Source organism: Scleropages formosus, chromosome 9, assembly GCF_900964775.1.
Source record: "Scleropages formosus chromosome 9, fSclFor1.1, whole genome shotgun sequence".
In the NCBI taxonomy this organism is placed as follows: Eukaryota; Metazoa; Chordata; class Actinopteri; order Osteoglossiformes; family Osteoglossidae; genus Scleropages; species Scleropages formosus.
This window is the reverse complement of record NC_041814.1, coordinates 13,533,610-13,605,477: the sequence shown is the minus strand read 5'-3', so window position 1 is coordinate 13,605,477 and position 71,868 is coordinate 13,533,610. Positions and strand designations below refer to the sequence as shown.

Below are 71,868 nucleotides of genomic sequence, written 5' to 3'. Positions count from 1 at the left end.
TATGTCATTTTTATCCCTCATTTCCTCAACCTTTTCCTTTATTTTGGCACTTGCTTGCAGGTCAGTGAAGAACAGTTCTCGGGGTACTGAGTTTATTAAACAGATGAGAAAACTGAAAAGTATACACATAATGCTGTTTTTTAAGTATTGATTATATCTGATGTTCATCGCTTTATGTAGGTAGCTTCACAGCAATACTTATTTGTACTTTAAGTGAATGAATGAACAAGGGAGTGCACTGGCGCAGTGGATTTGACTGGGTCCTGCTCTCCGGTGGGTCTGGGGTTCGAATCCTGCTTGGGGTGCCTTGCGATGGACTGGCATCTTGTCCTGGGTGTGTGCCCTCACCCTCCAGCCTTATGCCCTGTGCTGTGGGGTTAGGCTCTGGCTTCCTGCAACCCTGCATGGGTCCAGTGGTTTCAGATGATGTGAATGAATAGAAACTTTATTAATTCCAGAGGGAAATCGACTTCAGCTGCAACAGCCTTTAATGTACAACATACATGCATACACACATACAACACAATGTATATAGATACACAAGGCAGAAAGAACATAAATAAGTTAAAAAAAATATGTTAGCAAGTGAAATAAGTAGAACAAATAAAAATGCTAGAGACAAAGGTGTGGATTGAAGTGAGATGGAAAGTGAAGTGAGATGGTGCAGGGTATGAAGAGACACAGAGCAGCTCAATGCTGCACGGTCATTAACTGGTCACTCCCACCCTGGCATCATGAGGAGACGCTGTAGAGCCTGATGGCTGCAGGTAGAAATGGTCTTCAGTAGAGGTCCTTGGAGCACTGCAACTGGACCAGCTGTTTGCTGAAAGTGCTCCTTTGTTTTACTACACTTGCATGCAGAGGATGTGAGTCATTATCCAAGATGAACAGGAGTTTATTCAGAGTCAAGGTTTATGGACTCCCCCTGGGAGTCCCCCTGTCTAGCCTGTTGCACCCCTAGATAGTTGTATGTCCCCACTACCCTCACCTTCACTCTGTCAGCCCTTACTGAACCCTTGGGCCTCCTGAAATCCATCAACCTGTACTTGGTTTTTTCAGTGGTGAGCTGCAGCTGGTTTTGTTTGCATCACTCCGTAAAGCCCTTCACTATGTTCCAGTCGTCATCCTCCTGCCCATGCCTGAAACATTCAACAATCTCAGGGTCATTTAAAGTTAAAGGTGTACACGGTAACAGGAAGGGAGCCACGACTGTCTCTTGAGAGGCCCCCATGCTGCATGCAGCCATGTCTGATAACCTCTATGGTTCTTGTGATCATTGTCAAAATTGAAACATAAAAAGAATACTCTGCTATTCAGAGCAGTAACTGCTAATATTTCAGATAAGAAAGAAAGACCAACCACAGCTGAGTGGCATTACTGATCACCATCATTCTCATATTGCACCATGGAGTGTAACAAATGAAAATGTAAAACCTTACATCAGCCCATGAGTCAGTCCGCAGAGCAGGGATCTTCTCTTTGGCTACTCATGCCATAATGCATCACTGAGTCTGTCAAGGGCCTACTGGTTGTAGGTGAACAGTGTCGTATCACTCATAATACTGATATTCAGTCCTTCTGCGTGATGTACAATTCTGTACTTGTAAGTATCTCTTGAAACTATGAATATCAGTACCTCAAGTTTTTCCGAACCTCTCAAGCATTCTACACAGACAAAAATAAATGCAGATAACCAAAGCAATTACTGCTCAAGTGAATCTGTCAGCACCACAAACCACACACATTCAGATCCCTTACAGGCAATGTATGCACTTCTCCTTTCTTATGAATAAGAGGAGGCTGTTGGCAAGAGGAATATATTTTTTCTGAGATGCACTGAACTAACCAGAATGAACGCAGGACATTTCCCCAACGTCAGCACACTTATTCTGAGCAATATTGGATAAAGCAGCAGGGTGACAAAACTGAAAACTTGTTACCATGAGAAAGTTCAAGGCCATAATACCACACTGCTGTACGTCTGAGAAATATGCTTAAACAATGCATTGTTAAAATATCTTGATATATTATTATTAACCATTATTTAGCTGACACCAAGGTGACTTACAATGTGAAATATGTCCAGTTATCTACCTATTTATAGAGGTGTCTAATGTTTACTGGAGCAATTAGGGGTAAATACCTTTTTGGCAGCAGGAATGCAGCTTGGATTCTTGGAATGAAAGGCAATAGTTCTAATCACTATCCTAGGTGCCGTCCCTGAAACTGATTTAAATGTAAACTATAAGCTATTACAGTATACACTATCGTAGTTTCCTACTCATACAGCTCGATAGAAAAAGCAGAGGGAGCTAAAAAAAAATACTAATATTTAGTAATTAATAAGAAGAATGGTTTTGCTGTGGTATGTTTGTGAATGGTCCTTAAATATAATTTCTTGATTAAAACAATTATTTGACATAACAGGGCACAACCATAAGTTGTCATTTATTTGGAAATTTTCCTTAGTGGAAGATTCAGTATTCTAAGTTCAGAACTTCTTGTTAAGGTTCCGTGATATTTAGATTGACTTGCATGATATGGGTGCCCATGTGCTCAGGATGTAGTTAAATGATTAAAAGACAACACATCACACCATGTTTCTTTTGTACAACAATGCAGAGGTCCTCCAGGGTCCATTACATTTGTTTTGGTTTCAAGTGGCTTCAAAGCATTATTCTCACCATACATATCAGCTTTATTTACATAAATACATATCCTGGAATCGTCTATTCTGAGCGGAATCGTCTTTTCTGAATTTTGTAACCCTGCTCATGTGATGAACATCAGTGAATATAGTGGAAGGAAACTTAAGTAAACTAAGTTTACTTAAGAATCACACGTCTGCAACTGTGTCTCTTTCTCGTAATGTAATGCACAAATTTGTATTTTCTCTGAGATGTACGTTGCTTTGGAGAAAAGCGTCTGCTAAATGAATAAACGTAAATGTAAATGTATTTAGCTAAAATTGAGTAACACAGATGTTTATTTAAGTTTGAAATAAATTTCAAGGCTGTCTGTGGCTTCCAATAGCCTATGCTCTGTCTTGATAGACAACTGTACGCTGAAAAGACTAGGTACGAAATAAAGTAATTGTTCTAGGTGCAAAGCCTGAGATAAATCAGTTTTTGGTTATGTTAGAGGTGTTTGTTTTTGACTTGTTTTGTAAAATGCTAATTTGTTCAATTATTACAGATGTAAATACTTCCCTCCATTGCGTCTCACCTTCAGGCTTCCCAGACAAGACATGCCTGGGCATGTGATGCTGTTTTGTAGTTTTGGGCAATTACAGTACTCTGTTGCATCAGCTGCCAACTTCCTCTTTTCTGGAAATTTTCCTGTTTTCGCATATCTTATCAGGATTACTAACAACGTTCTGCTAACTATGTTAAGCTATTTAGCAGTCTGCGCTGTTAAGTCACCTGCAATGCCAGGATTTGACAAGTTTTGCCCTTTGTTTGCTGTCTCTTGGTGGGGACGTATTGGAAACTTCACTACGGTTTTTTGTGACTCACTTGTGTGGCTGCCAGTTTTCTGCTTCAAGTTTGAAATCATTCATGTTTAGTACATACAGTATTCAGTACACCTGCTATAAATATATTTACATATATGCAATATTTCTTATGTTTAAACTGTCTTTAAATTCTCTTTACTTGACATTTCAAGTATCAGTAAATTAAACTGATCTATATAAACCCACATTTTTCTCTTCACAACTGAGCTGACTGGAAACATGCATCTCCGCAGTAGGGTCAACAATTTTACGTCAGTGTTTCCTCTGTCTGACCTTTTGCTCATTGGGATACGTTGTCCACACTGTTCTTATAACACTCCAAAAATTCATATCATCTAAGGATGGATACAGGAAACCCCTTCATAAATTTGCTCCTAGAACATCTAGCGCAAACATCACCGATTTGAAAAACTGCCGCCCAATATTGATTTCAAGTTTGAACTTGAAAACCTCTGTGAATACTCTATAGAATATGATTTTAGGCAGCTTTGTAGAAATGGTGATCCAGTTTTCCTTCTTCTGTTCTCTTGCTTTGCTAGCAGTTCCCTCCTTTTTGTCGCCAATGACAGTGTTCAGGAAACAAGGTTATGCTCAAGATTTTACAGTAATTGTCTGTATAATTGGAGCAAAAACTAGATCTATTTTCGGTCTATCTGATGAGTCATTTTACAAGAGGATGAATACTTTGTGAACCACAGAAAATGTAGCTGCTGCGAAGACAAAGTGAGGGCATTTAGAAACCATTTTGAGACCAAGTGAGGAAAGTGATAAAAGATATTATACAGTTCCCAAAACAGAAAAACAACTACATTAACAGACAGGAGAATCCTGCACAGCATAGGTATTGTTCTTATAAGAATTACTTTTTGTTTTTGTGAACTGATATCAACTGAAAAACATAACTGAAAACTGGAACTAGTGAAATCAGGCCTCATTTCTGAGTAAGAGGTGAATAATGTGAAGATTATCTGTTCATGGCAGTGGCTCCCTACAGTACATTCACTGTATGTTTCACCCCAGAGACAACAAAAAGGTGCGATTAGACAATGAAGCCATTTCAAATCACGTAAGAGTCCCCTTGAACTACTGTAAACAAGTTAATACAAGTTTAAACTTGGCAAACTTTTTAAAAGTAGGGAAATGCAGATTGTTTAAACATCTTTGAAAGAAAATAAAGTTGAGTAATAACAGTAATCTCTACAAATGGTTATGTGTATATTTTGTAAATGGCTGAGATGCCCCAAATTTATTGAGACTATTGTTGAAACTGTCAATATTTAGAGAAGCTATACAATTTTTCAAAACATAAACTTCACTTAGGCACAATGATCAATGCTATTTTGAAATAAAGCTTATTAAACTCACTGTGGGCATGAAGTTCCAGTGCCCTTAGATTGAAATCAACAAGAAGGATAGCGTTGTGCTTATTTAGGGTATTTTTCTTGGCTGTTGAGTCATTTTAGACCTGTGAAATGTAGTAAATGGGAGAGTGCACCAAACAGAACAACAAGTAAACAAGGGCTTCTGTGGAAAAAAAGAGATGTTTTTACAGATCAATGCTGGGGTTCGTGGAAATGAAAGGCAACGTGCTGGTCAGTGCTGCACAGCCCCCTTTGTCTTTTGTGCGGGGAATCCCCAGGCCTCGATGCACATACTGTCATCCCAGCGTGAGCTCAATGCTGTTGGGAACCCAGATCACTGTCCTAAAATGACTGGGCTGTGATCGCGACCTGACGGCTGATGTGCACTCTGCTTCGGGGCTGATGGAGTGGGCTTGTGAAAAACAAGTTAAGGGGGGCTTCCCTTCTGCTGCTCTGCCTATCTCTGATTCCTATCTCACATTGACACTTGAAGCTAAACGCTGCTGATCTGGGGTGTCTCTGTCTTTGACCTTGAAGACAGACGATACCCTGAGAGCATTTCACAGATCATGGGTGCTGCCAGTACTCCTGGGTTACTGGGTGACCAGTTTCTTGGCTCAGTCCTAACAGTTCCATGGCTGAATTTTTTTGTTACTAAATTTCACTAATCTAACGTGTACTTTAACACTAGTGATAAAACTTAGCTGATCTCATTTAAAATTTTGTACAGCATTAAGTTAAAATAAAACTGCAAACTTCAAAGTTCCGTTTAAAATTTGATGCTATGTCTGTTATTGCAACTTATTTTACTAAATATGTGTTGATGTGTTCCTCAAGTACACTGAAGACCAGCTGTGGTCTAAACCTGTACAGATTGTAAAAGACTTACAGAAAATTATGATTCATTTCTGATGTTTTTTCTAAGATGTTCATGTGTAGAGGACATGCCTGGTCACTGGGGGGAGATTTTAACTTTAGTCAGGAACATTAAGGACAAATGTCGGATTTATTTCCTCGCCAGTACAGTGAATTACAACACGTCATTTTAGGACACAAAACTTGCTTCTGGTTGGACCTACTGCACATCATGTTTCGTTCTGACAGGACTCATACGTGTGAGAAAAACCTCCAAAACCCAGGGATGTTATTTGTCAGACAAACTGTATATTAGAAACAAAGTTACCGAAGAATTTTGCTGCCATCTTTAGGTTGAACTCTATACTTGATGTATTGTTGAAGGACGTGTGGGTTATTTTATAATAAGTTTACATGTTCTCACCTTGTTCTTGCTGATTTCCTCTGGGTGCTCCATTTCCCTCCCACAGTCCGAAGATTTGTTTTTCTGGTGAATTGTTGACTCCACATAGGAGTAGGGTATGTGTGCGTGTGTGTGTGTGTGTGAGTGGATGAGTGTGTGAACTGTGGGCTTGCGCCTGTCCGCGGCATACCTCGCTTCATGCCCTAGACTTCTAAGAGAGGCTGCCCTGCATTAGAACAAGTGGTTATCAGTTATGAATGAATTGACAAACACAGTAATGCTTGTTATGTAAGTGACACTTATACTAAAACAACTCAGCACATGTCTAGCCTTACTGCAGGAAATACAGCATCTACTGTGAATTTGGACAATATACAGTTTAGAAATATTACATCCCCTAGAGGTCAGGAATGAACAAAATGGCATATTTAAAGTATGATGCTGTGTTATGACTACTGTCCTATATTTTGCAGATGCCTTTGTCCAAGAAGCACTACAAATGTTCCTGCCGTAATGTGTTCCTGAACCACAAAAAATTAACCTACTTTTTTCACCAAACATGCAAAATTCCTGTCTTACCTTTAAAAAATTGGATGGAATGGTGTTCTGCCCCTGGTTTACTCTGGATGGTCTGGCACTCTGTGTTTCTGGGATGGACTTTGAACAAGCACAACCCTGACTTGGACATGTGAGACATTTCAAGGTGTCCCCCGGCTTGCACCCTTCACTTCCACCAGTGCCCTGCATTGCACAAACAGTTTCTAGTTGCGTGGGGAGTCGTGGTAGGAGGATAGGGCAAGACACTTTTGAGAAACAGTCTACGATGGTCATAATGACGACTGGGAAAGATCCATCAGGAAGTCAACCACTACATGGGACCAGGCTCAAGCAATCCCATGGGCTCTGGTTTGGGGTGCAGGCCTGTGTGCAGGTCTCACAGACTTCCACATATTCTCGGACATTCTCCCGGATGGAGGTCCACCAGAACCACCCTTGTAGGAAGGATAGAGTCTAGCGGTGGTGGCTGGGGAGTCGAGTGCCCACTGGAGTAAGGACGACCTAATGCTGACTGGGATGTACTCCTTATCTGCTGGTTTGTCCACTGGCTCAGGTTCACCCTCCTGCACTAACCGAAGTTCCTGCAAAAACTGCCAGTGAACAAACATCTTTCGGGTAAGATGGGATCAGGAGACCCCTGGATAGGGTCCTTACCTTGTATGTGAGACAAGGCTTCAGCCTTGGTGTTTTTTGTACCTGGCTTATAGGACACAGTGAACTGGAAATTAGTAAAAAATAATGCCCATCATGCTTTGCGGGGGTTCAAGCGCCAAGCAGTCTGCTGGTACTCCAGGTTTCGGTGATCCATGAGTACCAGGAATGAGTGTGTGGCTCCCTCTAACCAGTGTCTCCACTCCTCCAGAGCCAACTTGATGGCTAACAATTCCCGGGTCCCGATGTCATAGTTGCGCTCGGCTGGAGACATCTTGTATGGAAAATACGCACAAGGGTGTAACTTTGGAGGAGTGTCCTGCTGTTGGGAGAGAACCACTCCAATGTCTACCTCAGAGACGTCCACCTCCACGACGATAGGTAGCATGGGGTCCAGGTGTTGGAGTATCAGTGCTGAAGTGAACTTCTCCTTAAGGGATTGGACAACTTCCACAGCGTCCGCGGTCCATACTAGACGGGTCCCTTTCCCTTGCAGCAGAGCCGTGGGGGGTGGGTGGCCAATGAGATGAAACCCTGAAGGAACCTGTGATAAAAGTTAGCAAAACCCATAAAGTGCTGGAAGGATTACACAAAGGTGGGCCGAGGGCCAATTCAGAACTACTTGGATCTTCTCTCTCCCTGCACAAAGAGGTGGTTCTCCAATAACCATTGTAAGACCTGTTGCACCTGCCAGACATGTTGTTCCGTAGACCGGAAGTATATCAGGATGTCGTCCAAATACACAAGCACCCCTTGGTTTACCATATCCCCTAGCACATGGTTAACAAAAGCCTAGAACACCAAGGGTGCGTTCAGAAGACTAAACTGCATCGCTGTATATTCATAGTGAACCAGGGAGGGGCTAAAAAGAGTCTTCCACTCATCACTTTCCCTGATCTAAATAAGATTGTACACACTGTGCAAGTCTAGTTTAGCGAACACCCTTGCTCCGTGAACTTGTTTTAGGGAGGCGGTGATGAGTGGCAGGGGATGAAGATATATCACTGTTATCGCATTGAGCCCCCTGATAATCAATACACAGGCATATCCCTTTGTCCTTTTTCCCGATTGAAAAAAAAACCCTGCAGAGGCCGGGGAAGTTGAGGGCGTACTAATTCTGGAGGTCAACATCTAGGTCATGTATTCCTGCATGGCCTTGTGCTCTGGTAGTGACAATGGATATACCCTGCCCCAAGGGGGAGAGGAGCCAGGCAAGAGATCGATTGCACAATCCCATGGCCGGTCTGGGAGTAGAGCGGCAGCCCTGCTTTTACCAAAGACCACAGCAAGGTCTTGGTATTCTTTTAGGATCACGAAGGGGTGAGCTTTGTCGGGGCTCTCTATGGAGGTGGCCCAGCATGGAAGATACAAACAGGTCTCGGCACAATGAGGCCCCCATGTGACTAGTCCGCCAATGCTCCACCAAAAAATTGGGTCATGCTCAGCGAGCCAGGTGAACCCCAGGATAACGGGTGTATCGGGGGACTTGATAAGAAAAAACACAAGGTCCTCTGTGTGGCACACCTTGATTTGTACTCTTAACGGCTCCATTTGGGACTCCACTACTCTGGTACCCAATGGTTGTCTATCGTGCTCACTGACCCATAATGTAGCGTCATACCCCCATGTCGAATGCCCTGACCTAGGGCAAAGGCTAAATCCATAAAACAGCTTGCTGCCCCAGAACTGACCCGTGTGCTTGTAGCCACCTGGCTTTCCCCCAGGACACCGCTACAGGCACCAACAACTGGGTATGGGGTTGGTGCAGGCCAATCACCTTTGATTCCGGCTGGGGGTCTCTAGGGGGTGGTTGGATGGGACAGACAACTCGGAAGTGTTCGGAGCTCCCGCAATACAAGAAAAACCAAATGCGGAGCCGTCACTGCCTCTCGTCGGGGGTCAGGCGCCCTTGTTCAAGTTGCATGTGCTCTGGAGCTCCATGAGGGTTACTGGCCATGGAGGGGGACAGCCAGAGACCAGGGATTTGTTCCCGGGCCAGGTTGTCGATCATGACTGCAGTCTTCACTAAGCGGTCACAGGACCAATCCTCCCCTCTATTGGACAGTTTGGCCTGTATCCACAGGTGCAGACCATTCTGGAAGCTTGCCAAAAGGGCTGCGGAGTTCCAGCCTCTCTCCTCTGCCAGAATCCGGAACTCCAGGGAGTATGCCGCCATGGACAGATTGCCCTGCTGGATCTGCATTAGACGGTCACTGGCTGTGTGGGCTGAGAGTGGGTGGTCAAATACAGGTTCAAAGTGTTTCCGGCAGCACTCATAGATGGTGGGCACAGGCTTCCTCCAGACGGCCGTGGCCACACGAGTGCTGGTCAATGAACTCGGGAACAATGAAATCAGATAAGTGATCTTACTATCATTGATAAGATACACATGTGGCAGGCTGGAGAACACAAGCTCGCACTGGAGGAGAAACCCCTGGCATTTGTTGGGGGAACCGTCATTCCTCTCGGGCATGACCAGCCATGGGTCCATCGGTGGGACGACTGTGACGACTGCTGATGATGTTGGACATGGCTCGGTAACGGTGGCAGCTTCGGATGGTTTGGTGACACCCCTTTTCTGGAGTGCCTGCATGAGTCCCTGCGGGGTCTCCAAAATCTGCAGCAGTGTCTGGTCGTAGGAGCCCAGTAGTGCTCCCTCTGCTGAAACCGCAGTCGGCAGGCACTCAGTCTCCACAGGGTCCATCGGTGGGGAAGAACCTTCTGTCAGGGACGAGGGCGGGAGACTGAGGAGTTGGTGTGGACCCAGGTGTGTGTTCAACTATTCTTTTATTCCCTGCTGCTCTAATTCAGGGCAGGTGTGGTCAATTGGCATGAGGGCGTGGGTGTGACATCAGGAGGAATATTAATAAATCGAGGCAGCAATTTCTTGTCAGAACATCTTTGCAAGTTTATCAGCTGTTAGGAATAAGGGTGATCACTATCACTCTCAACCCTCCCCTAAACTGATAGGATGGCAGAACATTTCACTCACACCCTGAAAGCAATGTTGAAGAAGTTTTGTGAATTAAAGGGGCATGGAATGGAATTTACAGTTGTCATTTCTCTTGTTTGCTTACTGAGAGATGCCCCAGGGTTCCACCGGATTCTTTCCCTTTGAGCTGCTCTACAGATATCCAGTGAAAGCCCCCCTGGAAGTCCTGAGAGATGTGTAAGTTGAAAGGAAGTCAGAAAAGCTAAATGTGGCTGCCTATATCATAAAGATGTGAGGGAGGCATTCTTGAAATTGGGATCCCTGGCAAGAAAAAAACATACAGAAAACCTGACACAAGGAGAGGTCTGCTATGATGAGAAAGCCTGTGAAGGATTTGTGACACACCATGGCAAGCTGTGCTGCTTATGTTGCCTCACAGTAAGAACAAGTTGCTAGCTAAAGGCTAAGGATTCTACAAGACTATCCAGAAGAGGGTGCCAGTCACCAGTGAGATTGCTACTCTTGAATGGAGGACGCAATACCATGCCAGTATGCTAAAGGAGCGACTGGGCAAGGTGGGAGAAGTGAGCCAGTAGCTATATGTTTGAGTGGTTGCCAAAGAAGAGGACATGAAAATTTCCTTACCTTAGTGCCTATTCCAGCAACTGTAGGACCACTCAAGGTCTGTATTAGAGTGTCACCCTGAACTCCTCCTCTAGGCTTCTAAAGGGTAACTTGGCACTCTTGCTGTACAACGTAGAGCTTCGAGGAATATGACACCACGTGCAGAGGTATTAGCTCATCTTTTTCTCAAACGCCACAGCCATAGCTACCAGAACTTCATCAACCAGAATGCACTAAAGAAAATGCTGGCAAAAGGTTTGTGCCATGCTTTAATCTTAGCTGGAAGTTCAGATTTAACCATTACTGTTGGAAACTCCTCCAACATTGCGAGTTGCCACTGTTATCCCTCAATTTGCTTTCAAACCGCTTCCCTATGTTTCTCAGTGGCTTCTCCGAGATTCACATTTAGTCATTTAGCTAATGCTTTTCTCCAAAGTGACTTATAGTGTTAATCTGTTTACAATTATCTACCAATTTATACAGCTTGGTGATTTTACTGGAGCAATTAATAGTAAAACCTTGCTCAAGGGTACTACAGCTGGAGGTGGAAGAATTAAAATCTGTTTCTAGACTGACAGAAATTCACCCAAAATATATTATATAATTTATATGTGTGCACAGGGGGGCGCAGTGGCACAGTGGGTTGGACCGGGTCCTGCTCTCCGGTGGGTCTGGGGTTTGAGTCCCACTTGGAGTGCCTTGCGCCAGACTGGCGTCCCATCCTGGGTGTGTCCCCTCCCCCTCCAGCCTCATGCCCTATGTTGCCGGGTTAGGCTCCGGCTCCCCGCGACCCCGTATGGGACAAGCGGTTCAGACAATGTGTGCGTGTGTGTGATATGTGTACATTCATATGCGTGTGTGTATATATGTATACAGTATATATGTATAGTACTGCCTGAGAGTATGTGAACCCTATGATGATCATTATTTTTGAATAATATATTAAAACCCTATGATGATCATTATTTTTGAATAATATATTAAAATGAATAAATTATTATTTACACACCTGATTTTACTTCCCTTCTTGGCTTAAAAATGCAACTTGTGGTTAATTTATTTTTGCACCTGCACTACTTTAATGTTTCTTTTACTCGCATCATTTCAGCTAAACCAACATTTGGAATTGGTAATGACATACCTACAATCTTAGATGAAAAAGACTGCTTCTGATTAAAAAACACTTTGTGGTAAATCTAAGGGACACAAGAGATTCTAATTCTTTCAAGCAGCACTGTATAATACATAATGTTATATAATATATAATACATTATTAGGGTGTATAATATATAATTTTATATATTGCTCTTGATGTTTCCTCTTTAAACTGGGGAACTCTGGTTTTAGATGCCTAGAAATTTTTGTTACTCTTAACCTTAAGAAGCACTTAGACCAACTATTCACCCCTATTTTAAAAGCTGAAAGAGGACATGGCTTCATGGAAAATTACATGGATAAATATTTCACCATGGCTCCTATACCTATTTCAAATCTGGATACTTGCCAAATTATTATTATTTTTTTTAAATTAGACAGCTTGATCTCAAGATTTATCTGGAAAAATTGAAGGCCTGGAATTAGGCTATCCATACTGCTGTAACAGAAAGACAAAGGTGAGGTTTCTATATGAGATATGAGATTTTACTACTGGACTGCACAAATCACACCAATGACTAATTGGTTCCAGACTAGACAGTCTCTCTGTGGGTTGGTATGGAATGGAGTCTGATTCATGCTACCCAAACTGTTAATATCTCTGTTAAGGTCTCTTCCATTCAGAAATTCATAAGATCCCATCTTTTTTCAAGAATTTTGTTGCATTCAAAACTCTCCTAGTTTGGAAAGATGTTAAGCGATACCATGGGATCCTGAACAGACTATCATTATGATCTCCTGTTGCCGGCAACCCAGATCTCCACCCCAATCATTTGCCAAATTGAGCTTCAGAAGTGGCTGTCTAAAGGGGTATTAGGTATATCATTTTTATTTGAAGATCAATCACTGGCGAGTTTCAACCTCCTAAGAAATAATCTTGACCTCCCAAATATGAATTTGTTTATATTTATAACTACATCATTTTATTGCTGCCCTTCAGAATAGAGAAGAGATTGCAGACAGAATTAACAAAAGTTAATAAATAGCTCATTACACCAAACCACTCCAGGGGCACGATTTTTGTATTATATACCATTTTGAGATATGAGACTGGTTTGATGCACTAAAATGAGACTTGGAAAAAACTTTTAGTGACTATGAACGGTCATCTGTATGTGCTAAAGTCTTTCCTGCCTGCTCTCCCTCAACATGAAGTTCAACAAAACTTCAGGTTCATTCACAGAATCTGTCTCACCACAGTGTGCCTTCACAGGATGTTCTCAGGGACATCTCAGCTGTGCTTTAAATGCAAAGCCTCTCTAGGCACTTTGATACATTTGTTCCGGGAATGTGGTAAGATACAAGTTTACTGGCCTGGGGTACATACAACAATCCAATTAACCTTTTACCCAAAAATTTTTTACAATTTTTCTCCAGCTCTTGTTAAATCACAACACGAACCCCTTTCTTGATGTTATGATACATAACTCTTACATATTTATTCTGTGTTTTATGTGTTTTATTCTAATGAATTTTGGAATGCATCTGCCCCTTTAGTTCCCTCTGTAAACATGAGAAAAGTATTTCAATCTCTCCCACTTGAAAAACTGACATTTGATTTGCATGGAAATTTTAATGAATTCTGGAACATCTGGACACCCTTCTGGAAGTTATTATAAAGTGCTGTGTGATCATACTTGCAATATATCATAACCTTTTGTCCCTGAGTCCTCACTCTATATACACTGATCAGTCACAACAATAAAAGCACTAACATGTAAAGTGAATAACATTGATTATCTCATTGCAATGGCACCTGTCAAGGGGTGGGATATATTAGGCAGCAAGTGAGCAGTCAGTTCTTGAATTTGATGTGTTGGAAGCAGGAGAAATGGGCAAACGTAAGGATCTGAGTGACTTTGACAAAGACCAAAGTGTGATGGGTAGACTACTGGGTAAGAGCATCTCCAAAACAGCAAGTATTGTGGAGTGTTCCTGGTATGCAGTGGTTAGTACCTACCAAAAGTGGTCCAAGGAAGGGCAACCGGTGAACCGGCGAGAGGGTCATGGCTCATTGATGTACGTGGTGAGTGAAGGCTAGTCTATCTGGTCCAGTCCCACAGAAGAGCTACTGTAGCACAAATTGCTGAAAACCTTGATAGAAAGGTGTCAGAACACACAATGCATCACAGCTTGCTGTGTCTGGGGCTGCGTAGCCGCAGGCCGGTCGGAGTGCCCATGCTGACCCCTGTCCACCACCATGAGCGTCAGAACTGGACCATGAAACAATGGAAGAATGTAGCCTGGTCTGATGAATCACGTTTTCTTTTAGATCATGTGGATGGCCGGGTGCACATGCTTCGTTTTCCTGGGGAAGAAATTGCAGCAGGATGCACTATGGGAAGAAGGCAAGCCAGCGGAGGCAGTGTAATGCTCTGGGGAATGTTCTGCTATGAAACCTTGGGTCCTGGCATTCATGTGGATATTAACTTTGACACATACCACCTACTTAAAGATTGTTGCAGACCACATTCACCCCTTCATGGCAACAGTATTCTCTGGTGGCAGTGGCCTCTTTCAGCAGGATAATGAGCCTTGCCACATTGCAAAAATTATTAAAAAGTTCAAGGTATTGACTTGGCCTCCAAATTTTCCAGATCTCAGTCAGATCGAACATCTGTGGGATGTGCTGGAAAAACAAGCCCGATCCATGGAGACCCCACCTCGCAACTTACAGGACTTAAAGGATCTGCTGCTAACATCTTGGTGCCAGATACCACAGAACACCTTCAGAGATCTTGTGGAATCCATGCTTCGACGAGTGAGAGCTGTTTTGGCGGCACGAGGGGGACCTACACAATGTTAGGCAGGTGGTGTTAAGGTTGTGGCTGATTGGTGTATGTGGATGTATTCAGAATTTCTTGGTGTACCATCTCTACTTGAATATCACTGTATGTATTGCATATATACCCCGTGCTCTTCAAAAGAGTGACCCACAATATACACAACCATTAACATTTTTTTTGTAATCTTTATAAACATGATAGTCAAAAAAATTCTGGAATTATAAAAATAAATTTGACAATTTTCAAATGAAATGAGGTGGTACTATCAGTGTAAATTTGATGCAACGTAAGTGGTGTGTTAGATATTCTGTAGGAGGGTTCCTGACACTTTTCACAGTTATATAGAAATATTAGCACAAGGCTAAATAACATTTTATTTGTGGACAGTGTAAGAATGCATATGTATAGTGTAGGTAAGCCCTGCCCTTGCCTGACTTCGGGCAACACAACGGTACAGCGAGTAGTGCTGGTATCGCACAGTGTGTGGGTGGTGTGAGAGGATGTTGATTTGATCTCCACTCAGCCTAGGTGGAGTTTCCATGTTCTCCCCTTGTCTGGGTGGATTTCCTCCCACAGTCTAAAGACATGCTCTTCAGGTGGATTGGTGAGTTTAAGTCACCCTTAGTGTGACAGTGACTGAAAGTGTGTTTCACTGATATATGGATGAGTGACCCATTGTAAGAAATGTATCCAGCATTATAAGTCACTTTGGGTGAATAAGGTGTGGGCTGACAGCACTACATAGTGTTCATTAGGAGTTGCTTTGGAGGAAAGTGCCTGCTAAGTAATGAAAACACAGGTAACTGCTTGTCCAAGTTTTTAAGGTTTCCTCCTGCTGTCCAAAGACATGTCTCAGAAGAACTGGTAACCCTGAATTGCTGTTAATGTGTGTGACTGGATACTCAGTGATGGACTGGTGGTCAGGGTGACCCATTGGATAGTTACTGTTTTTATACTAAAGCAAATAACTTGCTCAGTGGTACTACAGAAAGAGTGGGGACATGAACTCTGACTCTTTTGCCTACAAGGCAAAGGGTCTAACCACTGCACTATGTGCTGAGTCCTTTTTTCTGTTTTTCACTGCATGCTCTGCCAGTTTGTGAAGGAAAAGTACAAATAATGAGTGTCACCTGATGCTATACTCTGTGGCTAATGATAACTCATTTGGGATGCCACCCCAATGCTGAAGCAGAGCTAATTTATCCCTCCGGTATCTGTGTGTAACTCTACTGATTATCGACATTAATTTTCTCTGGACACCTTAATGCATGACACATTGTTACTCCACTGATCTTTTCATATAAACAACAGTGAATACAGAGATCTTTCATAAATGTATGAATTTTTTGTGAATGGATTAGGTGATGATTTGATGATGTAATATCAGACTTGTTTAGTAATTACAGCTTTCAGTCCCTGTTTCAGTTAAACCATAGCTGTCCGTTTGGTTTCCTCATGACTAAACCCCATCCTCTGTCATGAACCGACACCGGCAAGTCCTTTATCTTGTCACACATCGCACAGAAGCTTTTTCCCATAGCCACGCTTGCCAAGTCAAAATGTCAGTTTTTGCCCCCCTCAGATGCGAGGGCTACAGGCGCACCTTTTCACACCACGGTCGTTGAGCATGCAGGGAGACAAATCTGCAGGCTTTGCAACAGCAAGCTGGTACTGTTGACTTGCAGCCATTCGTCGTCGCCTAGGCGACAGCTCGTCTCCCTCACCGCATATTGCATCACAGCTGCACATCGTCATTAGTAAGTGCCTGCGCTTTCGGAAGGCCTGAAGGTTGTTTTCTTTTTTCTGTGGTTTTCACCAAATTGTCTTTGAGGCTTTTTTTGCATATTTTCATCTTTTATGTCCTCATAGCATAGTTTGAGAAACACCACTACATCACTACAACGCCACTGCATCTATGAAATGAAGTGGAAAGTGAAGAATCATATAGAATTAATCAGTGTTATTTGATCAGCCTTCCTTCTACAAAACACTCATAAAGACTACAAATGTTTTGATCTCTCACAAGAAATAACAGCATAGCCCTAAAATAATGCTTTCTTTAAATTTTAGGTGAACTTTGTCAAAGTCCACAGGAGGCTAAATGGATTATTGGCTGTACCCAGTCACTCTGCACCCAGCAGCCTAATAGTTTGTACAGACCATGGGAAGCAAGAAATAATAACAATAGTACACAGTGGAGTTATACACAAATACTGGTGAGATAAATTAAAAGTTTGCGGAACATTGTTTAAATATTGGGGTATCATGTGCCCACCTTGTTACACTTATGCTTTAATCACATATTAAAACACTTCCAGAGTAGTCTATGGAAATAAATGAATACACCTATAGATTAGTCACGCTATAATGTATAAAATCCCTGTGCATAAATCTAAAATCGTGTTATAGTCCATTACAACTTAGACTCATGGTTTAACAGGATGTCAGTTGTGGCTGCCCTATGCTTTGGAGCAAATCAAACGTGACATATTACCAATAAATGTTCACTTTTTGCTTTTTGTTGTTCTGATCTATGGTACTATTGCCAACAGGTCTGCTCAATGTTATTTTTTCATACGGGACAATGGTAAAATTTCCAGATTTTTTTTCCTGTACATAGCCCCTACCAAAAAGTTAGAAAAATGACATCTGAAATTCCAGCATAATCATCATCAGATAGATGACTTAGAATAATCTTCTTGGATTTTTACCAAAACAGAATAGTAGTATATAAAATATCTTATATTCTGAAAACATGCTGTTAAAACAGACAACACATGAAACCAAGAAAATCATTATCAATATAATGTCATTAAAGACCAAACTGAATAACTGATGTTAGAACAAGCATGATATATTTTCATTTACTGCCAGAGGTTACTGTTTGCTATTTCCGTCCGCTTTATATGGATATAGTATTGAAAACTGTGGTTTTTAATTTAGGTTATGACATTTACCATTGCAACTGCCGGCACAAAAAAACCTTTCTCAGTCATTTCTCAATAGTGATCGCTGAACGATGCGTGGGGGAACGCATGCTGATGCGGCATACCTATTGCATTCTCAAGCAATCCCTCTTAGCTGAAACCCTGTGTCATGAGACAATATACCACATGCTGCAAGCTACTTCACTGGAAATTCCTCACACTAATAGCCTGTCTCAGTGATGACTGCCAGATTCCAAACAATTTAAGATAATAAGACAATACTGTCAATAGAAAAAAAGCACACAGTACAAGACAATAGTACAGAGAAATACTTTTCTCTTTAATAACTGCATGGACTATATACTCTGGTATATAGTCAACTGTCTTATTTGCTTATTTGTCTTATCCCTTTGTTCTGCTGTGTCACTGTGTGAGAAGAGCACTCACTCAATAAAAATAAATTGAATTGAAAGGAAGTACAGAAGAGGTTTCATTTTTGCAAATCTGGAATAAATCACTTAGGTTTACTCCAGTAGAAACTGAATGTCTGTTAAAGAGACTAGTTTACATGTGTTGCTGTATTTATATTAGATACTGAGAGAGAAGCACAACTCTTTATCGGATGGTCTCCACTGACAGTTGCACAGGCTTTAGCTTCATTACTAAATTGTATCAACTGCAGTGCTGAAATTTATTGACTTGACTGCTCACATCTTTACCATGGAACTTCTGAGAGCACAATTTTAAGCACTTTCCACGCCGGGGAGCCCATTTAGCCGAGTATCTTCACAGTTTGGTTCTCACTGCCTGCTGCCTTCATGTTTTCTGTTGTTTTCTAAACCCACTTTGCAGTGATGCTATCCTTTGCATAATTTCCCACTCTGCAGCTGCTGCTACCGTTTCTGAAAAAAATTAAGTGTGAAAAGCAAGAGTTTGTAACACTGGAACACAGGTCACCTTAAAACATTTATTATAGACTACCTTTCAAATACAATAGATTGCATTCCTCTCAGGTATCATTATGGGTTTAGAACTGGCAATGCGGTGTCATAGTCCTCAAAACTCATAGCTATTCAATTATCTGAAGCTAACATATTCTACTGATGTGATGGAGATAATTTTTTTTTTCCGTTGTAAATCATGCTGACTTGGAAATCCCGAGATGGCCTTATCAAGCTCAAATCAAATAGCTATTAGAATGACAAGCCCCCCTTGCCTTGCCAACTGCCCACCACTAAAATTTCGTCCATTCTTTCAGAAACCACATTGAATAAATGCTCCACTCAAATTCAGGCACAAGACAGTTACTAAGGCCCTATACCTACTGAATGCATTATGAACATGGAATTTTCCATCACGCTTTTGCCTACATTGCTACCCTCATAAATGTGTGAGGGAAGTTTGGAAATTAAGAAATATGTAAATCTTATTATAGCAGAGATGTAAGCATGTCCAAACATAAAGTGTATTTAATGAGACAGAGGAATCTTCGAAAACTAAGTTGTACAAATTATATAGTTTCAATAGAAGTAAGTTATTAGTACTCAATGCAAGGCCTGAGAGTAAATGCAATTAAATATTGTATTATAGGCTACTTAGAACAATTTACCCATTAATACGGTTAGGCAGTTTTACTGGTGTAATTTAGGGTAAGAACCTTGCTTAAGCTTACTACACTAGGGACAGGGATTCAGATCATGGTCCTTCGGTGGCTCTTTCCACTATGCCAGGTGCTGCTTTTGTATTACAATAAATACAGAATAGTCTGAAAGAGCATTTATTACAGCTGTAGCTGAAATGTTCACAGAACCTACGCTGCAAACAAGCTGAGAGACATCTACAGGTAACATAATAGTTAGACAGTAAGTCTGGACTTGGAGATTGCATACCTTCTGCTGTAATACCCCCTGTGGAAGGTAGTTACCCAATTGCTCCGGTAAAAATTAACCAGCTAAATAAATGAGTACACACACACACACACACACACACACACACACACACACACACACCTGAAACTACTTGTCCCATACGGGGTCGCGGGAAGCCAGAGCCTAATCCAGCAATAGAGGGCGAAAGGCCGGAGGGGGAGGGGACACACTCAGGACAGGATGCCACTCTGCTGCAAAGCACCCTAAGCAGGACTTGAACCCCAGAGCCCCCAGAGAGCAGGACCCAGTCCAATCCACTGCACCACTGCACCCCCTCAATAAATGAGTAAATCATACTAAATATAGTCTAACACTATAAGTTGCACTGGAGGAATGTTTCCAATTAATTATTAACCTTTTACCCATTTTGACTTAGCGGTAAAAGTGAGTTACAAACAAAAGCAAATAAAAACTGACTTTTGGTTCCTGTTGAGTCTGTGAGCTGAAAAGGCAGCTTACGAAATGACATACAGAGACATGCTTTATACTAAAACAAATATGAATTGGTGAAAGGAACATGACTGTTATGACTCTGTATCTCAGCTGAGTGCACTATGCCTTCCAGTAACTGGATATAAATTGTTCCCGAAATTTTCTCCACTACGTAAATTATACAAAATAAAAGAATTTTACAAAGTAAAATAGATACAAATAATACAACATTAATTACAAAATATTACAATTAAGACAAAGCCTATTCTACCAAGCAATCATTTTCTTTACTTCTTCCATTCATTATCAGTACATTGCTTTTCTTGTGCAAGGTCACGGTGGTCCTGTCATGGAATCACTGGGTGCAAGGCAGGTGGAGGGTACACCCTGGATGGGATGCTAGTCCACTGCAAGGTAGTCTAATACACACACGCGCACACACACACACACACACTCTACAGATAATTTAAAATCACCAATCTCTCTGAACTGCATGTCTTTGGACAGAGGGAAGAAACCCATGCAGACACGAGGAGAACATGGAAACTACACACAGACGGTGTGCCACCCGCATAGCAGGTAGTACTACTGCCTGAGAGGTTCTGTGTTCAAGCATCGTTCAAAATTAGCTTACTAATTGTTAAATTTGCATGTTTCCCCCCATGTACACATTAATTTCTTCCACATCTCTGCAGAAATGTCCTGCTCATTAGTGGAAAAAAAGAACGAGATGCAGCCACTTCCTGGATTCTGCAAGCTGGGGAGAGAGTCTGCAGAGTTTTGAATTACTGGGTTGCTGTACTCATTCTAGCAGTTTGAGAATTTGGGATTTTATAAAGTTAATGCTTTAAGGTCTCATATTTGTTCTTTATTTGACTTTTGAGTTATATACAGTATATTTTTGATGTTTTTTCCCTTCCTTTGATTTTGTAACCTTAGGGCTGTTCCTTTACCATTCTACCTTGAAGAAAAACAACAAAAGCAGAGTGACACCAAAATCATTCCGCTCGAGACACCTTGTCCAGGTAGAGCCTGTTTGTGCAGTATTACCATGAATGAACTTAACTGAATCTGGAGCAGGCTAAGGCTATAGTTACGAATAGGGCAACCTATATGTACACCGAGGCAGATGCAAGCAGTAGTAAAAGGAGCTGTCCTGCATCCCGCTGTTATATTACATAACACACTCATCCTGGTTACTTGTTTTTTGTAATGGTTAGAGTGGACTTGAAAAATTAAGACCTGTTTCTTCACTTGGTGGAGACCCCCCAAAAACGCAGATATACGTAGTCCAAAATTACATTCTGTTACAAGCAGGGATTAAAACGGAGCCCCACGCCCCACCACAAGTGCACATGAAATAATTCTACAGTCTTCCGCCTACCTTTCACCATTTTCAAAGATGCAACTGGCAGTATTTTTATTGCATATTCAATTTTTTTTTATTTCGTGAAAATAGAGCTAAACTTTTATCATCATCATCATCGGGAGATGACGGATGTGACGTAAGTAATACAGCATGGGTGCAAAGACCACAGAAGCGCATTGAGTACAAATACATAAAGCCCAGTGATAAGAATCAAATATTTCGGTGTTCTCTAAATACGTGTTGCAGAACATGTTTTAAGCTACACAAGGGAAGACAACATTAAGGACCAATCCTAGTTGACAATAAAGTCACAGAGCACAGCTACACTACCGGGACAGCTGGTAGCGTAGTGATTGGAGTTAGTGCCTTTGGACCCAAAGGTCACAGGTTAGACTCTCACCTCTGGCTGTAGTAACCTAGAGCAAGGCACTTACCCAAAATTGCTCCAGTAAAATTATCTGGCTCTATTAATGGGTAAATAGATTAACATTGTAAGGCATTTCGGAGAGAAAAGCGTCAGCTAAACATAACGTTTCAAGTTTCAAATTTATTGTCATAGATACAAGTACCATGTACATGTATCATGAAAATCTTCCTGAATGCTTCTCCACAGACTATGGGCAAGGACGATAGGAATACTGCACAAACAAAACAACGACAAACAAAACAGTGTCAATGACAGTAAATAACAATAGCAGCAATAACAGCAATAACAATAAATAGTGCAACAGTAATAAAAATAATGGTAACAGTCAGAGAACTCAGAACAAAAGAATGAGAATGCTTGAAGTGACAGTGTAATTTACCAATGTGCTTAGGTGGAGCAGTCCAGCTCCAGTTACTAAAGGTGGCACGTTGGTTAGTGTTGTATAGTCTTACAGCAGTGAGGTAAAAGCTGTTCCTGTACCTAGCAGTGTGGGTTCAAATAGACCTGAGCGGCTTTGCACGCGGCAGAGAAAAGAAAAGTGCCCGTGCGGGGTGACTGTGATCTTTTATGATGCGCATCGTCTTTCTGAGGCAGCATGTGGTGCAAGTGTCCCGGACTGTTGAGCTGTTTTGACTATCCTCTGTAGGGCTTTCTTGTCCTGTATGGAGCAGCTGCTACCCCAGGATGTAAAACATCTTCTGAGGACGGACTCCACAGCACACCTGTAGGAAGTGGTGAGGACTGTAGTGGGCATCCTGGCTTTCTTCAGACGCCTGAGGAAGTGGAGATGCTGATGGGCCTTTTTGATGGTCGATGCTGTGCGCTCGGACCATGTGAGTTTGGCAGTGAGGGTGACCCCTAGGAATCCGAAGCTGTTGACCCTCTCTACAATGTCCCGTCCTGTGTAAATGGGTGCATGAACCGTATCCTGTTTCCTGAAGTCAATCACCAGCTCCTTAGTTTTACTGACATTTAGAGACAGATTGTCGTCCTGGCACCACTCTGCCAGGAGCCTCACCTTTTCTCTGTAGGCCGTCTCATCGTTGTTGGTGATCAGACCCACAATGGTGGTATCGTCAGCAAACTTTATGATGATGTTGGAGCTGTGGCTGGCTATTGCCAACATTTATGTAACTTTACATCAACTGATACCTAGAAGAATTAAATGTCTTAAAGTGTTTAAAATGCTTTACATGTTATTTTATATGCCTCAGTTGCTTTTTTGTTACAGTGATAATGAGGTTGATGACTAATCTATTATTGCTATATTCAGTCAATTCAGTTCAATTGAATTCACTTTTATATGGCGCTCTGCTCACGCAGTGACACAGAGCACTTTAACGCAGGGATAAGGAAAGAAAAACAAACACATCAGATAAACATAGAAGACAGTTCACTTCTCACTATCATAACATAATGCTTTCATAGAGCTATTAGTATGCCTACTGGCCATGGAGGGAAGAATAAAAACTCCCAACTGAAAAGCGAGGGATAAAAACTCTGGAGATCCAAGGGCCAGTGGCTGCCCACCCCTCCTGGGCATTCTAGATTAAGTAACAATTTTAAGACAGTTTACGAGTCATAATGATATTGTTGTTGTATAGTAGCTTGAATCCCCAGCTCAGCATGCTACATCCATCATAGCAGTTGGTCATCTTCAGCTGGCATGGGGATGTGTCTGTGGCCACTGGCCGGCCTCCTCAGGTCTTATGTAGGGAGACAATGCTCAACAAGCTGAAAACGCTACATAGTGCTCATTGGAAGTCGCTTTGGAGAAAAGTTTCCGCTAAATAAATAAATGTAAATTCAGTGGCAGAATGCTTTAACACTTATTTAGGTTATGGTTACACAATTTTTTACAATTTAATAACTGTTACACTCTTAATGTCTTAATGTTTACATTGTTTTGTCATCATCAATATATTTTCTGAGTCAGACTATCCGTGGGAAAGTACTATTTCATATTCTACTAAAACTGGAGTGACCTTTTGACTGAATACTTTATAATTTCCCTCATAAGAAATAATGAAAATTTTAACAAACATTTTTAGGGACAGCTCAGACATCAGTTTCTCGAATGTGACCTAAAAATGTTCTTAGCTTCTGAAAAACATATTTTCCTTTCTTTTGTGGTAACCAGCATAAATTGCAGGGGTGGCACGATGGCACAGTGAGTAGTGCTGCTGTCTCACAGCACCTGGGTGGTGTGAGAGCAGATGGGTTTGATCCCTGCTCAGTCTGTGTGGAGTTTGCATGTTCTCCCCATGTCCATGTGGGTTTCCTCTGGGTGCTCTGGTTTCCTCCCACAATCCAAAGACATGCTGTTCAGGTTCCCCCACGGTGTGTGAGTGACAGTGTGTTCCATTGATGTATGGATGAGTGACCCAGTGTAAGTAGTCTATCTAGCAGTGTAAGTCACCTTGGTGAATAAGGTGTGCGGGCTCATAACACTACACAGAGTTTATTGGAAATTGCTTTGGAGAAAAGGGTCTGCTAAATAAATAACTGTAAATTCAGTGGCAGAATGATGTCACAGTTATTCGTCCCCTTTAATAATTAGTAAAATATAATCAAAAACAGTAAACGGCATTAAACAATGTGATCACAGAGTGAAACTGACCGTTCAGCAGAACTCTTTGTGCTTCACAAAGATGTCCCTCTGTCAGTGAGCTGTTATGTGGCAATGTTAATATGTCTCATTGGGGCCCTACACAGCCCACTCAGGCAGTGAGATCCCTAGGTCTGCCTTGGCCTTTCACCTTTTCTCAGTTCCATAGTTACTGCTGTGCAGGAATAGCTGCTGTCTTGCATCTATGCAATATGCTAACAGTGGCGTTCATGACATACGAGTATTAAAATATTAACTATAACTATTATATACACATAACTTAAATGGAATTAGCACCCCCCCCAAATGGAAATTATAAACGTGAAAAAAAATTCTGTAATATAACCTTGACCACAGTAGTGGGTATCATGTGCATCTTAGCACCTTCAAAACCACGTTTTTCTGAGGTAGTCATTTGAATGTTAAAAGCAAGGTCACTTGTCTCTCAGCATGTGGTTTCTACCTTTGCTAGTGCAAGGGTACTGGAAAATTTGTTTCTGCACACAGGACAGCGATGGTCCTGCTTCAGCCGCAACCCTGAGAGCAGGAAGCAGACAGCCACCTCAGTAAATTTAACACAGGAAGGAAACTGCAAATGAACATAGCATTCTTAAAGGGTTCGCAGACAACGCTGATCTTTGTGTGATCTTTTTCGTCTTCGCATTGGCAAGTCCTTCGGCTGGGTCCGATCCGTGCACGGAGTGAAGCAAAACCTTCCTGATGTAACCTTGAGGAACCACAGCACTTGTTGTAAACAGGAGGCAGGACAAGTGAACGAGAAACAGCTCTTTAAAACCAAAGATCAAATGATGTAAAGCAGTTTTTTTTTGCCAGCTTGCTTTCATTCCAGTTTCAATTTTTAATTTTCCCCCGGCGATCTGGACTTTTAAAAAAAAGTAAAATCATTGACAAGCATTTGCAATGTAATCTAAAACAAAAAAGACTAATGAAAACATACCATTTCCAACTTAATATTCTACCGTCAATAATGCAATTTAACTGGAAACTGGAACGTCTGCAATCATGTTGAACTGTTCGTCGTTCAGGTTTTGGATGTTTGTGCTTTCAAACTGATATTTCTGCGATTGCCACATACAAGAATTTTTAAATAGCAAGAAAGATGTCTAAAAGCACAGGCCAGATTAATTGTATTTCTGTGTTCAAAAGAACATACATTCAGATCTAATGCTAGTTTCCCCAGGATTAGCTTCATGAGAAAATAAATATTTATATGCATTCAATAACTCCCAGAAGCCCATTAGTGTTCAACAAACTTTTACATACAGTGCCTATTTTGTCACTATATCACATTAAATTAATTAAATCAAAACTCTGATGTGCTTGTTCCATTGTCAAGATGAATCACAACTATGTGAAATAAATATATTACTCTACTATTAGTTTTAGGCTGGTATCTTGTGCTAAGCAAGTAGTCCATGGTTTTCATTTAGCCAGTGCCTTTGTTAATGAAAGTCATAGCTTCGAAAAGATCTCAAATCTTGAAGAGTCCAAAGAAACTGCTCTTGTGTTCATGACTTAGCAGGGCTGGGTATGTCACATTAACATAAAGCCGATCTAGCCGGTCTAGCTTCTGGACACCACCCACATAGCTGCTGGCAGACCAGTGACCCTTCCGGCAATAGTCCTCGGGATGTCCCTTTAGAAGGATGGATGGCTCAGGGTGCCAGCCCTTCTTGAAGACCTTGTGGATGAGGGCTTTTTGGGAATCACAGTTCACTGCTTCGTATTCCACACGCGAGTACACAAAGTAGAGGCCTGTCTCGTTCACCTGCAGCCCTCCATCGGCGTGCCTGTAGACGACTCCGCTTGTGAAGGTAGGGCTGTGCTTTGGCACCCAATGAAGAGTCCTCTCATAATCTTTGGACTTTTCAGTCTTAACTGAAGAAGAAAAAGTCAAGTCAAGTAGGTTCACATACACCGCCCAAGACTTGGAAACATGTTTGCTTTACCGAGTTCTAAATGTCAATTGCAATCCAGGTTCATACATTTCCTTCTCATGTGGCATGTGCTTTCAGATCCTTTCATCAACTTACTTGTGAGATGAGCAGCCTGCCTGATCTCCTGGTCTGTTTTGATCTCTTCAAGACCTGCAACAGCACAAAAGGTCAGGGACTCCTGTTAGTTCACACATCCGCCTAAGCCAAATCCTACACAAACCTACACAGGGGTAAGGTGGAACATATGCAAATATATCTTAATAAGAGTAATTTAAAGCAGCCACGTGAAGTCTTTCTGGAAACTTTTTTTCACAGGGGTGAAAATATTACTCGTGTGTGTGTACTGTGTACTGGACTTCCTACACTCAGATGTAAATTAAGTTAAAGGCTTACCCGTTTGCCTCTGCACTGTGGGCATGTCACTCTGTGTTGCCATCTCCTGAAACCAGAAGTAATGTTATTGCATTAGTACAGACAAACTCTGTTCTACAACAGACATGGATCTGGCTTGTTACACAAACCACAGGCCTGAGTTCAGCACTTCCTGTCAGAGCGGACTGTTGACCACAGCTACAATGCAATTCCGCCCGCATGCTTTTAAATGTCAGAGGAAACTCAGAATTCTACTGGGCAGTTACAGGCCATCACAAAATGCCCCTTTCATATTCAGAACATATTCCATATTCATGCTTCGTCGTGTTCTTCATACTGCTTTACCCCCACACATAACACCTCTTACAATTTCTCCCCGCTCACTGTCTCCCACATTCTTTCCAGTGGTCGTAGAGCTCACACAGGTGAAAACAGAGTTCAAGGGTATGCATTCAAACTGAGGACTAAACATGCATGTAAAATACAATAAATTACAGCAATTCTCTGGTTACTTACATATAGTCATTATCTGGAAATCACATTGACTGAAATCTCTTGAAAGCTTATCGGCAGGAAATTGCTTTTTTTTTTTTTTTCCCTCAACAGCAGGCAGAGAGCAGAACAGAAGCACTGATACATAGACAACACTAAGTACAAGAGCCAAAACTGAACACAGCAAACATCCAGGTTTAAAGAAGAGCAGTATTTCATACCCCCAGCCCTCAGCCCTCAGCACTAACCTGTCTCAGTTGCACCAGCTCAGCCTGCAGCTTCAGGATCTGATAGGCTCCCAACCCCAGTGCTGCCAGCACCAGGAACAGCATCAGCAGCACGATGGTCATCACACAGCCTTCACCGCAGCTCCTCTTACTGGACTTTGCTCTTTGAGGTGGGAAAGACCAGCACGGCAGCGGGACAGCTTGTCCCATGGCCGTCTGCATCCCACCTCTGTCCACCATAAAGATCTGAGGGTACGCACAGCTGGGATCGGAATTCATTCTGCAAAGTGTGGCGTGTATGCTCCGAGGTCTCGAGAGGAAAGTATCAGTCTGATTGCACTTCGTAATAAGGCTTTGAACGAGACGTGTGGAACCCACAGGGTCCACCCACACGCCCCTTTCACGCCTCCCAACGCCACTTGCCCCATACGGCTTGCTCACCGTACCAAAGCTTGATTTTCTGTGTGGCCAAGACATGCTGTGAAATGCATACTGGTTATTAGAAAAGGGCTCAAAATGAGCCTTAGTTGTTTGCTGTTATGTTTTCCTTTTTTGAACATTTGGTATCAAGGGCCACTGACAAACATTTAATTGACAGTATTGACCTCAGGCTTGCCATTAATTTACATTCCAGAATATTTAAAAAAAAGGAATATAAATATATATATACACACACAACCGCGTTGTTTCACGTTGTTATGCTCTGCACTGGAATTTCTTTAATTAGGTGATCAGTTTTACCTGTTGTTGATTTTTGATCTTGTGGCACCTTATTGGTTGAAGCTGATAACACATTTTAGCCACTGCATCGGCCTTTAGCAGAAAGCGAAAGATTTAAAGGCTGAACTTAAAAATGCTTCTCAGAGAGACAGGATCTTGGTGCTCTTCCCTTGAGAAAAGAACTTATAAAATATAATTAATAAAACATAACACAACATTTAATATTTGGCTCAAATAAAATCGGTTACCCCAGTAGTTGAAAGGTAAAAGTTGTGATTTTTTTCTTAACATTCTCATTATCCCATCTAATACTGATGAGAGATACACCCCACCAATATCCTTATTTAGAGAGCATCACGGTTTAAGAGCAACGGCAAAAAGAGATATTTTAGAGAAATAACAGAAATTCCACACGTAAAGTCTGTATAAACTGACATGGATGGGTTGATCGTTGACTTAGTAATGCATGTTTGTAAACAGTGTCTAGAAATTCTGCTTTAGTACTATAAACTCTTTAAGCAGATATAAGAAATGGGAACCCGGCCACATGAAAAGCAACAGGCCTTTTTCAGGTTTCAGGATTGACAAAGAAAGCATCTGTGGGGTGGGGGGTATAAGCAGTGCAACGTTCTCACTGTGGTCTAGCCAGACCCCACCCTCTCCATTACCATCTCACTTTGCTTGCGCTGCAGAAAAGGACTGCAAGCCCCTGAATATAGAATACTAGATTTACCGGAATTGGGTGCTGTGCTGATGCGCACCCTCTTTGCACTCAAAGAATTGTTTCCGAGGACCACATCAGTCACTGTGGTTTGTTCAGAATCAGTTTCTTAAATTTTGACTCAGGTGCTCTGCTGTTTAATAATCTATGTTGTTGAACTGACATACTCCTTATGCAACTTAGCAAGTATTTCCACTTTAATGGAAAACTAAAAGTGCAAATGAAGCCAGCGACCTTTTGCTATTTTCTTGTAGCCTTCCTTCTGACGAGTTAAAAAAAGCACTTGCCTGACGCAAACCCCTGAAACAGGAAACCCTTTTATCATTTATTAGATCTTTATACAGGGACTCAAAAATTGGAATAATTGTTGTACCTTATTCCGTCAGGATTGGCAACTCCACCTCCAGCACCACCACACTGAACACCGGCGCTCCCCAGGGCTGTGTGCTCAGTCCACTCCCGTTTACCCTACTGACTCATGACTGTACTGCAAAGTACAGTTCAAATCATATAATCAAGTTTGCTGATAACACTACACCTGTGGGCCTCATCAGCAACAATGATGAGTGAGCATACAGAGAGGAGGTGAACCAGCTTTCAGAATGGTGTAAAGAGAACAACTATCTCTAAATGTTGACACAACTAAAGAGATAATTGTTGACTTCAGGAGGACCCGAGTAGACCACTCACAACTGCACATCAATGGAACAACTGTGGAGAGAGTCAAAAGCTCCAAGTTTCTTGGTGTGCACATGACGGAGGACCTCTCCTGGACCCTGAACACCACTTGCCTAGCCAAGAAGGCCCAGCAGCATGTCCATTTCTTACGGAGGCTGAAGAGAGCCAAAGTGCCCCCTCCCATCCTCGCTACTTTCTACAGGGGGACGATAGAGAGCGTCTTGACTAGCTGTCTCACCACACGGTAGGAGAACTGCACAGTCTCCGACCACAAGACCCTACAGCGAGTGGTAAGAACATCTGAAAAGATCATTGGAGATCCTCTTCCTCCTTCTTCCACATACAAAAACCGCTGAATCCGCAAGGCCACCAGCATTGTGGACGACCCCTCTCACGGACTCTTCGCCCCGTTGCCATCTGGCAGGAGATACAAGAGCATCCGCGCCTCCACCAGCAAACTCCGCAACAGTTTCTTCCCTGAAGCAGTCAGACTACTCAGCACCCAGCTGCTTCCCAGTGCTCACCTGGCTCCGTCGAACAATTAACTCAGCACTACACTACTCCACAACTGCCTACAGCTTGCATCCATACCCGCGTCCATGTCCTGTCCTGTGTATTTATTTATTGTCTTGTGCTATGTTCTGTATCGTACCATGGTCTCTGAAGAAACGACATTTCGTTCCACTGTACACAAGCTGTACAGAGGAATGACAATAAAAACTAATTGTACTTGAAATTGAACAATACCTATTTACACTCTTAAGGCATATTTGAATGTCTACACTAATAACATACAGATTCTAAAGACAAAAAAAGTAGGAACTATAATGCATACCATAGGTAAGAATGGTTTTAAATTGGATAAGTTTTGTGTTTTGCCAAGGGCTTCTGGAACAAGAAGTGCAGTGCTACTGTTGTGGGGGGTTTACTGTTGCTCGGAATGAATGGAAGACATGAGGTATTTGAGGTGGCTCAGTTCCCAGAACCGTGAGCCGGCAGCGATGGTGCAGTGCAGGAGGATGCATCTGGGGTCTGCTTGTGGGTACAGCCTTGACACAAAGACCTGTACATGAAGAAAAAAAAATCGAGTGGCACCCTTTTAAATCAGCAGGTTTCCTATGCTCATAATTAGAATCTGATAGTGAAGAATTTCAAATGCACAAAAAACCTCTCTCAAACCTTCTTGTTACTTAATAAATATAAAGGTACTGCCTTATTTTATCAATGATCTAGTGGATACCAGGAAGAAAAATACATTTTCTTAACCCTTTTCCACTATTTCCCAGTTATTCATAATGATTTAAGAGAAATGCAGAAACAGCCATTTCAGGAGAGTTAGATTTTATATAAACATTTATATTGTCTACAGACATGACATGATATCATGTAGCGCTACCCCACAGCCAATGCTGATGTTTCAGCAACAATCATAGAGCCCTTGCTCCACAGACTACTAATCCATCATGTATCTTCATCAGAAGAAGAATAACAGCTCAGTCGTAGGACATGTGGCATGCTCTGTTGAATCCTATTAGAGAGGACAGGGTCAGCCACTCCTGCTGTCATGGTGGGGTTCTTCTGGGCTGCCAGTGCCTGAGCCCGTGGGCAGCTGTGTAGGTTTGGCAGGCCAGAGAGCAGCACCTCAGCTAAGCTGTCTGCCTTTAGGCTTCCATGTGTTACTTGTGATCTAGCAAGAATAAGGGGCATTCGATCCATATTGAAAGACAGAGGCTGATCCTGGCTTGGGAGGTCCTGGGTGGAGGTGATGCTAGAGGATAATGCCATCAGCTGTCCCCGTTTTTCTGACGCCGGTGTATCCTCATTCCCAGTACTCCTTGGCATGTCATATTCAGTGCCCTCCTCACTGATCTGGCCAGAAGGTACAGAACTGCACAACTTTTTCACTAGAGAAAAACATATAATACAGTATTGTTAATGACTTGTCCAGTTCATCAGTAATTTTAAAATATATTATCTATTTAAAAAAGTCAAAACCTGCCTAACATATAATATACATGGAATTTTTACCCTGAATGTAAAAGGTCAGATTGTATGGAAAAGTTAAATATGCACACAATTTTCAGCTAAAGCTTTTGTCAGACATGAAACAGTACATGTGTTATAATACTATATAAATAAAAGCAAAAATATGATATAGCACAGATAATTCAACATCATCCAGACAGGATCAAAAAGACCAGATCTGGCAGTTCAATCCTTTAAGTCTTTGCAAGATACAGGATAAACATGTATGCTGGAACAAAACACTGGAACAAAAAACTGAACTTGAGAATAAAGTCCCTCCTACAGAGAAAGGTCATGCATCACTTATTAAAATGAAGGGAATTAACTCTGCAGCATGTAAACTGGGTAAAAAATAAGCAGATATACCGGCTATGGGAGTAATAGACGGGGGATTGTCCTCAGTCTGCCTTTTCTTAGCATAGGGCCGGGGTGTCCACGGATGGTGTTTGTAAGTTGGATCAAGGGTCCGGAGTTTGCGCAGATAAAGCTTGTACTCCCTTTCGAGCTCCTCAAGGTGCTTATGGAACTCTGTGATTTTTCTCTCAGGGTAGTGGGAAAGCTGGGACTGCTGTAAAAGAGTAAATCGGATCTCAAAACCCAAGGCCAGTAACTTATCAAGGCGGGAAACTCCTCCACACTGTGGAACACAGTGCGCAGGCCCACAGTTGCAAATGCACACCAAACCATGAATGTCTCTTCATGCCATTTTACTCCCCACAACCAACCCTCTATCATGACATTACTTCTTCTGCTGACTAACAAAATTTTACAAATTAATTTATAAAAGGTTATGTGTTTTAGGAATCTGACATGTTAAATCTGTCTTTACTTCCTGATTTTTGTTTTGCTGAATTAAATGCAGCAGCTGTAGTTAGCTTTACATTCACTTTAGCGCAATCAAACCAATTGGAAAGGCTCAACCTGCTGTGAGATTTTAAACACCTTCATTATTTTCTTTTTCTTTTAAAAATTGTTCTGGGTTCTAGTGGCTTCATTGATATGTACATGTCACAAAGTAGATACACAGCTATAAATACTTGAGGGATTTTAATTTATGGAATTACCCTTTTGCACCCTGGAGGAAACCTGCACTACTAATTATTTTACTCCATACGCTTACATCTTCACTACTACATGAGTTCTGACTGCTCACTATTGTGTGTGTGTAAAAACAAAGACTGAGTTACTAATTTAGTTAGTTACTCATACTACCCATACTGTTTGGTTCTGCATTATTATCAATGATATTAAACAATTGTCTTCATTCATTACATATGAATGTGTTAACACAACTTTATGCAGGTTGATCTGTGGACAGTACTGGTAGTTTAGCTCTAGTGGAAGCTAGATGCCATGCATAAATTATACAACTTCAGCACTTCACCACTTGGAATTTGTGAGTAATGGTGACAGTATGGAAATCATATTAATGACAGCAAATATAACTAACGTTGTTTTAGAGCAAATAATTTTCATTTGGAACAAACTGTGTTGCAATCATATGAAAAAGTAATTTGGAAAAAAAAAGAAGAGAAAACATAATATGAGCAATAATGGAACAACTGAGGTGGACAAATTATCAGGCTAAATGGGGTCATATGTGATTAAATTATGTAAATTAAATAAAGTGTTTCAAAAAAGATGTGCTAGTTTGTTCACATTTATTTAACTTCCCTTTCAAGTTTTAAATTTTGAAAAAAAATGGTTATACAGAAGCACAGACAAAACACAAAATCTTTTCGTATTCGCTGCCTTCTGAGTTTTGTCACGTCTTCTACTTTCCACGCAAACAGAATAGTATGAATTCCAGAATGCAAGAAATTCCACCTGGTTCATATGGGGGAATGTGGCAAATTAGCTATGCTTCAGAATCATGTGTCTGCATCCAAGTTTCCCCTTCTGTTGATGTAATGCACTAATTGGATTTTTCTCTGAGATGCACTTTGGAGAAAAGCACCTGCTAAATGAGTACATGTCAATATAAATATAAACAGAGAACTCACATACTGTATGCTAATGGGGAAAACCAAAGATCTAATAAATTAATGATAATAATTAATGACATAATCCATATACAGCTGCTTCTCAGGTTATAAATGGTCAGATTATAAACTTTAAAGAATGCATTCATTTCTAAAACTGCACATTATTTGCACATTTTCTTAGGCATTTTCAAACCTTTCTGTTTGTAAGGGAGTAATGAGTGTGGCCTGGAGTCGCACGTGTTCGAACAGTGCAGTACACGATGTTTGCCGCTAGATGGCGAACAATTCAAAGTACCATACGGGGGGGGGGGGGGTTGGGGTTTCCTGTTATTTAATGTAACGAAATGTTTGTGTTATGTTCTTCATACCTGTAAATAGTATTCCATTTCGCTTTTGATGGTTGGGATCCACTTCTTCAGAGCCGAGGCGGTATTGAGGGAAGACTACAATAACGGATCAAAATCTGACATTAGTCAGAGGTTAATTTAAACGCACTGACGGAAATGTAAACGTTATACACTCAGGAATATTTTCCATGCTGGATTTCGATCAGCCTCACCAGTTTGGGTCTGTTTTCGCGAAGATCTTTAATACGACCTTCTGTCAAACAGAAAAACAAAACTCGTCTCAGCACGCAGTAGCTACAATATAAGGTAAAATCCCCGTCTTTTCGTGCCAAGTCGTTGTCTATCACTCATTTCCACAGAACAGTTTGAGTTTTTTGCCCACGCGAATAATTTCCGGCACTGTCCCCCAACGCTACCGTGCTGCTTGGAATGCAATGCGGGCTACAGCCAGGGCGTTTTTCCCGCATGTGACAGGTTTCAGACAGTCACAGTTGGAGACTTGAGCGAACATTACAACTATGTGTCTGACCTTCTCGCTCTTTCTGAAGCCACAGTCTGTTCAGTCTGCCGAGCTGCTTCTCCTCGTTCCGGGCCATGATACCGTCCCGGGAACCTCCGGCAACAACAGAAACATCCGGTCATGTGACCTTCGGTGAGCGGAAAAGTCCACTGAAGCCAAAGCCAGTGTCACATGAGAGAGGAACCGTTTTCCCAGAATGCCCTACCGCACACCGGAGCCTCTTCTGGCCTTTGGGTTACACGTGTTAACGTACGGATTCTGTTTTTTTTTTAAAATTATTAAATATTTATAATAAACTGGTTTTGTCTTGCTGTGATCTTTTCAGTTACAGATTTTAGAAAACACATTTTTGTGAAACAGTTGGCATTGAACAGTTTGGCACTGCAGATATGTCGAGTCTTATTAAATTAATTTTAATTTTAATAAACCTCGAAAAAATAAAAATGTTAAGACTTGTAAAGACTTTTTAAAACTCCAGCTGTGTACATTTAGCAAAATGTTTGTAGAACTGAAACTGAGGGACACCTGTATTATTGAGCTTCTATTGACTGTGTGGAAAAGAGTGTTGAAAGTGGCCACAAGCTGACCAGCATTAAATGTGTTTATGCAAATTGAATAGTGTAGTGGTTAAAGATACTGCCTTTAGAACCAAAGGTTACAGATTTAATTTCCACCTCTGGCTGTAGTACTCCTGAGCAATATACTTACCCTAAATTACTCTGGTAAAATTACCCACTCTATAAATGGGTAAATAATTGTAAGTTGCAAATATTAAGCTTACAGTTATTTATCCATAAAATCAATCAATGTGATCATGTAACACTAATTTACCTTGGACAAAGATTAGTAGTAACTCACTCTCAGTTATCAACTGCCTGTTGTTTCTAATTGGTTTTTTGTCCAAAATGTGTGGAGCTAAAATCAGACATCAAAATGCAATAAACACTATTCACTTAAAGATTATTTTGTTAACTTTGCCCCAGATCTTACTGCAGAAAGATCACTTGGAAGAAAAAATGTTGTTTAAATATTTACTGTTTCATCTGATTTTGAGAAACAGTAAGGACTTCATCCTAGAAGCCCTGGTCTCTTTGCATGTGCTGTTTATGGATTTTTGTTGTTCTTGTCATTGCTGAGAACACTGAACAAGTTACTAATGAAACCCAGACAATCTTCAGGATTTATATTTTTATACTTATACATTTTAAGACAAGGTGAACCAGTACAAATAAGTAAATCTGAACATTTAAATCCCTGCCAAAGAAATACATTCTTTTCTGAGTAAGAAGGAACAGTAAAATCTCTGATATGAAAAGATGCTGACTGATGAATTTCTGAATACTAATTTAAATGCAAAAAGATTGCGTTTGATCAGGATAGAGTAGCAAACCAAAATAAAAGCAAATAATTAATTAATGTAAAGGAACTGAATCAACTTTGAATGGAATACAGTAGAAACATTTAGAGCACTTGAAACTGCAAACTTGTACTGAAACAACCTTTAAGTGTTATAGTATACGCTATGTTATTACTATAGTTATTAGTAATGAAATAATTGTATTAAGGGCAGCCCTATTTGATCAGAAGCATCTTTTTTTGGAGGAGACTGGCAATGCCCTGATGGTTCGCTGTGTGATGACACTGGGCCACTTGCAGCGGAGTTTTATCGACGTTGTTTTTGGCTCGAAGGTTAGCTCCAGTGCCCCCGGTCCAGCTCAACAGCCTTTGCACACTTTCAAGGTGACCGAAACGGGTGGCGCAGTGCAGTGGAGTGTCTTTGTTGTTATCCAGTGCATTAACATTGGCACCACTACACATTAGCAAGTCAATCAGGGAATCCTGACCGTGTTCTGAAGCCAGGTGCAGAGCAGTCTTGCGCCACACATTCTTGTCATTCACGCTCTTCTTTCCTGTAGACAAGAGGACTGCCGCTACATCTAAGTGGCCTTTGGCTGCTGCGTAGTGTAGCGGGGTGCAGCCATCCATGTCCTTGGCTCTGAAACTTGCCTTTCTAGCCAGCAGGACAGAGGCTACTTCACCATGGCCTCCCATGGCAGCAAAGTGCAATGGAGTCTTCTTTTCTTTATCGACAGCATTGGCATCAGCACCTGTGGAGAGCAGCAACCTTGCTACTGTAGCCTGTGGTTGTGCTGCAGCCCAGTGAAGGGCTGTTCTTGCCTGCTTGTCCTTAGCAGAAATGTCTGCCTCTCTGCGTATCAACAGAGACACAATGTCCGGGTGGCCTTGCTGGCTTGCAACGTGAAGAGGTGTGAGTCCTTTTTGGTCAACAGCATTTATGTGGGCCCCAACATGCAGGAGCTCCTCCACCAGTGCGGACTGGTTGTATAGTGCAGTCAGATGCAAGGGTGTTTGTTCCTGTGAACCGACTGCATTGGCATCCACTCCCTCCTCCAGAAGCAGCTTTGTTATGTGCATATTGCCACTTTGAACAGCCAGGTGCAGTGAGGAGTTGCCGTTGGGCAATTTATCCTCCACACTTGCATTTTTGGACATCAGGATGTTGAAGGCATACACATTTCCCAGCTCGGCAGCCAGAAGCAAAGGTGTGTATTGAAGGTCATTGCGGCTGTTGACATCGGTGCCTGCGTCAATAAGAGCTGCTATGATCCATTCCAGGTTTCTCTGCACAGCTTTGAAGAGCAGAGACTTCATAGCATCAGGAGGCAACTCCTTAGCATAATTTAAAATTAAGCTGAACATGGATTTGTCGTTAAGGTTTAATGCAGCCTCCATGATATCTGAGTCTACCTTGGCCCCAGCCTCAAGGAGGACTCTTGCAGTGTTCTCGTTCCTGAGGTTAACAGCATGAAAGAGAGATGTCTTCCTCTGGTTATCCTTGGCATCTACTGGGGACCCACTCTTTAGAAGGACCATGACTAGGTTGTAATTATTCTTAATGGCAGCCACATGCAGGAAGGTTCTCCGGTTTTTATGGTGTCTAATTTCTTCCTCTACAATGTGCTTAACTGTACTTTGGTGTATATTCTGTACAGCCAAGTCAAGTGGCATATCTGAGTACTTGTCTAGAGCATAGATGTCTGCACCATTCTGCAGAAGGACCTTGGTGGCAGATGTATTGCCCATTTCTGCTGCTCTATGCAGCGCTGTCCTACCCTGACTGTCTCTTATGTCCAGCTTAGCTCCTTTGCTGATGAGAAACTTCATGACAGCAACCTGGTCATGCTGGGCAGCAATATGTAACAAGGTTTCCTGGGATGAATTGATAGCATTGACATCTTTGCCTTTCCAAAGCTCCTCTAATAGGGAAAGCTTTCCTGTTGCGACAAGATCAAATATCCCATTATGGTTATGTTGCATCTTCTTAGCTGCTCCTACATTCGCCTTTGAAATGGTAGTTGGTTGAAAGTTGTTTTCCTTCTTGTTTGCTTGTGAAATTACTTTTTTTAATGGAGCTGCTGAATATACATTATTTGGAGGAGTGAAATCACTATTATGTACACGGGGTTCTTCCTTGTCCCTCTCCAACAGGTATCCGATCAGTTGCCTCCTAGCATCACGGACATTCTTGTTTATCTCACCTACATATGTTCTGATGCTCTGGTACAGGTCCGGCTCGACCAGTTTCAGACAAGGGTAGAAGAACAGCCGGCATGCTCGCTCACCTTGTGAGAGCAGGACATCCAGAAATTCTGAGTTCTTCTCTTCTCTTGTTCTGTCGTAGGACATGAGAGCTTTCTTCTCGGGTGGAAAGACTCCTTTGTCAATCAGAAGGTTCAGCAGATATTCTGTTTTAGAAATGCCTTCGATCAGGTCTTTCTTTTTCAAATGAAGAACTTCAGTAGCATAAGGATTAGGAAAGATGGCTGAATGCATAATGGGATAGCCTGTAAGAAATAGTTGCCTTTCCACTTCAAAACAAATACAAAAATGTTAGAATGTGCAACTTAGGATATCTTAGCACATACGAATAATTACTGTAGCTATTCACAATGCTGGTTTCTCTCTCTATAGCTGCAGCTGTTGACTAACTGCTTCCTTGAAAACCACTAAACACAAAACGCATGCTCTCAAGTATTCTAATCTAATATCCCCACAGCAACCAAGTAAATAATGAGTTTCGTCATGTCATGCCTGTTATTGTGTTTGCAACCTCTAAATCATTTTATCCTGGAGTCTGAATATTGAACTTTCTCGATTCTAGCAAAAAATCTATGACTCATGAAAGTTATAGATTTCAGTGCAACTGTATTTCTATAGCATTCTTTTGTATTACATGTGGTATATGCTTTTTCTGAAGTAAAAATAAAAACATTTCATCCTGGTTACTGTTGCCATGATTGCACAACTTTCTTAAGTATATATGTGACTGAAAGAGTCATTTTGTATTTAACTTCGGAATTTCCTTTAATTGTGAGCATTACACACACAAGCACACGCACACGCACACCTTGACTGAAACCGCTTGTCCCGAGCAGGGTCACGGTGAGCCGGAGCCTAACCCGGCAACACAGGGTGCAAGGCTGGAGGGGGAGGGGACACGCCCAGGACGGGATGCCACTCCATCACAAAGCACCACAAGCAGGACTTGGACCCCAGACCCACCAGAGAGCAGGCACAGGCCAAACCCGCTGCGCCACCGTGGCCCCTTGTGAGCATTAGACAAATGCAAAATTCTAAGATAAGTGGTCAACAGCCATCATCAACCAAGTCCCGGAAGTCTTGGGCTAAATTCTATTATGTAGTTTTTACACTTCCTTCAGTATGAAATAGTTAAGGCTAATGATGTTTTAACAATAATAATTAACAACAGCACACTTGGGGAATTAATTAAGCCTTTCTTATTACACCTAGAAAGTACCCAACATGTTAATAGGGGGCGTATGGTGGCATGGTGGCACAAGCAAGTAGCACTGCTGTCTCACAGCACCTGGGTGGTGGGTAAAGATGTGGGTTTGATACCTGCTCAGTCTGTGTGGAGTGTGCATGTTCTCCCCGTGTCTGTGTGTGTGTTTCCTCTGGGTGTTCCGGTTTCCTCCCACAGTGCAAAGATGTATGGATGAGTGACCCGTTGTAAGTAGTGTATCTAGCAGTGTAAGTCACCTTGGTGAATGAGGTGTGTGGGCTGATAACACTACAGAGTTCATTGGAAGTTGCTTTGGAGAAAAGCATCTGCTAAATAAATATATATTTAATATGCTTGAGGTAGAGGGTGCGGTGGTGCAGTGGATTGGACCGGGTCCTGCTCTCCGGTGGGTCTGGGGTTTGATTCCCCCTTGGGGTGTCTTGCGATGGACTGGCGTCCCGTCCTGGATATGTCCCCTCCGCTGCCAGCCTTATGCCCTGTGTTGCCGGGTTAGGCTCTAGTTCCCCGCGACCCAGTATGGGACAAGCGGTTCAGAAAATATGTGTGTGCGCGCGCTTGAGGTTTAAACATTTCACCTGTCTATACACGTGGTAAATGTTACCACCATATGACCAGTGCAAGGCACACATGTAACCACTGTACTTATATATTTGTCCCTCTGCTTTGATTTTTACTTGTAAACTGAATTGCTTGTATAGAATAAATTGATAGGATAATTATGACCTGAACTGAACTCAAAAATGAAACAGCTTCAACTGAAGGTTTCTCTAAGATTTTATAATTTATTTTTGAAACCCATCACACGAATGACTGCTGCATACTCACTTTTCTCCAAAACCAGCCATTTGGAATAAACCACCAAGAGTGAAAGGCTATGTCCTGCTGATTTAGACAAAGGCATCAGCAAAAGTGAGAATACATTACCCAGCAAAGTGTTCTTGAAATAATTGTTAGCATCCATATCAAAGAATTCTAAAATTTTTCTATGAAAAAACTTGTATTTGAATAGAAAACTGTAGTGAGTTTCTTTGTGTATTCTTGGTGTAACTCAGTAACTTAATATTTCCGAAGTTTGTGGTGTGAAAACAGAACTAAACCAAGAACGTGGGACATACGAAATTAAAATGTATCACATGTTCACATTCAATAGACTAATACTGTATTTCTTGTACTTATAAAAATGCAAGTACGGTATAATTTTCATTTAAAAAAAAAAAAAAAAAAAATCAGAGAGCACTAACTGTGTAGCGCAATGTCGCCCTCTACAGGTGAACTGTTTTTAAAGCTGCAATTATAAATATTTCAGCACGAGGGGTGCGCTGTGCGCTTGCATTTTATTTGCCATCCACCAACCCCTCTAGTGACTATAACCAATCATTTCACATGTATTAATGAATAATCCATTTAATTGAGCCATTAAATATTTGTTAGCATGTGAAATAAGTTTTTCAAAAAAGAAATAGGCATATACAATTTTTCAGATTAATTTGTTAAGTACCGTAAGAGTTGTGTTAACATCTAAATTGAATTCCTCAAAACTAGGTCTTAAACCCAATTAAACATTGCACTGCAGTGTGTATGTAAGTGCTACTTGGAAATGTAGGACTTTCAATTCCAACACTTGGTGGAATGGATCATTATGCAGGAGCCGTTTCTCCAGTTTGTGCCACCTGTTCGCTCAGTCTTGACAAGTGAGAAGACCATTACGCAAACAAATTATTTTAGATGCTTTATTACAATTCTTAAATATTGGATTAGTTTTCTGAGGTGCTCAGAACATAAAAAATTACTGCATTTATTAAAATGGTAAACTGAAATAACTCCAGGTTCATATTATATACAAATAACAATGAGTTAAACCCCATTAAACAAGTTGAAGAAACAGTTTCGAAGCTTTTTTCTAACAACTCAACTGCAATTAAGGAAGAAAAAGTCCATTTTACAGCTTTCATCATTAGCGCGGAGCCTTCGGACGGGTCGCTCCGCCGTCCATCGCGCGCTCAGTCTCGTAACAGCGGCTGCGCGCCACTCGCTCGCGGACAACGAGCTGCAGTCTCGTCGCGGCACGAGGGCGAGCAGTTAAAGTGTGTCGTCCGTGGACCGATTCTCTCTCCAGCAAAACTCATCTTACTTAGTCCCCCCCCCAACCAACCCCACCCCGTCCCGTCCGTGGAGCCCGAACTCCCGCGCGCGCCATGGGGAGTGGGGCGCGAGGGGCAAATCGGCCACGCGCTCCTCCTCCCGCCGCTCGCACGCAGTACTCTGCGTCCATAGCGCCGCAGCAGCTCGTCCGTAAAGCCGTGTCTCGCTACTCGGTCTCCGCTTCGGTTAGTCCTCCTCCCGCTCTCGCCTCAAGCCAAGTCTCAAGTCCTCCCCGCTCAGAAGGTCTGCAGTTGCTGCGTCAACATGAGCTGACAGCCGCTGTTCACGTGGTTCATCACCTTCTGCTTGAGCTGCGCCACCTGCTCGCGCAGCATGTTGGCCGTGGACGCGAGCTCCGAGTTCTGCGACTTGAGGTTCTTCACCTTGTCCTCCAGCCTCGAGATCCTCTCCAGCTTCCTCTTGCGGCACTTGGAAGCGGCGATCCTGTTCCTCATGCGCTTCCTCTCGGCCTTGATGCGCTCCTGGCTCTCCATGTCGATGGGGGACAGAGGGGGCGTCTCGCCGGGCATCTCCGGGACGGTCTGCGGCTCCTCCTTGAGCGCCTGCAGGCGCGGGTGCTGCACGGGCAGGCTGCTCATGGCGCGCTGCGGCGGGGCCGACGTGTAGCTCAGCGCCGGGCTCGCGCTGCTGTAGCCGGGCGCCTGCGCCGTGCTGATGGCCGGATTGAACGTGTTCAGGTCGGCGTAGACGGGCGGCTCTGCGCGCAAGGCGGAGCTGTAGGCGGCGCTGCCCGCGACGGAGGACACGGGCGCCAGGGCGCTGTTGGCGCTCGTCTGCGGGGCAGACGTGACGCTGGGCATGTTCTGGTGGTGCAGCTCGGCCAGCGCCCGCACAAAGCCCTCGGCGAAGCCCTCCTGCTCGTCCGTCACGTTCTTGGGACAGAGGAACTGGGTCGGGGTCGGGGTGGTGGTGATGAGGCCGTTGCTCGACTGGATGATGAGCCTCTCCAGCTCGGGGGAGGCCAGTTTGAGGAGCCCCACGTCCGGAGAGGTGAGGATGTCGTTGACTTTGGCCCGCAGGTGCGGCTTCAGGGTCCCCGAAGGGTCCGACAGGTTGAGGGTCATGTTCTGCTTCAGCGCCTTGGGGTCGTATCCGTAACCGGTGCCGTCGTGCTGGGAGAAGGCGGTGTTCAGGGAGTCGTCGTAGAAAGTAGTCTCCATCTTGGTAGACATAGAAGAACAACCAGAACGAAGTTTAAAACTTCTCGCAACAAACAGGACTGACAGTTCCCTCTCTTCCGCCTCCGGTTTCAGGGGCGCCTGCTTGGGAGCGAAACTCCTCGAAAGTTAGCGAGCGGCCGGTCGGTCGGGGCGCTCCCGCAATCTGTCTCAGCACCAGTACCGTCTGGGACTGGGAGACACGCTTCGGTTCTGTATCCGCTCTAATGCGCCAGGAACTCGGGAAAAAGTCCAGCTCGACAGACTGTCCTCTTTACTCCCCCTCTGCTTCCTACTCTGGTGAGCAAGGCTAGTAAGTAAAAGTGAAGACGGCCCGGACGGACGTCGGAATTAGAACTCACCTACTACTCCTAATCGTCTCTATGTGTCGCTCTGTGCGGCTTTCAACGCTCTGGCTGAAGAAAACCGAGCGCTAAACTTTGTGTTTAGGTTCCACACTTCCACACGCTGCAACCCGTCCCTCCACTATGATCTGTATATTCTGAACTCTTCCAGCGTGGAGGCAAACCTTATCTGCTTCTGCTCCCACACTAAAAATAGCAATGATGTCATGCTCTGAGTCTCTTATTGGCTGGAGGCGACTTGCTGGGCGTATTCGTTATTTTCAGATAAGGCGCGTTGCCTAGACGACCACCCAGAAGATTCTTCTTCACGCGGTGGCTCATGGGATGAGGTAATGCTGTAAATCCTGGAGTAGTGCATTCTGGGATTACGTATTGTTTTTTTGAATATCTGGTTACCCGCTTACATTCGCAAACTGGCGGAATATTATATATTCAAAACGATTAACTCGTGAAAGTAACGGTACTGCGTTAGTCAGTCTACGGTCAAATTTAAAAATATTCAAGTATACAATATACAAAGTACAAACTGTAGCCTAATTACACCTTTAAAGGGAACTTTTACACTCCAAAATACTCTTCTGTAGTCTTAGTCTTTCTTGTAATTAAGACTTTTACTCGCCAATAAAACCAGTTGACTGCACGTGTTTTTAAAGAATTAATGGGTGCTTAATACTCGATGCAACTTAAAATTTAACGAGAGCAGTCTGTATCTCTCCGCTTACTTTTAAGCAATAAAGTTTATTGCTCGTACGAATTTAAGATGGATTTACCTGTCCACAACTGCCATGATTTATTCTTTGTGGCTGTATAACATCAGCACAGAGGGAAGTTGGCGTGGTGAAATTCTCTTCTATTTTCAACTGTTAAATAGAGACAGTTAAAGTTACAGCATGTCAACTGTGGGCTTTCGGTTTTCTCTGGCATAATTTTGAGAAAACATCTGAAGCACAAAATATTAGGAAATAAACTGAAATGTCCAGGTTTAAATCAGTTGCGAGAAAGGAATCAGGGCAAATGAAAAATCCTTTAAACGCTTTCCATTCTAGTAATTTAGATAGAATTAATTTTCACTAATTAACTATGCATGGCGTAGTTATAACTATAACCAATGATAATACCTAGTAATATTCCGGTGAATGTGTTTCAAAAATCAATCTCTTGAGAAATTTTCACAGAACCTAAAAAAAGAAAGAAAAACTGATTATTCTCCACAAGAATAAGCAGTGGATCGAATGTCAACCGAAAAAGTGTCTTTATATCATCGTCCTTATATTATTTTATCAAAACCGCGCTATAGTAATATCGTATGAACACACAGATTACTCGGTTTTAACTTAAATTCAAGCGGTTTTGAAAATAGTTTACCAGAGAAGAAATGAAGCGAACTACAACGTGATGTGTGTGTTTAACTAATACGGTCTTTCACTTTCGTTGCGGAGCGGTTAGTCGGCGCTCTTCGTTTCTGGTGCGCTTTCTGTCCCGCTGTCTGCCCCGCCGCTCACCTCCGTCACACCGCTATTTCACTTCATTGCAACAGCCTCCTCCAAACATGGAGCGCTCGTGTGAGACACGCCACGCCCCTTCAGGGCGGGGTCTGCATCGTGGGAGGAGCCAGACCTGTAGGACGAAAGGGCGGGAAAGGGGGCTTGTGGGGGAGGGGCATGGACGGACACCCGTCTGATCGCTCCGCAAGGGATGGGCAGGTTCCAGCCGGTCGCTTCTCAAAGACTTATACTGTACTCAATAGGTTAGTCAGGTTATATATACAGTGGTCTGATTTGGCTTGAGAAAAAGATACATTTTAAAGATGGTTTAAAAGTAGCTTTTTGACGCTTTAAGAAGTTGAAACATTACAAAATTGCAGGGTGATTCTGTAGTTACTGTACTGAAGTATTCACTCTTCAATTTGCCTTCTCCTAGTGCAGCAGTTTCATTATATGACATTTCACAGTATTTCCTTTACATTAATAATTAAAACTCCATTTTTTTTTTTTTTTTTTTTTGCAGGAACTAGAGAGCTTCTTGGGAGGACACAGTGGCACAGCAGGTCAAGCCAGTACCTCGCATCTCATAAGCTGCTGGGTTGACGTTGGGTTTGAGTCCAGCTCAGGGTGTGTGGAGTTTGTATGTGTCGAAGACGACGCTGTTCTTCCCTTTCCATGGAAACCACATGAGTTGTTACTAGGACTCAAACTTGACTCAATGGCCCTTCCATCCATCTGTCGTTACATGAACAGAAATTCTAATTGGCATACTGTCTGAGAGTCCGCCGTTACTTCTAGAGGGCTGTAGAGTACTGCAGCATCTTGTAACTTGAACGCAACCTAATTTATTTATCGTATGATCAGAAAACAGTTCTTTAATGCCATGGGGCAAGCTTTAAGCTGTAAAATTGGCTTCATGTAGCCAAAGTTTAACATCTGTGTTATTGATGTTCATCAAATCCACTGGTGTGGGCGTGTACGTGGTCAGTGATCCAGCAAATGTTTTGCAGTTCGTTGCTGCAAAAAGAACTCAAGAAGAGCTACCTCCTTGTGGTGACCCCTGGGCAACATCCCTGATGGCTAAGGGCTCTTCAAATCGATCGAACTGATCTTACTACACAAAGGAACTTTAATCCTTTTATACTCTGAAAAGACTGTTGTAAAGATCACCAAATAAATTGCTTGTATCAGTTTTAAACAAATATCAGTTTGTTTCTCCTGGATAGCCTTTGGTTGTAAATATTTTATTATTTTAAGGAACCAAGCTAAAACATAGTTTCTAATTGAACCAGACTAAAATCTTAAATTTGCTTTCCTGTGCAAGGGGGGGTTGGGGTTGGAGTTCATCTCCTAGTGCTGTTGTCTGTCATTTTGTGTTTTTGCCCATTTGTATGTTACGTGTGTGTGTGTGTGTGTGTGTGTGTATATATATACACACACAGTCTGAAACCGCTTGTCCCATGTAGGGTCGCGGGGAGCCAGAGCCTAACCTGGCAACACAGGGCGTAAGGCTGGAGGAGGAGAGGACACACCCAGGACAGGACGGCAGTCCATTGCAAGGCACGCCAGACCCACCGGAGAGCAGTACCCAGTCAAACCCACTGCGCCACTGCACCCCACTACATGTGTATATACTCTGAGGCAATTTATTGGGATAGGGACTATGTGAAAAGAACTGAGTAGCTTTGTTTCTCTTTTAGGGGCACCAAGAGGAAATGTACCCCAGAAATGTAAGGATGGCATCTTCATCTGTGGCAAAAATATGTTGAATTCAACAATATTTGAAATGCCTGACATGATATTTTAGAGGTTAGTTATTTGAACAGCATTTTTTGCAAATGTAGGTATTTCTTGTGTACTTTACGCATTATTTCTCAGAATACAGTAGTTTTCAAACAACTGAGCTTGTAAAATTCCAGTATTTTATTACTGCTGTAAATATAACTTACTGATAGTACTAGGTGATGCTCATTGAGAGTGATTGCATTGTAGTGGTTAACCATTGTAGTACAAATAAAAATATCATTTTGATCCTATTATTTGGTCGTCATTATCAAGCTAAAAAAATCACGTCTACCAAGTAGCACTATACGATCGTTTAATTTTTACATGGATGCATAGACAACAGATCTCAGCTAGTGCTTTTTAGCTTATGCCACTGGGTATAATACATTTAATCATATCTGTTCCTAGGCATTCAGTATTTATCACATTAAGAGCAAAAAGCCATTGCATGAATAAAACATCAGTTGTTTCTCTACAGGTTTACCTTACCACAGCCATGCATAGCATACATTAAATCAACTGCCATTCTCTGATTAATGGAGTTCTAAAGGATGGCTTGTACAATTAGCATTCCTAATGGTTATGTTAGGACTGCAGTTTGCTAGATTTCTGGTTTTAAGTGATTTTTCGTTCTAAGGGATGCAGTGTCTTATGGATTTGCATAAGTCAAATTTTGACTTCAAATATTATAATTAAGACAGGGCACTCATCAGTCTGTTTTAAATGAGAAACTGTAACAATAACAAGTTTAAAGCCTCCCAGTAAAGACGAAAAATGAGTACAGTTTCTTTTACTCTAAAAAGACTGTTGTAGAGATTACCAAATAAATTGCCTGTATCAGTTTTATACAAATATCAGTTTGTTTCTCCTGGATTGCTTTTGGTTGTAAATATTTTATTATTTTAAGGAATCAAGCTAAAACATACTTTCATACTTTGTTTGTTCTCTGTCATTTTGTGTTTTTGCCCATTTTTTACAAGAAATAGCATTTATTTACAGTCAGTAATTTGATCAGAAATATACATTTTTATTTTTAGGCTTTCATTAGAAGACAAATTTTGCATACAAACTGGCAAAGGAATTAAAGCAGGGGAAAACAGATAAATATAAATTTAATTTTCCTTAGGGCACGCTTAACAATGAAAATGATTGTATTTTTTGTTCATAGGGGAAAAACAAAACTGTACTTCATTCTGTGTTAGCTGGCAAATCAGTAGGTGTCAATCGACTTTAGATTAATGTCACAAGAGCCAACAACCCCCTGGCTATGGAATGCATGCATTTTTATGTTTCAGGGTGTAAACACAGTGCTATTTGAGAACATGTCTGCATCTGCACTTAGATGTCCTGATAAGAAATATGAAATCAGTTGCATGGAGAGAACATGGTAGGTTGGGCCTGTGGGGAAAAGCAAAGAATGATTAGTATTTATTATTGGACTTCCCACCTATGGAAGGTTGGGCCTTGGTGGTGGATTCCATTTTAAGCATAGAATAGAACATGTCTGTAGTCCTTCTCCGTGTTGTTTGTTTTTAAAGCTCACTTAATAGATTACCTTCAGACTAGTGCTACTTGTTTGCATAATCTGATAAAACATACTGTATTCTAGAGTGTGCCAGAGTAAGAGAAAATACCTGCACAACTTCAGTTATTCAACATCTGTGGCATAAGAGCATTGAAATCTCACTAGGGTGTAGAATGAATGTGATAATGGTATGGTGACACCAAGAAACGCCAGTTGTTTGCTCTGCTCAGATGTGTTGCAATATCAGATCAATCTTAAGCTCTTGTACAAGAGGGGTAAGCCGAGAGGACTTTGTCAATAAGTTGGCCTAAGGGTAAGTCAGAGTTGTAAACTGTTGTCCGCAGTACTCCAGTACAGTGTCATCTATCTATCCTTCAAACTCGGTGACACATTGGTAACCTAGATTAACAAAGAACTTCTCAGACACCTCCCACTTGTATTATTTGTAGGAGGTATATATATTTTTAGGTAGATCACACCCTCAGTGTAACATGTCCATATGCTGTAGAAGACTTATTTGTCATCTTGCCTTCAATGAAATGGTATAACAATGAGATTTGTGTTATATAAATGTTGTAACACTGCTTAAGTTGCTTAAATTATTGTGCCATGCTTATTTACATTTACATTTATTCATTTAGCAGATGCTTTTCTCCAAAGCGACTTACAATGTCAGTGTACCTACAGTTATTTACCCATTTATACAGCATAAGCTACACTACATTATATACACTATATTATACGTATATTATAATAAGCTACACTGAAATATGTATCAAGTAATGTACCGTAATTCTGTTATTTTTGTTAACCTTTACATAGTTTTACACTCAATTGCTGAAGCATAACACATAGTCATGTCAAAAATGTCATAGAGGGAAGGTCTTTTTTATTCTGTTGTCAGCTGATCTGTTCTAGTTTGATGATTTCTCATCTTCCAGTTTGAGTCACATTTTTCACCCCCATCCTTTGAACCAACTGCATTTTTTAATGTATGAATCTTTCCCATAGTGCGTACTTGATTTGAGAGATGCACAGAGGACATGCGATGTAAAAGGTTGTTGGCCTCCTTCAGTGAAATACAGAAGATTGCTTTTATGAACTCTTCCTAGTGTACTGTAGTGATCTCAGCCAGCATACACTATGTCACTGTAAGTGCCACAATGGCTGCCTGAATTTTATGCTTTAAAAACATATATGTTTACCAAGGTTTTTCCATTAACTTGTGCCTAATTGAGGAGCTTGCCGGCTTGCTGTGTTTTCAGAATGACGACACAATCAGGACTGTCAAGCCTCCTGTGCTGAGTGGCACGAGACATGACAAAATTGGTCCACCAAACTCTGGTTGTCATCTAATCCAATAATTTAAGTGATTGTAATCGGTCTAGCTGTTTCACTAAATTGAGGATAATGATCAGCATATGTTGTGCTGCTTTCTCTATAGATCAGAGTGTGGGGGAGGCAGATCTTTAAGGCCGAACCCTGAGCCCAGGTGTCCCATGAAGATCTGAATCAGGTTCAGTCTCTGGCTCTTTTCTTCATGTTTTTGGTAAGATTTAAATACTCTGTGCTCAAATGAAGAACCCTGGGCCTTTGAGCAGCATGTTTGTTCATACGAGCTTAGAATACTGCTGTGAAACATTTATTTTAGCTCATTCATCTATTCATGGGCCTCATGGTCCTCTACACAGCATGAAATAATCATAAAGCACTCTTTGGGGGCAATGACTAAATGCCTCATGCCAAAAAGCGAGGACAGAAGTGCAAAGCAGAACCAATGACAGTTTTGTTTTGATTTCAGAGATTAGCCTCCTGCTATGTCATGCCCAGAATTTTAGATAATTAACTGGAAGTCATGTGTAGTTCTTCTTACAGCTCAAGTTTCTGGAATTGTAAAGTCTGTCACAGAAAGTACAGCATGCAAGATTTGCAGGAGTAATATTCAGTTCTTCAGTCTAGTCAGAGCAGAGACAACCATGCTATTTGAGTTTATTCACTTCTAATGCATTGTACGTTTTTGAAGAAAAATTATTAACCTTAAGTTGGACATATGGCCACCAGTGGTTGGAAAATGTACCCCCTTGATGATGATGACCGTGAAGTTATTTGTTGAACTTCTATATCGGAGACTAAGAAAACACTGACTCAGCCCCTGCCTAATGCCACATTTCATGGGCGCTTGCCCTGCCACAGAACTGGCAGCAATCACCCCTGAAGCAGCTGTGCACTCAGCCCCTCCGCATTTGTGAGGGTACCCTCCCGATGGACAGTGCCTCTATACTTGACCTCATGCTTTAGAAGGGTGTTCCCAGGTGCTGAAGGCTGAGGGAGCTGTTCTGAATTTGAAGGCAACCTGTCACAATGGAAAGGGCTTTCAGAAGGCCCCCGAAAAAATATTCTTCTTGCGGTGATGTATTGTCCCCATTTAGCGTGTGACTAACAGGATTGTGAGTACGTGTTCCAAGAGCAACTTTGCATGCCTGCTCATTTCGATCCCTCTTGGCAGGATCACGCAGATCGTTCAGTGAGGCTGACTTAAGCATATGTTTGTTACGTAGGATATGGAATTTGAAATGAGGATGATATACTTTGACAAAATGTTAATGGGGAAATAGTGAAAGATACTTACAACCAATCTATGAATAGACAATATTATGTTCACCATGCTGCTCGGTGTCGATGATAAATAATTAGGCTGTTCTTTTAGCAGCTGTGAAACAATTAAATTCATTTGACATTCATATACGATATCTTTCTGAAGTGTAATACAAATTTATGAATATGAATTCTTTTCATAATGTACTCTAAGATGAGAAAGACTATCATCTTGTGTAACAGACATATGTCTGCATATTTACTGAAGACTGGCTACAATATATAGGTATGTGCCAGGCTTCCAACTTTTTGAATGAAGGAGTGTCCTATCGCCATTCGACTGCCTCACCACTGGACATACAATACAAAATGTTGTCATGTCAGGTGCTAAGATTACCTTTGGAATATATATTTTTGATTATTATATCTCTTTGTAGGGCATTCATAAATCCAGCACCGTAGATTAGTTAAGTATAGAAAGGTAGGTAAAAACTTCTGACGTCTGGTGCTAGGTGCCATGGTCTCACTGCAGGTAGTGGTGGTGCCTGAGTTCCTGGGCTCTAGGTTCAGATGTCGGTTTCAATGCCGCTCTGTCTGTGTGTAGTTTGCATGTTCTGCTGTGTTTCTATTGGTTTCCTTTAGGTGCTCCATGTTCCTCCAACAGGCCAAAGGCTTGTGTTTAAGGTGATTTGGTTTCTCGAAATTGCCCTTTATGTATACGCCTGTGTCAGTGAATGTGTACTGGATAATTCTGCAGTATAAATAGGTAAAAAATGGTAAGGAAATTAATAGTAGTATAGCATATCTAGCACTGTATGCTAACTTGGCCTTAGGCATCAATTAAATGCTAGTTAAATTAATGAATAAATAAATGTAGTACGGTGTTAGGCATTTAACTGCTTGACTCTATTAATATTACAATGGGCAGACTCTTCTCCAATGTGAACTAAGGAAAAATATATGCAAAAAAAATTACGTACATATAATAGAATGAAGAATCTGAATCCTACAAAGACTTATAATGGCTACTGAAATGACCCATCACTCTGATCTTGCTAGATCACAACTCGTTTTATATTTTATTCTCTAATTTATATTTTTTACACTGCTGTTATTATTCTCTGGAATTCCTGATGTAGGTCTTCTACTTACAATCTTGGTTCTTTTTTAAGAAAAGTGTGAAAATAAATTGAAAAAGAAAAATGTGCTATGCCAAGACACAAAGTCACAGATGAAATTTTTTGCACTTTTGACCAATCAGGTAGGCATGGTTATATAGTTGAACTTCTTTTGGTTCAGTTGTTCCCTTGCAATTTCATGTGCAGCTATCACTCCTGAAGCAGGAAGGCCAGTGCCCTCAGGATGCTCCATGTGCTCCAGTCTATTGTTTCAGCATTTCTTTTCCAGAAGAGCACAGGGTGCACATCCTCCTCTGTCTGCTTGGTTGTCCTCTGACCCTCGCATGCAAACAAGCGCTGAATGAAAGTCACAATTGGTGCAGGAAGCCACCCACCACAAGCACATGCAGCCAGATAAACTGTAAACTTGGACCGCCTTTGTGCACCTAGCGGCACTCGTACACTGAGATTATTTCCTGTGTACAGAAATACATAAGCAAAATCAAGGCAGACCTTGGCTGACACCTTTCCTTGTTTATAGCTATTGTAACAAATTGGTATTGTGCTGGAGCATGACTGAAAGATTTTGGACAGCTAGGATAAAATTACTAAAAACAATGTCATCAGAAAATGACTAGGCCCCTGCTATATACAAATCTGAAATGAAAGTGGTGCTATCATGCTTAACTGCTTCAACATCTGTTACATTAAATTGTAGCTGGATATAATGCAAAGCAAGTATACAGAAAATTTCTAGGTGTTCTGATACTTTTTTTGACCTTTCTTATACAGAGGCAGTGAAAAGCCCTTTTCCTTAGTTCATCATGAGAATGATAACTATGCAAACAAAGCTTGTCCCTCCAAGAAAATGGTGTTGTCTCAGCTGTTCAGGAAGGGTGAAAAAAATATGGAGGATTGTGCAGCCAGCTTTGTTCCAGTCTATATTGTTCGTAGAGGCCCTGCTTGTCACATCCTTGCACTGGAGGAATATATGCATAGATTACATTTTTGATTCATTATCTCACTGTATTTCACACGTTTAGAACACACTCACTTCCCGTTCAGATGTACTCGCAGAAGCACAGAGGTTCCGTAAAAATTCGCTTTCTGCGGGCTCCACAGTCAAGTGTTTTTTTTGTCCCCCAACCTAACGTGAACAATGCGGCAATCAAAAAACTTCAGCTGGCTGCTCAAATATGCACAGAAAATGCTCAAACATGCCATCATGTCATGTTTTTTTCAATGTACTTTTGACAGAAGGGCACAAACTAACATATAATATTATTATATTAGTTTTTCCAAGCAATGTTCCCCCACCCATGTTCCACGTTGCCTTCTATCCCATCTATTCCCCCTTGCCAGGTTATGATAGTGTGATGATTGAGTAGATCAACTTTCTTTGTGAAGGAGACTGATGTCCAGTTCAGGAATTTACAATACAGGAATGCACAGGCAAAGAAACCAAGCCCAGAGGACAGGAAAGATGGCATATACAGGTGTCTGTCAGCCACTGCATTTGCTTGCCATTAGGTTTCAGCACTGAAATGTGTGACTGGCAGGAGGCCTGCCTCTACAGGACTTTTTCCACACGTGGAAAAAGGTAAGGTAAGTAGGTAGGTAGGTAGTGTTTTATATTCCAAATAATAATTGGTTGGAGTGACAACGGTTGCTTTCTTCTAAGAAGTGTTTCTTTTTCTGATATGGAAGAATATAGCTACATAAGATTAATGTAAAACATTATAATTCATATAAAAGCATATCTGAGCATTCATATTGAGACATGCCACTCTTCCTCTTTTGAAAAAAGAAGCCCTTTCCTGGAAGGGCTGTTTCCTCAAATGTAAGAAAGTATACATGCACATACAGTAGCCAAAAATATCAAATTTATTTTTTGATGTAATGTCTTTTACTTTTTTATTGACAGAAAGGATTATTTGATGTTAACTGCATTCAGTTAATCATTTCTACAATTTATTTTATTAAAATTTGTTGCAACTTGTTTGTGTTACCAGAATTTGAAGTATTTTTCATGTACGTGTAATTTAATTATGATCATATTGTAGGTCACATATTTTAAGAATTTTAGGTGGATACATTTAAAAATCCATTACAAGGACCTTCATCTTGCTGAATATTTTGTGATAAAGGGTTTAAAGGGTTTAAATGCCTAAAATCAGTTTTAAGTACATTTCAACTACAACAGTTGTAGTTGATGCATCATGTTTACATGAAAAGAAAAATACTAAAAAAGAAACCTTTTCACTGATTTGTCAGATTTAATCCAGCATGTAACAGAAGCTCATACTCTGGAATGACATCACAATTTTGACACAGCCACCTGGGACTTCGCACCTGGCCAAAGTGTTGGATCTCTGTTCAGCTGTGTTTATGTTTGAACTGATCACTGGAAGTTTAACACATCTGTGTTTGCTCCTGATTGCCTGTTGAATCATATGAGAACACACACATCCAATAACATAAAGGTGAATCCCATATGCACCAATCTGATGAATATCTTCACCACAGCCACTTTTTGATGTGGTACCCTACCACCTTATCCTCCAGTCATGTTTCTGTTCCTGCTAGACTACTGAGTTTGATATTGAAATTAGACAGTTGGTCATCAGAAGTTTTAATATGGCAAGAAATGTAATGATTAACGATTGCCTTCTTGCTGTTCAACATGGAATGCCAGTAATGCTTCATGCCTGCAATTTAAGCTAAGTAAATAGAGCATGTGGCTGGCTCTTCCCGCCTGTTGTGCTATGGTGTCTCGTGGAGGATTAGTGGTCCCCACAATGGGCCTGCTGCCAGTCACTGTTCAAAGAGAAGGCTTTACTTGCCCTACTTTCAAGTATTGATCTGAGATCTGGTTTCCTTGCTACCTTCCCATCCAGTCGAGTTCGAGCACCAAGTAATCTGCTGGTTACTGATATCTGGAAGCTGACATAATCATAAAGTCCAGCAGTACAGTGATTGTACTATCTTATTTCGTGGTATATTTGTTCAATATACACTATATATGTGTTCAGCCTATACAGTGTATTGATTGCATAGTTTTCTTCAGGGAAAATTATGTTATTTTCTTCTTTTTATTCTTTCATAATAGAAAACTTCTTTTTGAAATGGTCTAAAATGGTGAGCGCAAACTTTGTAATGTTGTATTGGTCAAGGTTTTCAAGAATCCCAAGGAGTTACTGCAGGTCATTTCATAATATAAATATGAAATGAATCAAGTAAATTAGATAGGTAAACTAGATATTATGTAACACTGCCAGTGTAGGTCAGAAACTGAGAAGTTTAACATAACTTTAATTTTAGTTTAGTGTTTAATCTGATCATCTGCTACATGAGGAACCAAGGGCTGCAGTATTTATCATCCACAGCACTAGGATGATGCAGAACAGTATTCACATATTGACTATTGATCACATATTGAAACATACTCAAGCCAGAAATGGAATACGGCACTTTCCACATGTGGAAATGTGTGGGGAAATTTGTAGGTGAAAACCACAGTGAGCTCTAGTGCCAGGAAAAGCTGCTCTCTATTCCCTTGGTTATACTTGGCGAATGGTGGTCCATAAGGAAACTTTTGATCATACTGTTTTGTGCACTTGTAAGAACAGTGGTGTTGCATGCCCACATATTCAGAGCAAAAGAACAACTAAAGCAGAAAAGGTTAATCATTTATCAGCAATTGTTTGCCCTCTTTCCTCAGTCTACTGGGTCACCGGTGTTTGTACTACTGTGAAACTCCAACCCGAGCTCCTGTTTCGAAAACAGCAGTCACCGACAGCGTAAGAGAAGACAAACTGCCCTCACAGCGAAAATAAGTTCTCAGTGGCTGTGTCAGTATCGGTGGCCAGTTTCATTATTAAACTGGTTTTGTTGTGGTTGCCTTGGCTACCAAAAAACAAATATTTGGAGCTATGTAACACCTTCCACCACATTCCAGTCTCAAATGTTTTGGAAAGTTGTCCCGTCACTCTTCTATGTGCCGTCTCCTCCCTTTTCCTCCCTCTTGCCTCTTCAATGGCCCTTTTGTCCCATGGAAATGAACTTGAAAACAGGGATAAAGTAAGCAGCATCTCAGCACTGCAAGATACGCAGTGGCACACACAATTAGCTGTGTAGAAGTGGTACAGCAGCCAGCAATCACCCTCAGTGCAAGGTCCAGTAAGATGTCCAGGAAAAACCACGGCTCGTAAACGTGCATGAGAAACCTGGACAATAATGGCTTGGAGAAAAGAAAAAGTGTTCTGTAAATATAGTAGTACATTGCACTTGAACTTTAGTGGCTGATTTTCCAGATACAGTTCAAGCAAAGTTTAAGCCTGGTCTAGGACTAAATTGTATGGTCAGTAGTCTATATATAGATTAGCATTCCAAAGTTTGGAAAAACCCAGAAATTTCATGTTTCATGATAGAAATCCACATTTTTTATTCAAGATTGCATTAAATTGATCAGGCATGATAGTCAATCCATTGACAATGTCATTACATTATTTTTATTTCATATAATTGTTCATATATCAAACTTTACATTCATCAAAGAATCCCCATTGTGCTGCCCGGATCCATCAAAGACAGTGGTCTGGCTTCCTGTTTCTTCACCAAATAGGTTTTGAATACCTTAGAAGTGTGCTTCAGGTTGTTTTCCTGTTGCATCATGAATTTGCATCAATCAAGCTCTGACCACACGGGATGGCATGATGTAGTAAAATAGTTATAACCTTTCTGGTTCATGATGTCCCATTCATTATTCCCTATTTATCTTCTCTTTGTTGACACTATGAGGATCAAATAGAAATGATTTGCTTCTTGCTACATTTGCTTTGATTCGCTTGGCATGTGGCTCACAATAAATTAGAAGTATTTGTCTGCTATTTTCCCAGCTGAGACCAATACAAAACTTGAAGTGTTTCAGAAAGACACTTTCCTTCAAGAAGAAAAAAAAAAAATTAGGTGATCAGGAATCGTTGATATTCTAATAAAATTTTATGCAGCTACTCGTGTGATGAACATTGGTGCATATGGTGAAAAAAAACAAACTAGAATCATGCCTCTGCAACTGTATCTCTCTTTCTCCTAATGTAATGCGCAGATTGTATTTTCTATGAGATGTACGTCGCTTTGGAGAAAAGTGTCTGCTAAGTGAATAAATGTAAATATAAGTATTACACCACCGAACACAATAAAACAATATAACTCAGATAGTAATGAATGACATAAAAGTTCATACAAAATTATAATGCTGAAGGTATAAAGCCTCGAAACTGGGTAAATATAAGCTTTTGTATGGAAATTTATATATATATATATATATATATCTTGACAAAGAGTAGTCACACCCTGTTAAACCTAAAGCACATAATCTATTGTGTGTAGTGTTATTCTGTCTGTAGCACCTTGCCAGTGTTACGTAACAAACCGGTATCCTTCCCCAGACGGGGCCAAACAGATACAATGGCATAAATGTATTAGGGTGCATTCATAAATAAATAAAAAGCACATACCCCGCCTGGCTCTTCTGACCAGCTAATGCCTTTTACTCTCTGAGCTCTTTAATGTTTATCTGGCTTGATCACCAGGCAATCGCCCCATAACAGGTGTGGACCTTTACTGCTCTTATTCCCAACACAGGGTATTAAGAGCTGTACCGAAGGCATGGGATCTATTTTATGGGTCTCTACTTGATGTGATTTACAGCTGATCCCTGGCATGGCCAGAGCTGATTGTTATTACAGTGTGGCGGTACGGATAGCTATGCCTTGCTGGAAAGCCATGTGATGAAAATACTATTCAAGTACTGCACTTAAACTGATACCTCTTTATTTTAGTCTATTTGATCACATTATATCAAAAGGTGGGCAAATGATAGTGAAATTTACCTATGTCACATTACGTAGGGTATTTCTCATGTGAATGAAAATGTCTATGTAAATAGGTAGAACATTCAGCATTGTGAAGAAGTTTTAATACAGGAATTCTGCTGTCTGGCCAGAGGATAACCTCATAGAAATCAAAGATAGGGTGAGAAGGCATAATGTCTTGTTTTGCTAAAACAACCATCTTGCACAGCTATAAGAATAAACTGTACTGAACTTGTGTAAAGATGACAGCCTATTTGCTGGTCACTGGCCTAAAAATGTGTGTCAGGACATGTGCGACACAAAGGATCTGAAACATATATGAAGGTGCAAGGTGTCCAGTGAAAAGATTAAAATGTTATGTCCTTTTTCGTGGACTGTTATTTTTCATATGATTTTCTTTTCTAGGAAATCTTTTTATAGGCAAAATGTATAACCTACAGGGACAGTGTAAAAAGAAAGTGAATAACAGCAAAATATAAAAGTATTGCATGCGTAATCAGTAATATAATTACTGATAGACAATTTTTCCTGTTAATATGAATTTTATTAACTTAAATACTGATAAATTTAACAAAGACAATCATTTTAGAAAGGTGGTATAAATAGTTTGATTTTCTCTCTCCGTGACTTTTATTTTGAGAAAGGCTTTATGTCAAAATAATAGTTTTTTAATTTCACAATGTTATGCTTTCCCAAACAAATCCCTTTAAAAGGAAACGTGAGGAAGTATATACTGTATACTTTACCTTTTGTGTAAGTAAAGTCAGCAAAGTACACATCAGACGCAACTAAGAGAGCAGAAAGAGTCAAATGAGGAATTCATGGAGAAAGGGAGTAAAATGCTGAAGATGGATTGTGACTTCAAAACTAAAAAGCCAGACAACCGCTGTGGTATTGCGTAGGGGTTAGTGGCAAATGCTGTGGAGGAGATAATAAACATGCATTTACTGATAAATAGTGTAAAGGCTCAGAGACAAAGCAGTACTGTAAAATTTGTATAGGTGACAGACACTTGGTATCGCCATGCTTCCTCTTCTATTTTGGCAAATTTGAATATTTGCTGATGAATATTGGAAAATTTGCAATATTTTCTGATTCCTTGTGAAATTCTTTACCTTGTTGCCTTGTTAGTTTTTGAAGCTTTCAGTTAGAGATAAATACATCAAGGACAGTGTGAGAGCACTTGTTTGTGCCCATATCAGATTGACACATAAGTCCTGTCTGTTGCTTGGCATGAAAAGGGCCTTGACGCTTCAGTAATCCTGGGTCACTTGATGCCTTTGAAGCACAGCGTGGATGTTGACCCCTAGCAGACAGCCTTTACAGTTGTCAACAAACATTGCCACATGCCAAGCACAGCATTGCCAACCAACACATTCATGAAATGGAGGGAAAAATGGAGACACTTCTGTGTTTTTGGTCTGCAGCCATTCGGAACCGTTAAAGGCACTTAGAAAGAGGGCCATCCCAGAATATGAACAAAGGCTTTTGGAATGAGAACATCCCAGGAGACATTTTTTACTATTCAGACACTAGCAAGAGAAGGTCAGAAGCTCATATTGGGCCAGTGTTGTACCCTGAGATACCCCTTCACTCCAACTTATTCATCTCCTGTTCATATCCAACCTATCAGGACTGGTGCCAGTTCTCATTCTGAGCCTAAACTCTTCTGACAGCCATATTTATTGCATTCATATTACTTTCACTAAACAGAGGTCCTTAAAATATTATCATTTTCCCGTATGGGGCAAGCGGTTCGAAAATGTGTGTATATTGAAATTATAAAAAGCTATGTGTTCTTTGGTTTAGATTCCACTGTAGTGCTTCATAAAAATTTGAAATGTGACACAGTAGTGTACAGTAGTTATGCGTGTTTGTGGATTGTGCAAAAAGAGCAGTTCTCAGGTATCCTCAGGCGTACATGTTTCCATAAGTGCTTAAAACTGTATTTAAGAAAACAAAGAATTGTAAATTGTGTATTGTGTCCTTTCGACCCAGCTCCTGGTCAAGGATGTCTGCACTGGACTACTGAAACACCCTGCTGTCTGGTCTTCTGGCCTTCTGCTAAGAAACCTTTCCAGCTGGTCCAGAGTACTGTGGCATGAGTTGTTTGACTTTCCAAAGCATTTCCATGTATATCCTCTCCTCATATCTCTCCATTGGCTTCCTGTAACTACCCTTATGAAACTGAAGACTCAGTATCTGACCTACAAAACGCAGAAAGACTATCACCCTGAGCGTGATCTACACCCCAGCCTACACCTAGACCATACACCCCAGCAACCGAATCTACTTCAAGTGAACCTACAGCAAGTGGGGTGAATCTACACCCAGCAAGAATAACTTCCTTCAACTCTGGTTGCCTGGTCAACCCTCTCACAATGGGGAAAATCTGAATCTGAATCTGATTTCAAAGTGGGTTGAGCAAATGATTGTGAATTTCCAATGAACAGGCAAGACTCGTGTGAAGTTTAACATGTGCTCAGTATGTGACCGTGCGCTTTTCTGTGCTTTTACAAGAGTCCGTGGCATTGCAAGGTCTGTGTCCATTTCTCACACGCTTCTTTCCTGCAGAGGTGGTGAACTTTATAAAGCATGTGTTTCTTGCAGTAAAACTCCGTCACTGTTTAAATGAAAATGACTCTACGTTTAGGGTTTGTAAAAGACCAGTCCATTGCGGGTTTTTCAATGTTTAATTCATAATAAGGTTTGGAGATTGATTGACTGCATATTCTCCAGTGCGCTGTCTGTATATACTGTATATCTGTAAACCTTTTTCTCATCTGTGATGTCACTGTAAGATGCTCAGGAATTAAGTGAAGGCTTAATGAACCAAGTTTAACGAAAACTAGTAATTTTCTCAAAATTCTATTTTGATTGAATTAGAGGAGAATAAGTGTTACCTGACTTGAGCAACACTTATGGTATCAGGCAACTAATCTGTCAACTGGGTGTTTATTAAATTCATTACAAGTGAGACTTTAACTTTATGTAACGGGTATGGAGCAGAATAATTGAAGGAGTTAAAATGGAGAACAGATAAATGACTAAAAAGTAAATTAAGATAGACTGATAATTTGACAAATTGTTTTCAGTGTGAAAATAAAAGCCACATTGATTAAAATCACGATTCCAGCTGTACATCTACAGTCTGTATGACTTTAAAGAAAGACAATTAACAGGAAGTAATTACAGGTAATACTGCAATGAAAAGAAGCCTATTATGGTTGTCTTCTCTGTTGATCGCCGCCTGTCTTGTCCTATGGTCTTCACACAACTGAATGGGCAATGCTGATGCGTTTGGAGCTTGGCTCTTATAGACCCAAAGCATTAAGTGTTGCACAGCTGGGTGTCAGGTCATGATCCGGTTGCGATCAGCTTGATTGCTTCATAACCTTTGTCTGATGGATGGAGGCGAGCTGAAAAGGACAAGTGACTTTTCATAGCCTGTTGACTACAAATACAGCTGGAGTGAGGGTGGTGATAGACGTCACTGTCACGCGTGGGTGCTCTGGCTCTCTGCGCCCACACTTCATCAGCCGCTGTCTCTCACGGGTAGGCCCTTGTTAGCTCATAGGGGGTGAGGGCGTGTGGGGGCGCAGGCAGACATTTGTGACATCACAGAAATCAGGGATTCCACTCTGATGTCAGAGAGCTCCACCCACTCAGCTCGGGCACGGAGTTGCTGTGGTTGTGGGCTGTGAAGCAGAAGTGAAACCAACGTTGCTTCAAGTAGACTGTGTTCCTTGTCACGAATGAGCTTGAGTCACCCACTGGTTATCGATGTCACTTCCCGAAAACTAGTGATATTTCATGCTCTCTGCCCTGCTTTCAATGCCCGTGATAATTGCCCCTTGTTTTGCTCTATGAATGATGTGAATGATGGAGGTGGGGGATTTAGCCCCTCTTCATATGCAGTACCCTGCTGTACATTTAATTGTGCTTAAAACTGACAAAGATGAAGCTGTGCGACAGACTTATAAAAACCCAACCACAGACCACAAAGTCAGCCATGGATCTCAGATTCTCGTTTCTGTTTCACGATATTTATGAATTTTTATGTTTGAATTTTTAATGTTTTTATTATTTTTCATTAAAATATTCCTTGTTTTTAGCTATTTTTATTGTAGTTTTTCAAAGAAAAAAATTTTAACTCAACAACAACAGCAACAACAACAACAACTACTACTTACAAAGTGCCTAAGCTCTGCCTGTTATATAGAAATACAATATTCTAAGTAATATTAAAATCTCTGTATTTGTGGCATTTTAAAACAATACAGCCTCCTTGTATAATCATTCTTCTTTCAGTAGCATAATATGCATCATGTAAGCATCATGTACGCAGGAAGCTTTTTTTATACTACAATATGGTAGCAGAGGAGTTGGATGAACAGCCTCTCCAGAAACTTTTGGATATTAGAGATGAAAGTAAGCCAGTTTCTGCTAACAAGTGCAGAAACTATGTCAGATTGCAACTAAGATGACCATCACTTTTGTTTTCAGAAACCTTATGTAACAAGCTTGCTAAAATTTCCCTGTTTAATTCACAAAAATCCTGTCTCCAAGGTAAGCTTAATTGAATGCTGAACGTACAGTTAGTTGATTTACACAACAAAACGTGATACTATAGAAACAAAAACAAATGAAACCGAATGAATCATACTAATCACGGTTCTTTAGTATATTTGAAATAGTGCAAAAATTGAGGAGGTATGAAAAATATGTGTGTTTTGCAGGCTGAACCCAGTAAGCTGCTTATATTGTTGTTGCCCTTGTACTCCCTGGATGCCTGTGACCCCTGTCTCCACACAAGTCTGAACAAGTCACACTTCCTGTCGTTCTATCCACGTTTCCTTTGCGGCAGCCATAGAGTTATCTTTAGCTTGCCCCACCCCCACCCGCCATCCAGCTGTTTCCTCTCGCAGGTGTTGTTGTGTTTCTTAATCAGCCCGTCAACAACTTCTTTCTTTCCAGCGATGCTGACACTAAGAATAAATTTTACGTCTCTGTCATCCATATGTAGTTCTGGATGTTGAAGGCTCCAGGATGTTCACCATTCGTTTGCAATCCTGCCAGTCTCAACTTTGATTCTCACACCTTGACCTGAAAAAAGATAATATAATTTTTTTAAAATAACGTGGCATCTGACCATATAACCACTGCACACTGTCTGAAACTGCTTGTCCCAAGGTGGGGTCACAGCCCAACCTGGCAACACAGGGCACGAGGCTGGAGAGTGAGGGGACACACCCAGGATGGGACGCCAGTGGCACCCCAAGTGGGACTTGAACCCCAGACCTACCGGAGAGCAGGACCCAGTCAATCCCACTTCGCCACCGCACCCCTTCTCCATATTATGTAATGAGTTGTATTTTTGAATAATTCCATGTTGTTTTACAAACAGGTGTATAATCTTACAGTATTAGGTAATACTAGATTCAGAATATTACTACCAACTGCATGTCTGCTATTATTTCGATTTCTCACCCCAAAAAGTACAATATAGGTTATAGAACATTTTCTGATAAGTTTTTGATCACCCCAATCAGTGACTTAGCTGTTCAGACTGAATGTGTTGAATTGACAGTAAAACCGTAACTCTGCAGTCTATAATGGGTTTCCATGTTGACCTTAGATCTTGCTTTAACAGCCCAGGTAGCAGCATACTACATTCTATAATAAATGTTTAAAAACCTTGAGCTGCAAATTTGTCAGGCTAAACTGCACATATGGCTGAACTGCACATATGTATAAAGGGGTCTAGAGGTAAGAGAATGTTTCTGGAAAGGAACTGGAGATTCCAAATATGTCTTCTGTGTTTGTAGGAGAACATCTGCTCCTTGTTTGCCTGCCCTTTTGTTTTTCTTCCTCCTATTGGCCCACCCTTAATATTTGGCTGCTGCCTGCTGCCATCTGAAGTTTTATATCTTTTCTAGGGAGTCTCTTGAAGACTGTGAATACTGGTCTCAGTGTCTCCTCTTCCTTTACCACGCTCTTTCTCTGAAGTCCAACGCACACATGCCCTCCTTGTGCAAATCGACTACAACCGGGGGGAACGTCTCCTTGTGCCATGACACTCTCAAGAGCAGACTGTACATTTTTGCGGAAGTGGTGTTCTGATGTATTCATATCCAAGGCTTCATTCCTTCTTTCTGCAGGGAAAGATGTTTTTTCCAATTGGATAAATGGTTTGCTCCAAACAGAAAGAGAAGACCAGCTCTCTTTCTTTGACAAATGTTGCCAGACGATGCCCAAGTCCTGATGTGGGCTCAGTTCCAGGGCCGTGAATCAGCCATTTGTGGGTGCAGCCTTATTGAGACAAGAGAGCCTGCACTTCGTCCACAGATGTGCAAACCTGTGGGTGGTACAAGCTTCCCCTGACCTGACCCCAGACGGGCGCCCCGGAGTGTCCACATCCCCATCATGGCCGTCCTCCCCCACTCACCCCAAGTAGCACCCAGACCCTCTACCCTGGCATGAAAAGGGGCTTTATTTTGCCATTGCTTCAGTGCGCTGAGGCTGTGACCAGTGCTGGCCTGGATTGGAGCCAGGAAACCAACGACATCACCCTTCAGACAGAACACACTCTGCTTGTTTCTCATTATCTTTCCCACTTACACACATTCATTCTAACTATACTATTTGAAACTAGACATAAGTTGAATGAAAACACTAATTTTATTGTCTGCTTCGGGACAACTGAAATATTTTTCAAAGACTTCTGCTATACTCTACATTACGTAAGTCATGTGTGAACTGTAAAACCTTTTGAAAATCCCCATTTCAAAGAACTTTGGTATTTTCCATCATTGAAGAAACTTTACAATTATGGTCATTGAAATCTTGACAAGCCACATGTGAATCGGAATATAGTGGAAGACAAAGTAAATTCAGTACCCTTGACTTCCTCTTCTGCATTACAAGTGACATTTAGCCATGTTCGGAGAAGTACCTTTTGTCAGTTCTTAGTATCTTGTACTCATGCGCAGAATTTCTGATACACTGAGGCCGTACAAGTGTGAAGCTTTACAATACTTTACAAATCTGACATATCAGACCAAAACTTAAAGAAACTTGTAACAGTGCCATGCTATAAATGATAACGCTTATTAACTGTGTCAAAACCTACAAGAATCTTCTGTTTCAAAAACTTTTGATGTACCTGGTTGTCATTCAAGCTACAAAGACCTTAATGACAGGTCTAAGCACTAACAGAGACATGGTCAACGAAAACTGCTGGGATGCCCCATACTGCTAATCAGGGGCTTTCCTTCTCTCATCTATAGCACTGAATACTGTGACAGTGCTACACAAGAGAAAATTCTGATATTATCAGACACCATGTGTTTGAGACTCCCCCTGTCATTGATGTGGGGACTACCCGTGTGTGCCAATGGCTCAGCCCTAGTTCCTTGTTTGCTTTAGGGTCCAGGATTAGCTACCAAGATTAGAGCTGCTAACTTAAACGGACTTGGTATAGATGGTGACATTAGTGTCTGCTGAATCGCTGCAAGCCCAAACGAACAAACCATCAGTCAGATTTGTCAGAATGGACCTGACCAATAGGTATTGAAACATACCCTCCACAGAGGGATGGTGATTTTTTAAATCAAATTACATGGGAGATTGCTGAGCAGTGCTTAGAATGCTGTTGATGCACTTTCCACACAGTTTATTCTAGACACCGAGATTAACCTCCTGTATCCTACAATTAGACTTCTATGACCCACAAGGAAACTTTGATTGAGAAATTTCGTTTATAATTCGTTAATCTGTAATGGTCAATAAGCGTTTTGGATATGAACGTATCCCCCAGAATGAAGAAAACTGACAAGACTTAATCTTTGAGGGTTATCTTCTCATGTTAAACTGTTGCATAGTGACACAAATTTCTACTCTTTACAAGTGTTTTCTTGGTCAAGTTTAAGGGTTTTAAAGGATTTTTATCAACATAAGGAATTATGTAGATCCCTTAAAAAACTGTTTTGTTTTATTTAAATCATTTTTATTACCAAATCCATTCCTAACTGGATTCAAAGAATTGTCCAGATGTTGAATTACATTTGGCTCAGTAGCCTGGTCACAGAAATGGTATTTTGTCTGAAAAGGTTTCCCAGTAAGTGAAGGTACTTTCAAAATGTGTAATTCCAGGAACCAAAACACTTCTCACTACTCCTGTGAAATGATTCCAGAGACTTGGATATTTTACAGGTCATATATGTCTTAGCCTCTTCAAGACAAAATAATGGAATAAAACAACAGCAGTATTGCGGTAATCGCCTCAGTGCCCAATAAAAGGGGTATTCTCCATTTACCTTATTGATTGGAAGCATTACATTCTAGCCACCTCTCCCAGGAGATAAACCCTGGTCAGTTTCATCTGTTCAGAGGCACTGTGATGTATTCTTGAAGAGTTTGCCCACCCCCTCCCAATTTCCCTGGACCTCTGTTAAAGCGCTGTAAACAGATCACATGCAGGAGGCTGATAAGAGCCCTCCTCAGAGGAAGGAGTGAGATAATACAGGCTTTTCTGATGGTGTATTTGGACTCATTCCAAATTGCTACATGCTGAAGAAGTACAAAACATGCACAGAGGTATGATTGTCACAGAACTGCTGCAGAGACTGCTGTTTACATTTACATTAATTCATTTAGCAGAAGTTTTTTCCAGACATATACAACAAATAGCTGCAATGGAACAGAAATGGGGGAAAGGGCAGATGACTGATCATGAATATAGTTTAATTATAACATAGGTATGGGGGTGCGGTGGCGCAGTGGGTTGGACTGCAGTCCTGCTGTCCGGTGGGTCTGGGGTTCGAGTCCCGCTTGGGGTACCTTGCGACGGACTGGCGTCCCGTCCTGGGTGTGTCCCCTTCCCCCTCCGGCCTTACGCCCTATGTTGCCGGGTAGGCTCCGGTTCCCTGTGACCCTGTAAGGGACAAGCGGTTCTGAAAATGTGTGTGTGTGTGTGTGTGTGTGTGTGTGTGTGTGTGTGTGTGTGTGTGTGTGTGTATATAACATAGGTTACTTAGTGATAGCCATAAAAAATAAAATGCTTTTTTTACAAGGGGGGCATAGTGGTGCAATGAGCTGGACTGAGTCCTGCTCTCCAGTGGGTCTGGGGTTCAAGTCCTGCTTGGGGTGCCTTGTGATGGACTGGTGTCTCATCCTGGGTGTTCCCCTCCCCCTCCAGCCTTATGCCCTGAGTTGCCAGGTTAGGCTCTGGCACCCCATGACCCTGTATGGGACAAGCAGCTCAGACTGTGTGTGTGCACACTTTTTCACAAAAAACAGCAATTTAGTTACATATGTAAGTAATTGCCTTTATGAAGTGGAAACAGACAATGTGCATTAATGTTAGTTTAATTAGTATACACTGTATTCAGAAGGGGGGGGCGCGGTGGTGCAGTGGGTTGGACACAGTCCTGCTCTCTGGTGGGTCTGGGGTTCGAGTCCTTCTTGGGGTGCCTTGCGATGGACTGGCGTCCGTCCTGGTGTGTCCCCTCCCCCTCCGGCCTTATGCCCTGTTTTGCCGGTTTAGGCTCCAGCTCCCCGCGACCCCGTATGGGACAAGCGGTGCAGACACGTGTGTGGTGTGTGTGTGTGTGTGTGTGTGTGTGTGTGTATATATTCAAAAGCATAATATGGAATCCACACCAAACAGCATTTTATGCACTCAATAATAGTTAGACTATGACAAACCTATAATCTTTAGGTTATGGATGATGAGGATTGGCCGGCGGTAGTCAATGAGTCAAAATCGAGTGCTGGACTACACTGTGGGTGGGTTGTGTGAGGAGACCAAACAGACCCAATGTGGTAGACTGCTGGATCGTAGAGCTACGTCATTCTTCCAGCCCACGGGAGTCCATCTGCACTTCATATTAACAGGTTAGCGGCCACTATAGCTTCCTCAAACAGGGTGATGGGGGTGGGGTCAAAAGCCACTGGGTACTTGAGAAGGGGGCAGAGAAGGGTGTTTTCATGGTAAACATAGACTCAGTCGTGGAGCGATATGAAAACACCAACTGTGTCCTCGTAAGGTCCATTTGGGAATTACAGTGATTTGGTTTGGGGGGTGGAGGGTACAGACAGAAAATTACCATATTTTCAACTACTAACATAAAGCATATGTTCCCAGTTATGTTTGATGAAGGTTTCAGGTTCTGCCCTTGGAGTGCATCAAACAAAAAGCAGTGCCAGACTGTGCCGAGCTGCCAGGCTGTACCATTTAATACAGATGTGTCAGCAATTTTCTGAATGAGAAATGATGGACCAAGAAGGCTGAGATTATGAATTATTAGTTTTGTTGTTGATATGTGTAAAGAGGTTACTTGGAATTACAGACTGTAAAGTTTCTCATTATTCACTAAAAAGTTCTAATTAGACATTTCCGAAAAAATATTTTTGAAGCCCTAAATTTTGCATTAAAGTGCCAAAATACTGAATAAGTCTGATGTCTCTAATGCTTAAAGTTTGCCTTCTACTGTAGCCTATTGCCTCTGTGCTGTCTGGGAAACTGCCATCGTTTTTATGAAGGTCAAATAAATACACAAAGAATGTTAATAGCAATAAAAGAAATCCAAATGCGGTCTTAGGCAAGGATTGGTAATTGAAGGCACATTTCTGAGTTCAGAGGTCTCTGGGGTAGTGGAAGAAGGCTAGAAATCAAAATCCAAATCCTCCAGATTTCACTGGGCCAGCAGCTGTTAAACAGGCCCAGAAACCTGTTGCGCTCTGGGAACAAAGTTCCATGCAGTTGGAGCTGGTGTCAATGTTCAGGCCCGGTTTTAGCCTGAGACTCACGGGACAAGGTGGAACCAGGGTAACAATGAAACACTGCGTCCTTCATCAGGACACAAGAAAATCAGGGTTTTCTTACTTCCCTCGCTTTTTTTCTTAAGTCACATTTCTGCAGCACGTGCTGCTGCTCTTTCTCTCTCTGTTTTTCTTTCCCTCTCCCTCTTTTATTTTAGTGAAACACAATCTCCTGGTTTACAGTGTACTCGTTCTTGAGCTCGCCGCAATTCAAAGCAGATGTGTGAGGGCAGCTCGCCATAGAACACAAAGTGTTGAGAAACTGCCTGCGGGCTGCTGAAGTGGGGGGAGGGGGAGCATGTAAGCAAAAACAGCCCAGTTGCTAAGTTACACAAAAAACAAAACATACCAAGGCATTACTGAAAGAGCTTGTTTTATTCTGTAAATTGGGAAGTAATGAAAACAATATTCCGAGAGCACAAAATGTAAAGTTTGCTTTAGTTTTTTCAGTAAACTTGTTTTATTTGAGTTTCTTAGAAAAAAAAAATTGCTTTTAGACTGTTCAGGCATGTAAGTATCCTCTGCATTTAACTTTCAAAACTGATTCTCGGACTCAGTTGTTTCTGGATGTTGTGCGGAAAATCCTCTTTCCCTTTGCAAATTGATGGTCACTGAAATTTCTACTCACCTTACAACATGAACTCAGCTCCTTACTGCAGAATTCAGTATAACTTAGAAATACCATGCATTGCAACAAAGTCAAGTTGTAGTAATTTTTCTGCTTGCTATTGTGTCCTGTACTATAGGTCTTGATAAAATATTGATAAATTAATCAATTAATACATTTAATAAATCAGTTTAACCACTGTCGGTGCTCCTATTTTCTCACTTTGTATCACTGGGGGTCAAGTCTTGTGATTGGGAATGCTCCTGGGATGTAAGGTTAAAAGGGCTTGCCTTCTTCTAAGCTCATCCACACTTTGGACAGCTTCTCTGACCTCCTGCAACAAGCAATAGATGTTCAGTCTTTGTAGCTACCCTTGGATGCTGCCGATTGTCAGCTGGGTTCTGAAAACCGGCATTTTGACCTCGTTGTCCTCATTGCGCCTCTTCTGGCAGCTTGTCTGACTGTCCTCTCCGGTCTGAATGCTTGTACATCAGCACACCAACATAGGGTATAACCTTTAATGGTTTTTCTACTCAGTTCATTTCAAATGGCTATATCCTTGAAATGTCCCTGCTGGACAGACCCCCCCCGATTTTGTTAAAACAAAACTTTTTCCTTGAAAGTTTTTCTCTACCTTCATTTCATCTTTCACTTGCTGTCTTTAACACGCCCTTCAACTAGACGTATCAGGGAAGGGTCTTTTCAGGAAACGTATTTTCTTGCCTGAAACTGGTCATCTGTTTTTTAGCACCTGATGACTTGGGCTGGGTGCCATGGTGAATTCTATAAAAGAAAACATTGTTTAACTGCACCAGGTGCCCTGTGCTATTAATCTTCAATCTTAGAACACATCATGGTTTACTTAAGATAAGGAGGACAGAATTCCTTGATAAGACTCAGCTGTACTACACTTTCCTGTTTGTGCAGATATTTTGTGGGGTAGAATGAAGACAACAAACTTTTATTTAAACATCATTTACATTATCTGACACTTTTCTTCAAACAACCTACAATGTTAAGGTTACAATTATTTACCCATTTTTATACAGCTGTGTAATTTTTACTGGAGAATTTAGGGTAAGTACCTTGGGTCAAAGGTATTACAGCTGGAGGTGGGGGTCATACCTGTGACGTGTGAGTCCAAAGGCAGCAGCTCTAACCACTACATTACCATCTGTCCCACCTTATCCCACCCCATTATGGAATACAATTGCTTCATGTTTGCTGGACAAGAAGTAAGGTAAAGGAGTGAATGATTTCAAAATGTCAAAAGTCAATGGTCGTACTGTGAAGGGCAACTGCTTCAGTACACTGGGTACACAGCAAGGCCTTTTGTAAAGACATGTGAAAGATTGTTGGCATGGACAGTTAATAAGGTGGGAGACTTATTTCACAGGTTGCAAAGAAATCTCTAGTGTATATTGTAGAATGTCGTTTTTTAAATAATGGTACTCTATGTGTGTTTGTACTCAGTTTACCTGATAGCTTGAAATATAGGAGAAAAATGTCTGCTAAATGAATACATGCAAAAATGTGATGCAGTATATGACCACACCAGACAACTTTTCCTTAATTATTATCAGTTGCTGAGGTTTCTTGGCATTTCTTCTTATTTAGAAATTTAGTGTCCATTTTATGCTATCCTGGCTTGCAGTAATATGATTTAACCTAGTGTATCCACAAAATTAGGCAAAGAATAATTAATAGACAGGGTCCCTGACCTCTTACCTCCCAACCCCTGTTCAAGAACATCCATCTACACATCCTGGTAGTTTGACAACGTATCAGTATGGTTTCCCTGCTCATTATATGCTTGGACAAGTACAACTCTCTTGTTTATAGGTAAAAGTGTTCTAAAGGAATCAAGAGAAAAACAATAAGTACCAAAAACTATTTATAGTTAAGCTATCACTGGAATGCCTTGCGGCAGAGGAATCTGCACATGGTTCTTACAAACCGACCTAAATCTGCTGGATTGTTGTGGGTTTTTTGTATTCTTGTGATCTTAGTGTATTATTATTTACTGCTTGGTGTATTGTGATTTTCTGCTTAGGATGAGGGGGCTTTGAGTGATTAGTGAAGTATTATTCTCTGCTGAAATCCATGTAAATATTCAAACGTCAGACTGTCAATTAATCTGTATTTTCTTGTTTTTTTCTCATTTGCCAAAAACTTTCAAGTTTAGCTAATATCTTGCAAAGCTGATTGTATGTATGACGGACAATTTTAGGGACTCAAAAGAGTGGCGAACAGCCACATTTGCAAACTTATTATGAACATTAAAAACTCAATACTCTTGTTACAGGTGCCCATAATTTGCATGGTATTGATACTATTACTGATGATCAAGGTTATCACATGATCACAGCAGCACTAAATCCAAGAGCAGAGAATTGGAAGAGCAATGAGTCCTTTATAAAATAATGACACCTCAATGGAGCTTGGATAAGAAGTACAATACAGAGTAATATTATTCTGTAATATTACTGGCTCTTCTAAAACCAATGTACACCTCTCATTTCACATAACAGAGTTTCATCACAGTGAAGCTCATAAGTGATCATCTCTTCCATTAACCTACACATTTGTTTTAATTCATTGGAATTTAAGACATCATACAGTTATGACACTAGTGTTTAATGTACACACAATATGTTTATATGGGAAGGTATGCTTAACTCAGCTTGAGCTTTTGTAACAATATCCATTAGCTCAGATAAACTTTTAAACATGCTGTGCTGTAGTTCGGACAACATTAACAATAATTGTATGCCTTTGATTCTTCTTTAAAAAGAGTTTTAGTCGATTAAATACGCATCTAATAGGGAATCTCACTCCGATGTGGCAGTAAAAAAGCAAGAGGGTGAAGGTGAAAGTGGAGGAACAGTGCCCTACGGCTGTGACAGAGTCTGGCTAACATCTTGAATGTTGACCCTGCTCACCCTCCC

General features: G+C 41.3%; 4 protein-coding genes across 5 annotated transcripts; all 4 read right to left on the bottom strand.

The window, feature by feature from the left end:
* Window positions 1-25,422: 25,422 nt before the first annotated feature.
* Window positions 25,423-29,459, bottom strand: faslg (Fas ligand (TNF superfamily, member 6)). The gene is made up of 4 exons (XM_018734237.1): window positions 27,601-29,459; window positions 26,882-26,927; window positions 26,585-26,638; window positions 25,423-26,429 (listed from the first exon to the last, which is right to left on the bottom strand). The coding sequence occupies exons 1-4, from the start codon at window positions 28,054-28,056 to the stop codon at window positions 26,023-26,025; spliced, it is 963 nt and encodes a 320-aa protein (XP_018589753.1). The 5' UTR covers window positions 28,057-29,459; the 3' UTR covers window positions 25,423-26,022.
* A 1,115-nt stretch (window positions 29,460-30,574) lies between these two features.
* On the bottom strand, window positions 30,575-34,702 carry LOC108923493 (uncharacterized). The gene is made up of 5 exons (XM_018734262.1): window positions 34,585-34,702; window positions 34,268-34,308; window positions 34,077-34,151; window positions 32,090-32,291; window positions 30,575-31,602 (listed from the first exon to the last, which is right to left on the bottom strand). The coding sequence occupies exons 1-5, from the start codon at window positions 34,649-34,651 to the stop codon at window positions 31,160-31,162; spliced, it is 828 nt and encodes a 275-aa protein (XP_018589778.1). The 5' UTR covers window positions 34,652-34,702; the 3' UTR covers window positions 30,575-31,159.
* A 1,409-nt stretch (window positions 34,703-36,111) lies between these two features.
* On the bottom strand, window positions 36,112-38,430 carry caiap (CARD- and ANK-containing Inflammasome Adaptor Protein). The gene is made up of 2 exons (XM_029255159.1): window positions 37,984-38,430; window positions 36,112-37,917 (listed from the first exon to the last, which is right to left on the bottom strand). Exons 1-2 carry the CDS (start codon window positions 38,428-38,430, stop codon window positions 36,148-36,150), a joined length of 2,217 nt encoding a protein of 738 aa, XP_029110992.1. The 3' UTR covers window positions 36,112-36,147.
* A 2,696-nt stretch (window positions 38,431-41,126) lies between these two features.
* LOC108923530 (transcription factor AP-1-like) lies at window positions 41,127-44,284 on the bottom strand. Of its 2 annotated transcripts, XM_029255031.1 has the most exons (3): window positions 44,225-44,284; window positions 43,877-43,966; window positions 41,127-42,744 (listed from the first exon to the last, which is right to left on the bottom strand). In XM_029255031.1, exon 3 carries the CDS (start codon window positions 42,742-42,744, stop codon window positions 41,800-41,802), a length of 945 nt encoding a protein of 314 aa, XP_029110864.1. In that variant the 5' UTR covers window positions 43,877-43,966; window positions 44,225-44,284; the 3' UTR covers window positions 41,127-41,799. The 2 variants fall into 2 exon arrangements, with proteins under 2 accessions (XP_029110864.1, XP_029110863.1); XM_029255030.1 differs by lacking the exons at window positions 43,877-43,966; window positions 44,225-44,284 and adding an exon at window positions 43,104-43,294 and having other exon boundaries at window positions 41,128-42,744.
* Window positions 44,285-71,868: the final 27,584 nt, after the last annotated feature.

Bases quoted from the DNA above. Each gene is read 5' to 3' on its own strand.
- LOC108923530 (XM_029255031.1), bottom strand. From the start codon at position 42,744: ATGGAGACTACTTTCTACGACGACTCCCTGAACACCGCCTTCTCCCAG.
- faslg (XM_018734237.1), bottom strand. From the start codon at position 28,056: ATGTCTTGGCCACACAGAAAATCAAGCTTTGGTACGGTGAGCAAGCCG. The intron at 26,928-27,600 runs GTTAGTGCTGAG...TTCTGGTTTCAG, and splicing joins AGCTGGTGCAACTGAGACAG to GAGATGGCAACACAGAGTGA. The intron at 26,639-26,881 runs GTAAGCCTTTAA...GTGCTGTTGCAG, and splicing joins CACAGTGCAGAGGCAAACGG to GTCTTGAAGAGATCAAAACA.
- caiap (XM_029255159.1), bottom strand. From the start codon at position 38,430: ATGCATTCAGCCATCTTTCCTAATCCTTATGCTACTGAAGTTCTTCAT. The intron at 37,918-37,983 runs GCAAACAAGAAG...GGAGCAGCTAAG, and splicing joins TAAAAAAAGTAATTTCACAA to AAGATGCAACATAACCATAA.
- LOC108923493 (XM_018734262.1), bottom strand. From the start codon at position 34,651: ATGGCCCGGAACGAGGAGAAGCAGCTCGGCAGACTGAACAGACTGTGG. The intron at 32,292-34,076 runs GTATGAAGAACA...ACTCTTTTACAG, and splicing joins AAATGGAATACTATTTACAG to CAGTCCCAGCTTTCCCACTA. The intron at 31,603-32,089 runs GTATATCTGCTT...GTTTTTCTCTAG, and splicing joins GTCTATTACTCCCATAGCCG to TGAAAAAGTTGTGCAGTTCT.